This window comes from Heptranchias perlo, chromosome 30, assembly GCF_035084215.1.
Source record: "Heptranchias perlo isolate sHepPer1 chromosome 30, sHepPer1.hap1, whole genome shotgun sequence".
Classification (NCBI taxonomy): Eukaryota; Metazoa; Chordata; class Chondrichthyes; order Hexanchiformes; family Hexanchidae; genus Heptranchias; species Heptranchias perlo.
In genome coordinates this window covers 697,533-769,621 of record NC_090354.1, presented here as the reverse complement: position 1 = coordinate 769,621, position 72,089 = coordinate 697,533, and the positions used below count along the sequence as shown (strand labels likewise).

Here is a 72,089-nt window from a genome sequence, read left to right as displayed (position 1 = left end):
GACTGGCATCATAACCTTTGCTGTACGTCCCAAAGGGGCTGTCTTCCCGACTTGGGCTCGCCGACCGCTTGTGCCTCGGGCTCCCGCCTTTCTTTTTCGGACTGGGCGACGTGCGATAACCACGTGGTGTTTCCTTGCTCCTCTTCTGGCTCTTCAGTCGCTCCTTGTGTGTTGATTGCTCCTCTTCTCTCTCTTCCCCCTCTCTTTGTACAATTTCGCAGACTTTGACTCCTTGCTGCTGTGCTTCAAAGACGGTGAAGCTCGGTCCTTCTTCCCGCTGTCCTCCTCCTCCATCATCTGCCTTTTTGAAGAAGTCCTTTCTCTGCTGGTACTGGATTTACCAGACTCAGGCCCTTTCTCCAGCCTTCTGCCCCGGTCTTTAACCCTCTCCGTCTCCTTCGATTTGTGGTGTTCCTTAACCCGTTTGTGCGGATGGTGATGATGATGCTTGTGAACTTTAGCCGCTTTGTCCGAGCCCGTCCGTTCTTCCTTCTCCCTCCGTTCGGACTTCACGGTGACCTCGGAAAAAGTGTCAGAGTCGGAGCTGATGTCGTCGTACTCCACCAGGGACTTCACCTTGGCGAGCGGAGGCTGCGTGGCCGCTCCCAGCGAGTCCCGGCTGTGCTTGGCTCGGTGTCTCTTGTGCTTCGACGCTGCTTTGCGCCGCTCTCTGCTGCTGGAGCCGGGCTGCAGGGAGGCCGAGCCACTGCCTCCGTCCACCTTAGTCCCAGGTCTCTCCGAGCCCGGCATCTCCTCCCGGTCAACACAAACAAACAGCAAAACTAGTAAAGTGAGAGTGTGCTGACGGCGGCCCTGATCCTGATCCTCTGTCTGAACATTCACCCCAAGTGTTCCTTTTCTTCCATAATCTTTACTCTGCTGGGCCGCCACTGGCAGCAACTTCGGGCTTTACTTTAAGGCACAATAACTGGTGCCTGGGGCTTGGATTTTCCTGGCAATGTTTTGGCTCCTGAAGATTTTTTACAGGATGGGCGCCGTTTCCAAACATTAAAAACTTATTTTATTTCGTTTTGAGTTGAGTTGGAGTCCGGCAAATTGGATTAACGAACGCAAAAAAACTTGTATCTGGTATTTAAGTTTTTATCAATGATATCCCTTTGATTCTCAGCAAATGGCGCTATCAGCGTGTATATAGGACATTCTGCAATATGATAATAAGTCCTAGGCGCCTCTCTGGCCGCTACTGAGGCCGATGGAGGCGGATTGCTGGCAGCAGCCTGCCTTCAGCTTTCAAAACACCGACGCCATTGCGGCTTCAGTACCGCTCAGCCGGAAACTCAGATCTTCCAGAGGTCAAACATCTACTTCCGGACTGCCCCGTTTTCTCACAAAACCGCAAGATGGCGCTGTCCGCAACACACGATACCTCCTCCTGAACACAGGATGGCGCTGTCAGCACCCCGCAGTACCTCCTCCCGAGCAGTAGATGGCGATGGCCGCCCTACTCCACCCGGAGTACCTCCTCCCGAGCAGCGGATGGCGCTCTACACAGACCGCAGTACCTCCTCCCGAGCAGCAGATGGCGATGGACGCCCGATTCGGCCCGCAGTACCTCCTCCTGAGCAGCGGATGGCGCTGTCGGCTGCAGTGCCACGGTGCGGCCGAAGGGCGGCGCTGTGCACAAAATTTGAAGTTTGGTGACTTCTCGCAACAACTTCAGTGACTTCCAGTCCCAGACAGACTGCCCCAGACCGTCCATCTCCAGTCCCAGACAGACTGCCCCAGACCGTCCATCTCCAGTCCCAGACAGACTGCCCCAGACCGTCCATCTCCAGTCCCAGACAGACTGCCCCAGACCGTCCATCTCCAGTCCCAGACAGACTGCCCCAGACCGTCCATCTCCAGTCCCAGACAGACATCCCCAGACCGTCCATCTCCAGTCCCAGACAGACTGTCCCAGACCGCCCATCTCCAGTCCCAGACAGACTGCCCCAGACCGTCCATCTCCAGACCGAGGCAGACTGTCCCAGACCGTCCATCTCCAGACCGAGACAGACTGTCCCAGACCGTCCATCTCCAGTCCCAGACAGACATCCCCAGACCGTCCATCTCCAGTCCCAGACAGACATCCCCAGACCGTCCATCTCCAGACCCAGACAGACTGTCCCAGACGGTCCATCTCCAGACCTAGACTGACTGTCCCAGACAGTCCATCTCCAGTCCCAGACAGACTGCCCCAGACCGTCCATCTCCAGTCCCAGACAGACTGTCCCAGACCGACCACCTCCGGTCCCAGACAGACTGCCCCAGACCGTCCACCTCCAGACCCAGACAGACTGTCCCAGACCGTCCATCTCCAGTCCCAGACAGACTGTCCAAGACCGTCCATCTCCAGACCAAGACAGACTGCCCCAGACCGTCCATCTCCAGTCCCAGACAGACTGTCCCAGACCGTCCATCTCCAGTCCCAGACAGACCGTCCCAGACCGTCAATCTCCAGTCCCAGACAGACATCCCCAGACCGTCCATCTCCAGTCCCAGACAGACTGTCCCAGACCGTCCATCTCCAGTCCCAGTCAGACTGTCCCAGACCGTCCATCTCCAGACCCAGACAGACAGTCTCAGACCGTCCATTTCCAGACCCAGACAGACTGCCCCAGACCGTCCATCTGCACACCCAGACAGACTGACCCAGACCGTCCATCTCCAGTCCCAGACAGACTGTCCCAGACCATCGATCTCCAGACCCAGACATAGTGTCCCAGACCGTCCATCTCCAGAGCCAGACAGACTGTCCCAGACCGTCCATCTCCAGACCCAGACAGACTGTCCCAGATCGTCCATCTCCAGTCCCAGGCAGACATTCCCAGACCGTCCATCTCCAGTCCCAGACAGACTGTCCCAGACCGTCCATCTCCAGTCCCAGACAGATATCCCCAGACCGTCCATCTCCAGTCCCAGACAGACTGTCCCAGTCCGTCCATCTCCAGACCCAGACAGACTGTCCCAGATCGTCCATCTCCAGTCCCAGGCAGACATCCCCAGACCGTCCATCTCCAGTCCCAGACAGACTGTCCCAGACCGTTCATCTCCAGTCCCAGACAGACTGTCCCAGACCGTCCATCTCCAGTCCCAGACAGACATCCCCAGACCGTCCATCTCCAGTCCCAGACAGACTGTCCCAGACCGTCCATCTCCAGTCCCAGACAGACTGTCCCAGACCGTCCATCTCCAGTCCGAGACAGACATCCCCAGACGGTCCATCTCCTATCCCAGACCGAATGTCCCAGACCGCCCATCTCCAGTCCCAGACAGACTGTCCCAGACCGTCCATCTCCAGTCCCAGACAGACTGCCCCAGACCGTCCATCTCCAGTCCCAGACAGACTGTCCACCCCCAATCCCAGACAGACTGTCCCAGACCATCCAGCTCCAGTCCCAAACAGACGGTCCCTGACCGTCCACGACCAGTCCCAGACAGACTGTCCCTGACCGTCCATCTCCAGTCCCAGACAGACTGTCCCAGACCGTCCATCTCCAGTCCCAGACAGACTGCCCCAGACCGTCCACCTCCAGTCCCAGACAGACTGTCCCAGACCGTCCATCTCCAGTCCCAGACAGACTGCCCCAGACCGTCCATCTCCAGACCCAGACAGACTGTCCCAGACCGTCCATCTCCAGACCCAGACAGACTGTCACAGACCGTCCATCTCCAGACCCAGACAGACTGTCCGAGACTGTCCATCTCCAGTCCCAGACAGACTGCCCCAGACCGTCCATCTCCAGTCCAAGACAGACTGTCCCAGACCGTCCATCTCCAGTCCCAGACAGACATCCCCAGACCGTCCATCTCCAGTCCCAGACAGACTGTCCCAGACCGTCCATCTCCAGTCCGAGACAGACATCCCCAGACCGTCCATCTCCAGTCCCAGACAGACTGTCCCAGACCGTCCATCTGCAGACTCAGACAGACCGCCCCAGACCGTGCATCTCCAGACCCAGACAGACTGCCCCAGACCGTCCATCTCCAGTCCCAGACAGACTGTCCCAGACCGTCCATCTGCAGTCCCAGACAGACCGTCCCAGACCTACCATCTCCAGTCCCAGACAGACTGCCCCAGACTGTCCACCCCCAATCCCAGACAGACTGTCCCAGACCGTCCAGCTGCAGTCCCAAACAGACTGTCCCTGACCGTCCTCGACCAGTCCCAGACAGACTGTCCCAGACCGTCCATCTCCAGTCTCAGACAGACTGCCCCAGACCGTCCATCTCCAGACCCAGACAGACTGTCACAGACCGTCCATCTCCAGACCCAGACAGACTGTCCCAGACCGTCCACCTCCAGACCCAGACAGACTGTCCCAGACCGCCCATCTCCAGTCCCAGACTGACTGTCCGAGACTGTCAATCTCCAGTCCCAGACAGATTGCCCCAGACCGTCCATCTCCAGTCCCAGACAGACTGTCCCAGACCGTCCATCTCCAGTCCCAGACAGACATCCCCAGACCGTCCATCTCCAGTCCCAGACAGACTGTCCCAGACCGTCCATCTCCAGACTCAGACAGACAGACCCAGTCCATCCATCTACAGACCCAGACAGACTGTCCCAGTCCGTCCATCTCCAGACCCAGACAGACCGCCACAGACCGTCCATCTCCAGTCCCAGACAGACTGCCCCAGACCGTCCATCTCCAGTCCCAGACAGACTGTCACAGACCGTCCAGCTCCAGTCCCAGACAGACTGTCCCAGACCGTCCATCTCCAGTCCCAGACAGACTGTCCCAGACCGTCCATCTCCAGTCCCAGACAAACATCCCCAGACCGTCCATCTCCAGTCCCAGACAGACTGTCCCAGACCGTCCATCTCCAGTCCCAGACAGACTGTCCTAGACCGTCCATCTCCAGTCCCAGACAGACTGCCCCAGACTGACCATCTCCTGTCCCAGACAGACTGTCCCAGACCGTCCACCTCCAGACCCAGACAGACTGTCCCAGACCGCCCATCTCCAGTCCCAGACTGACTGTCCGAGACTGTCAATCTCCAGTCCCAGACAGATTGCCCCAGACCGTCCATCTCCAGTCCCAGACAGACTGTCCCAGACCGTCCATCTCCAGTCCCAGACAGACATCCCCAGACCGTCCATCTCCAGTCCCAGACAGACTGTCCCAGACCGACCATCTCCAGACTCAGACAGACAGACCCAGTCCATCCATCTACAGACCCAGACAGACTGTCCCAGTCCGTCCATCTCCAGTCCCAGACAGACTGTCACAGACCGTCCAGCTCCAGTCCCAGACAGACTGTCCCAGACCGTCCATCTCCAGTCCCAGACAGACTGTCCCAGACCGTCCATCTCCAGTCCCAGACAAACATCCCCAGACCGTCCATCTCCAGTCCCAGACAGACTGTCCCAGACCGTCCATCTCCAGTCTCAGACAGACTGCCCCAGACTGACCATCTCCTGTCCCAGACAGACTGTCCCAGACCGTCCATCTCCAGTCGCAGACAGACTGTCCCAGACCGTCCAGCTCCAGTCCCTAACAGACTGTCCCTGACCGTCCACGACCAGTCCTAGACAGACTGCCCCAGACCGTACACCTCCAGTCCCAGACAGACTGGTCCAGATCGTCCACCTCCGCTCCCAGACAGACTGTCCCTGACTGTTTTCTCCTCCCAGACAGACTGCCCCAGACCGTCCACCTCCGGTCCCAGACAGACTGTCCCAGACTGTCCATCTCCAGTCCCAGACAGACTGTCCCAGACCGTGCATCTCCAGTCCCAGTCAGACTGTCCCAGACCGTCCATCTCCAGTCCCAGACACACTGTCCACCCCCAATCCCAGACAGACTGTCCCAGACCGTCCAGCTCCAGTCCCAAACAGACTGTCCCTGACCGTCCACGACCAGTCCCAGACAGACTGTCCCAGACCGTCCATCTCCAGTCTCAGACAGACTCCCCCAGACCGTCCATCTCCAGTCCCAGACAGACTGTCCCAGACCGTCCATCTCCAGTCCCAGACAGACTGGCCCAGTCCGTCCATCTCCAGTCCCAGACAGACTGTCCCAGACCGTCCATCTCCAGTCCCAGACAGACTGTCCCAGACCGTGCATCTCCAGTCCCAGACAGACTGCCCCAGACCGTCCATCTCCAGTCCCAGACAGACTGCCCCAGACCGTCCATCTCCAGTCCCAGACAGACTGCCCCAGACCGTCAATCTCCAGTCCCAGATAGACTGTCCCTGACTGTTTCCTCTACCCAGACAGACTGACCCTGACCGTCCACACCCAGTCCCAGACTGTCGCTGACCGTCCATCTCCAGTCTCAGACATACTGCCCCAGACTGTCCATCTCCAGTCCCAGACAGACTGTCCCAGACCGTCCATCTCCAGACCCAGACAGACTGTCACAGACCGTCCATCTCCAGACCCAGACAGACTGTCCCAGACCGTCCATCTCCAGACCCAGACAGACTGTCCCAGACCGTCCATCTCCAGACCCAGACAGACTGTCCCAGACCGCCCATCTCCAGTCCCAGACAGACTGCCCCAGACCGTCCATCTCTAGTCCCAGACAGACTGTCCCAGACCCTCCATCTCCAGTCCCAGACAGACTGTCCCAGACCGTCCATCTCCAGTCCCAGACAGACTGTCCCAGACCGTCCATCTCCAGTCCCAGACAGACTGGCCCAGTCCGTCCATCTCCAGTCCCAGACAGACTGTCCCAGACCGTCCATCTCCAGTCCCAGACAGACTGTCCCAGACCGTCCATCTCCAGTCCCAGACAGACTGCCCCAGACCGTCCATCTCCAGTCCCAGACAGACTGCCCCAGACCGTCCATCTCCAGTCCCAGACAGGCTGCCCCAGACCGTCAATCTCCAGTCCCAGATTGACTGTCCCTGACTGTTTCCTCTACCCAGACAGACTGACCCTGACCGTCCACACCCAGTCCCAGACTGTCGCTGACCGTCCATCTCCAGTCTCAGACATACTGCCCCAGACTGTCCATCTCCAGTCCCAGACAGACTGTCCCAGACCGTCCATCTCCTGTCCCAGACAGACTGTCCCTGACTGTCTCGTCCACCCAGACAGACTGTCCCTGACCGTCCATCTCCAGTCTCAGACAGACTGCCCCAGACCGTGCACCTCCTGTCCCAGACAGACTGCCCCAGACCGTGCACCTCCAGTCCCAGACAGACTGGTCCAGATCGTCCACCTCCGCTCTCAGACAGACTGTCCCTGACTGTTTTCTCCTCCCAGATAGACTGTCCCAGACCGTCCATCTCCAGTCCCAGACAGACTGCCCCAGACCTTCCATCTCCAGTCCCAGACAGACTGCCCCAGACCGTCCATCTCCAGACCCAGACAGACTGTCCCAGACCGTCCATCTCCAGACCCAGACAGACTGTCCCAGACCGTCCATCTCCAGACCCAGACAGACTGTCCCAGACCGCCCATCTCCAGTCCCAGACAGACTGCCCCAGACCGTCCATCTCTAGTCCCAGACAGACTGTCCCAGACCCTCCATCTCCAGTCCCAGACAGACATCCCCAGACCGTCCATCTCCAGTTCCAGACAGACTGTCCCAGACCGTCCATCTCCAGTCCCTGACAGACTGTCCCAGACCGTCCATCTCCAGTCCCAGACAGACTGTCCAAGACCGTCCATCTCCAGTCCCAGACCGACTGCCTCAGACCGTCCATCTCCAGTCCCAGACAGACTGTCCCAGACCGTCCATCTCCAGTCCCAGACAGACTGCCCCAGACCGTCAATCTCCAGTCCCAGATAGACTGTCCCTGACTGTCTCCTCTACCCAGACAGACTGACCCTGACCATCCACACCCAGTCCCAGACTGTCCCTGACCGTCCATCTCCAGTCTCAGACAGACTGCCCCAGACTGTCAATCTCCAGTCCCAGACAGACTGTCCCAGACCGTCCATCTCCAGTCTCAGACAGACTGCCCCAGACCGTGCACCTCCAGTCCCAGACAGACTGCCCCGGACCGTGCACCTCCAGTCCCAGACAGATTGGCCCAGATCGTCCACCTCCGCTCCCAGACAGACTGTCCCTGACTGTTTTCTCCTCCCAGACAGACTGTCCTTAACCGTCCACCTCCGGTCCCAGACAGACTGTCCCTGTCCGTCCATATGCAGTCCCAGACAGACTGTCCCTGTCCGTCCATCTACAGTCCCAGACAGACTGTCCCTGAATGTCCACCACAAGTCCCAGACAGACTGTCTCTGAACGTTTACTTCCAGACCCAGACAGACTGTCCCAGACCGCCATGCTCCAGTCCCAGACAGACTGTCGCAGACCATCCATCTCCAGTCCCAGACAGACCGTCCCAGGCCGTCCATCTCCAGTCCCAGACAGACTGTCCCAGACCGTCCATCTCCAGTCCCAGACAGACTGTCCCAGACCGTCCATCTCCAGTCCCAGACAGACTGTCCAAGACCGTCCAACTCCGGTCCCAGACAGACTGTCCCAGACCGTCCATCTCCAGTCCCAGACAGACTGTCCCAGACCGTCCATCTCCAGTCCCAGACAGACTGTCCCAGACCGTCCATCTCCAGTCCCAGACAGACTGCCCCAGACTGACCATCTCCTGTCCCAGACAGTCTGTCCCAGACCGTCCATCTCCAGTCCCAGACAGACTGTCCCAGACCGTCCATCTCCAGTCCCAGACACACTGTCCACCCCCAATCCCAGACAGACTGTCCCAGACCGTCCAGCTCCAGTCCCAAACAGAGTGTCCCTGACCGTCCACGACCAGTCCCAGACAAACTGTCCCAGACCGTCCATCTCCAGTCTCAGACAGACTACCCCAGACCGTCCATCTCCAGTCCCAGACAGACTGTCCCAGACCGTCCATCTCCAGTCCCAGACAGACTGGCCCAGTCCGTCCATCTCCAGTCCCAGACAGACTGTCCCAGACCGTCCATCTCCAGTCCCAGACAGACTGTCCTTGACCGTCCTACTCCAGTCCCAGACAGACTGTCCTTGACCGTCCATCTCCAGTCCCAGACAGACTGTCCTTGACCGTCCATCTCCAGTCCCAGACAGGCCGTCCGTGACCGTCCATCTCCAGTCCGAGACAGACTGTCCTTGACCGTCCATCTCCAGTCCCAGACAGACTGTCCCAGACCGTCCATCTCCAGTCCCAGACAGACTGTCCCAGACCGTCCATCTCCAGTCCCAGACAGACTGCCCCAGACTGACCATCTCCTGTCCCAGACAGACTGTCCCAGACCGTCCATCTCCAGTCCCAGACAGACTGTCCCAGACCGTCCATCTCCAGTCCCAGACAGACTGTCCCAGACCGTCCATCTCCAGTCCCAGACACACTGTCCACCCCCAATCCCAGACAGACTGTCCCAGACCGTCCAGCTCCAGTCCCAAACAGAGTGTCCCTGACCGTCCACGACCAGTCCCAGACAGACTGTCCCAGACCGTCCATCTCCAGTCTCAGACAGACTGCCCCAGACCGTCCATCTCCAGTCCCAGACAGACTGTCCCAGACCGTCCATCTCCAGTCCCAGACAGACTGGCCCAGTCCGTCCATCTCCAGTCCCAGACAGACTGTCCCAGACCGTCCATCTCCAGTCCCAGACAGACTGTCCTTGACCGTCCATCTCCAGTCCCAGACAGACTGTCCTTGACCGTCCATCTCCAGTCCCAGACAGGCCGTCCGTGACCGTCCATCTCCAGTCCCAGACAGACTGTCCTTGACCGTCCATCTCCAGTCCCAGACAGACTGTCCCAGACCGTCCATCTCCAGTCACAGCCCAGACTGTCATTCAGCATGTTCTAGATTCTAGATTTCATAAATAGGATTTCTGTGTCAATCAAATTATAAAGACAACAAAGAAACCAGAAAATGCTGGAAATACACGAGGAATCTGAACTTATTTACAAAACTCCTTTAACACCAAAAATCCCCAAGGAGCCACCACACCCACCACATCAAGCAACAAACAGTGAGCCGGAAACTGAGACATGAGGAGTGGCGAGACAGCTGATCTTGTCAAAGAGAAGAAAAAGCAAAAAAATCATTAACTGCAAATCTGAAACACAAGGAAAGAAGCTGGAAATATTCAGCAGATCAGACAGAGGCCGAGACAAATTACCATTTTGGATGTGAACTCTTCAGTAGAACTGGAGAAATTACAGATGAACAGTATTTATAAAGGAACAAAACAAAGGGAAGGGGGATGGGAAGACTCACCAACATAGACTCAGACACACACACAGACACACACACAGTCATAGACAGACACACACACACAGACACACACACACAGACACACACACAATCATAGACAGACACACACACAGACACACACACACAGTCATAGACACAGACACACACACACACAGTCACACACACAGTCATAGACAGACACACACACACAGACACACACACAGTCATAGACACAGACACACACACAGTCATAGACAGACACACACACAGACACACACACAGTCATAGACAGACACACACACAGACACACACACAGTCATAGACAGACACACACACAGACACACACACAGTCATAGACAGACACACACACATCAATAACTTGCTCACTGCTGCTAAGTGGGTTCCGCCAGGACCACTCGGCTCCAGACCTCATTACAGCCTTGGTCCAAACATGGACAAAAGAGCTGAATTCCAGAGGTGAAGTGAGAGTGACTGCCCTTGACATCAAGGCAGCATTTGACCGAGTGTGGCACCAAGGAGCCCGAGTAAAATTGAAGTCAATGGGAATCAGGGGGAAAACTCTCCAGTGGCTGGAGTCATGCCTAGCACAAAGGAAGATGGTAGTGGTTGTTGGAGGCCAATCATCTCAGCCCCAGGGCATTGCTGCAGGAGTTCCTCAGGGCAGTGTCCTCGGCCCAACCATCTTCAGCTGTTTCATCAATGACCTTCCCTCCATCATAATTTCAGAAATGCGGATGTTCGCTGATGATTGCACAGTGTTCAGTTCCATTTGCAATCCCTCAGATAATGAAGCAGTCCGTGCCCGCATGCAGCAAGACCTGGACAACATCCGGGCTTGGGCTGATAAGTGGCAAGTAACATTCGCACCGGACAAGTGCCATGCAATGACCATCTCCAACAAGAGAGAGTCTAACCACCTCCCCTTGACATTCAACGGCATCACCATCGCCGAATCCCCCACCATCAACATCCTGGGGGTCACCATTGACCAGAAACTTAACTGGACCAACCACATAAATACTGTGGCTACGAGAGCAGGTCAGAGGCTGGGTATTCTGCGGCGAGTGACTCACCTCCTGACTCCCCAAAGCCTTTCCACCATCTACGAGGCACAAGTCAGGAGTGTGATGGAATACTCTCCACTTGCCTGGATGAGTGCAGCTCCAACAACACTCGAGAAGCTCGACACCATCCAGGACAAAGCAGCCCGCTTGATTGGCACCCCATCCACCACCCTAAACATTCACTCCCTTCACCACCGGCGCACTGTGGCTGCAGTGTGTACCATCCACAGGATGCACTGCAGCAACTCGCCAAGGCTTCTTCGACAGCACCTCCCAAACCCGTGACCTCTACCACCTAGAAGGACAAGGGCAGCAGGCGCATGGGAACAACACCACCTGCACGTTCCCCTCCAAGTCACACACCATCCCGACTTGGAAATATATCGCCGTTCCTTCATCGTCGCTGGGTCAAAATCCTGGAACTCCCTTCCTAACAGCACTGTGGGAGAACCGTCACCACACGGACTGCAGCGGTTCAAGAAGGCGGCTCACCACCACCTTCTCAAGGGCAATTAGGGATGGGCAATAAATGCCGGCCTCGCCAGCGACGCCCACATCCCATGAACGAATAAAAACACACATAAGAGAAGAAACAGAATGAATTGTAAAGTGTTTAAATGTAAAACAGGAGATGGTTAAGCGACTGAAGTGATACTAAAGTGAGATAATAGGAGGTGTAGGAGAGAATGTTCGACCTTAACTCAAGGGTGTGATGACCCTCCCTCTGACACCATGCTGGCGGGCGGTTTGCACCCTTAGTGCTGACCTGATCTTTCCTTACCCAGGACTCGTGCACTCTTTCCTCCTGCCCCAATCCCCAGACCCTCCCAGCTCCTCACACATTCTCTGTGCCTCAAACCTGTCTTCAATTTCTTTAATCTCTCTTTAAACTCCCCTGTTCCAGCCACCACTCTTCCACAAAGGCTAGGGACCACCCCCACCCCAACACATCACCTCTCCGGGGCGGGGGAGAGTCACTTAAAGCCTGTTCTTGGAAAACTGGTCAACACCCCTCCCGCACCCTGTAATCGTCCCTCCCCCACCCTGTAATCGTCCCTCGCCCACCCTGTAATCGTCCCTCCCGCACCCTGTAATCGCCCCTCCCCCACCCTGTGATCGCCCCTCCCGCACCCTGTAATCCCCCTCCCCACCCTGTAATCGCCCTCCCCACCCTGTAATCGCCCCTCCCCCACCCTGTAATCGTCCCTCCCCCACCCTGTAATCGTCCCTCCCCCACCCTGTAATCCCCCTCCCCACCCTGTAATCGTCCCTCCCCACCCTGTAATCGTCCCTCCCGCACCCTGTAATCGCCCCTCCCCCACCCTGTAATCGTCCCTCCCCCACCCTGTAATCCCCCTCCCCACCCTGTAATCGCCCCTCTCCACCCTGTAATCCCCCTCCCCACCCTGTAATCGCCCCTCCCCCACCCTGTAATCGCCCCTCCCCACCCTGTAATCCCCCTCCCCACCCTGTAATCGCCCCTCCCCCACCCTGTAATCGTCCCTCCCGCACCCTGTAATCGCCCCTCCCCCACCCTGTGATCGCCCCTCCCCACCCTGTAATCGCCCCTCCCCACCCTGTAATCCCCCTCCCCACCCTGTAATCGCCCCTCCCCCACCCTGTAATCGCCCCTCCCCACCCTGTAATCCCCCTCCCCACCCTGTAATCCCCCTCCCCACCCTGTAATCGCCCCTCCCCACCCTGTAATCGCCCCTCCCCCACCCTGTGATCGCCCCTCCCCACCCTGTAATCGCCCCTCCCCACCCTGTAATCCCCCTCCCCACCCTGTAATCGCCCCTCCCCACCCTGTAATCGCCCCTCCCCCACCCTGTAATCGTCCCTCCCGCACCCTGTAATCGCCCCTCCCCCACCCTGTGATCGCCCCTCCCCCACCCTGTAATCGCCCCTCCCCCACCCTGTAATCGCCCCTCCCCCACCCTGTAATCGCCCCTCCCCACCCTGTAATCGCCCCTCCCCCACCCTGTAATCGCCCCTCCCCACCCTGTAATCGCCCCTCCCCCACCCTGTAATCGCCCCTCCCCCACCCTGTAATCGCCCCTCCCCCACCCTGTAATCCCCCTCCCCACCCTGTAATCCCCCTCCCCCACCCTGTAATCGCCCCTCCCCCACCCTGTAATCCCCCTCCCCCACCCTGTAATCGCCCCTCCCCACCCTGTAATCGCCCCTCCCCCACCCTGTAATCGCCCCTCCCCCACCCTGTAATCGCCCCTCCCCCACCCTGTAATCCCCCCTCCCCCACCCTGTAATCGCCCCTCCCCCACCCTGTAATCGCCCCTCCCCCACCCTGTAATCGCCCCTCCCCCACCCTGTAATCCCCCTGACACCGTGTCCCCGGGGACCGGGGATCAGATCGCCTCCAGTCTGTGCCGTTCTGTCCAACCGTCACTTGATTTGGGACCAAAGAGGTAAAATGGAGTGACATTGAATCATGCGAAGGGAGGTAGGAAACTCTCCCCAGAGGAGGTGGGAGGGAGAGTTTGGGAGATTCTGAAGCAGATTCCACTGCTCTTTTCCTGTTTGAGATCCCACAGTGCATTAGGAGTTAGCAAAAATCGGGTCCATTGAAACAGATGCTGATGTGCAGTCGAGAAATATTCACTAACACATCTGGGTCACGAGCCACTCCACATTTCACCAGCTGCTCGCAGAGGTTTATTATTGTTCAAATCCATAAAAACACAATTCCAGCCCCAAACAGCATTCAAACCGTTTATCACAGCCAACGGATGCAGGAGGTTCAACAGATTCCTTCACCTCTCGCTCCTTGGGGGCATCACTCAGACTGGGGTCAGGAAGTTTTACTCTGTATCTAACAATTTTTGACGGGACGGTGCAGAGGGAGTGTTTGACGGGACGGTGTAGAGGGAGTGTTTGATGGGACAGTGTAGAGGGAGTGTTTGATGGGACGGTGTAGTGGGAGTGTTTGATGGGACGGTGTAGTGGGAGTGTTTGATGGGACGGTGTAGTGGGAGTGTTTGATGGGAAGTGGGAGTGTTTGATTGGACGGTGTAGAGGGAGTGTTTGACGGGACGGTGTAGAGGGAGTGTTTGATGGGACGGTGTAGTGGGAGTGTTTGACGGGACGGTGTAGAGGGAGTGTTTGACGGGACGGTGTAGAGGGAGTGTTTGACGGGACGGTGTAGAGGGAGTGTTTGACGGGACGGTGTAGAGGGAGTGTTTGACGGGACGGTGTAGAGGGAGTGTTTGACGGGACGGTGTAGAGGGAGTGTTTGATGGGACGGTGTAGTGGGAGTGTTTGATGGGACGGTGTAGAGGGAGTGTTTGACGGGACGGTGTAGAGGGAGTGTTTGATGGGACGGTGTAGTGGGAGTGTTTGATGGGACGGTGTAGAGGGAGTGTTTGACGGGACGGTGTAGAGGGAGTGTTTGATGGGACGGTGTAGAGGGAGTGTTTGATGGGACGGTGTAGATGGACTGTTTGACGGGACGGTGTAGAGGGAGTGTTTGATGGGACGGTGTAGTGGGAGTGTTTGACGGGACGGTGTAGAGGGAGTGTTTGATGGGACAGTGTAGAGGGAGTGTTTGATGGGACGGTGTAGAGGGAGTGTTTGATGGGACAGTGTAGAGGGAGTGTTTGATGGGACGGTGTAGAGGGAGTGTTTGATGGGACAGTGTAGTGGGAGTGTTTGATGGGACGGTGTAGAGGGAGTGTTTGATGGGACAGTGTAGAGGGAGTGTTTGACGGGACGGTGTAGAGGGAGTGTTTGATGGGACGGTGTAGTGGGAGTGTTTGACGGGACGGTGTAGAGGGAGTGTTTGATGGGACGGTGTAGTGGGAGTGTTTGATGGGACGGTGTAGAGGGAGTGTTTGACGGGACGGTGTAGAGGGAGTGTTTGATGGGACGGTGTAGAGGGAGTGTTTGACGGGACGGTGTAGAGGGAGTGTTTGATGGGACGGTGTAGTGGGAGTGTTTGATGGGACGGTGTAGAGGGAGTGTTTGACGGGACGGTGTAGAGGGAGTGTTTGATGGGACGGTGTAGAGGGAGTGTTTGATGGGACGGTGTAGATGGACTGTTTGACGGGACGGTGTAGAGGGAGTGTTTGATGGGACGGTGTAGTGGGAGTGTTTGACGGGACGGTGTAGAGGGAGTGTTTGACGGGACAGTGTAGAGGGAGTGTTTGATGGGACGGTGTAGAGGGAGTGTTTGATGGGACAGTGTAGAGGGAGTGTTTGATAGGACGGTGTAGAGGGAGTGTTTGATGGGACAGTGTAGTGGGAGTGTTTGATGGGACGGTGTAGAGGGAGTGTTTGATGGGACAGTGTAGAGGGAGTGTTTGACAGGACGGAGTAGAGGGAGTGTTTGATGGGACGGTGTAGTGGGAGTGTTTGATGGGACAGTGTAGAGGGAGTGTTTGATGGGACGGTGTAGATGGACTGTTTGACGGGACGGTGTAGAGGGAGTGTTTGATGGGACGGTGTAGTGGGAGTGTTTGACGGGACGGTGTAGTGGGAGTGTTTGATTGGACGGTGTGGAGGGAGTGTTTGACGGGACGGTGTAGTGGGACTGTTTGATGGGACGGTGTAGTGGGAGTGTTTGATGGGACGGTGTAGAGGGAGTGTTTGACGGGACGGTGATGAGGGAGTGTTTGATGGGACGGTGTAGAGGGAGTGTTTGACGGGACGGTGTAGAGGGAGCGTTTGATGGGACGGTGCAGAGGGAGTGTTTGACGGGACGGTGTAGTGGGAGTGTTTGATGGGACGGTGTAGAGGGAGTGTTTGATGGGACGGTGTAGAGGGAGTGTTTGACGGGACGGTGTAGAGGGAGTGTTTGATGGGACGGTGTAGTGGGAATTTTTTTGACGGGACAGTGTAGAGGGAGTGTTTGATGGGACGGTGTAGAGGGAGTGTTTGACAGGACGATGTAGAGGGAGTGTTTGACGGGACGGTGTGGAGGGAGTGTTTGATGGGACGGTGTGGAGGGAGTGTTTGATGGGACGGTGTTGAGGGAGTGTTTGACAGGACGGTGTAGAGGGAGTGTTTGACGGGACGGTGTCGAGGGAGTGTTTGATGGGACGGTGTGGAGGGAGTGTTTGATGGGACGGTGTAGAGGGAGTGTTTGACGGGACGGTGTAGAGGGAGTGTTTGATGGGACGGTGTAGAGGGAGTGTTTGATGGGACGGTGTAGTGGGAATTTTTTTGACGGGACAGTGTAGTGGGAGTGTTTGATGGGACGGTGTAGTGGGAGTGTTTGATGGGACGGTGTAGAGGGAGTGTTTGACGGGACAGTGTAGAGGGAGTGTTTGATGGGACGGTGTAGTGGGAATTTTTTTGATGGGACTGTGTAGTGGGAGTGTTTGACGGGACGGTGTAGTGGGAGTGTTTGATGGGACGGTGTAGAGGGAGTGTTTGACGGGACAGTGTAGAGGGAGTGTTTGATGGGACGGTGTAGTGGGAATTTTTTTGACGGGACAGTGTAGAGGGAGTGTTTGATGGGACGGTGTAGAGGGAGTGTTTGACAGGACGGTGTGGAGGGAGTGTTTGATGGGACGGTGTGGAGGGAGTGTTTGATGGGACGGTGTAGAGGGAGTGTTTGACGGGACGGTGTCGTGGGAGTGTTTGATGGGACGGTGTGGAGGGAGTGTTTGACAGGACGGTGTAGAGGGAGTGTTTGACGGGACGGTGTAGAGGGAGTGTTTGACGGGACGGTGTAGTGGGAGTGTTTGATGGGATGGTGTAGAGGGAGTGTTTGACAGGACGGTGTAGAGGGAGTGTTTGATGGGACGGTGTAGTGGGAATTTTTTTGACAGGACAGTGTAGTGGGAGTGTTTGATGGGACGGTGTTGAGGGAGTGTTTGATGGGACGGTGTAGAGGGAGTGTTTGACGGGACGGTGTAGAGGGAGTGTTTGACGGGACGGTGTAGTGGGAGTGTTTGATGGGATGGTGTAGAGGGAGTGTTTGACAGGACGGTGTAGAGGGAGTGTTTGATGGGACGGTGTGGTGGGAATTTTTTTGATGGGACGGTGTAGTGGGAGTGTTTGACGGGACGGTGTAGTGGGAGTGTTTGATGGGACGGTGTAGAGGGAGTGTTTGACGGGACAGTGTAGAGGGAGTGTTTGATGGGACGGTGTAGAGGGAGTGTTTGACGGGATGGTGTAGTGGGAATTTTTTTGACGGGACGGTGTAGTGGGAGTGTTTGACGGGACGGTGTAGTGGGAGTGTTTGATGGGACAGTGTAGAGGGAGTGTTTGATGGGACGGTGTAGAGGGAGTGTTTGACGGGACGGTGTAGTGGGAATTTTTTTGACGGGACGGTGTAGTGGGAGTGTTTGACGGGACGGTGTAGTGGGAGTGTTTGATGGGACAGTGTAGAGGGAGTGTTTGATGGGACGGTGTAGAGGGAGTGTTTGACGGGACGGTGTTGACGGAGTGTTTGACGGGACGGTGTAGAGGGAGTGTTTGACGGGACGTTGTAGAGGGAGTGTTTTTGATGGGACGGTGTAGAGGAAGTGTTTGAATTGACAGTGTAGAGGGAGTGTTTGATGGGACGGTGTAGAGGGAGTGTTTGACGGGACGGTGTAGTGGGAGTGTTTGACGGGACGTTGTAGAGGGAGTGTTTTTGATGGGACGGTGTAGAGGGAGTGTTTGACGGGACGGTGTTGACGGAGTGTTTGATGGGACGGTGTAAAGTGAGTGTTTGATGATCTTGGATGTCTCAGGTACTAACGACCCTTTCCTTCTGAAACCAGTCGATGAATTAGCTTAAATGTTCAACAAGTTGAGGATGCAACAAGGCCAAGAATAACAAAGTTTCAACAGGAAAGAATGCCTTGATTTGATTTTGTTGGTTTTTAAGCTTTAGCACAGAGCGACTTTCATCAAACTTTGATGGACTCCAGAGGTAATACTGTCTTGGCACAGCCTCAGAATTAAAGGGGAAGGGCTTAGTTTAAAGGGGAAACATCTTTTTGTTAATTTGTCTTCGGGAAGGGTGTTGGTAAGGCCACATTTATTGCCCCAGCCCCCAATTCCCTTTCCTGTGTACTTCAAAGCCAATAAGAATCAAGCACATAGTGTGAGACTGGAACAACCCATGGGCCAGAGGGCTGAGATGAAGCAGGTCACTCCCCTGAAGCACATCAATTAATCAGTCACATTTTTACAGTAATTCAGCAGCTTTTCCTGGTCCTTTTCCTGGTCAGTTTCCTGGACCCAGCCAGCAAATAAGCAGATTGATTGAATTCACTTCCACAACTTGCCACAGTGGGATTTGAACTGGATCACTGGGCTACTCAGTCAGGAGCAGAAAATCCCGGTACACTGTAGCACACATACCATATACTATATATCCATGTATACTATCGTACATATTTCACATACTGTACATCCAGGTATACTATAGTACATATTTCACATACTGTATATCCAGGTATACTATAGTACATATACCACATATCCAGGTATATTATAGAACATATACCATATATATACATCCATGTGTACTATAGCACATTTACCATATATCTAGGTATACTATAGCACACATACCATATACTATATACCCAGGTATACTATAGTGCATATACCATATATCCAGGTATACCATAGCACATATACCATATATCCAGGTGTACTATAGAACACAAACCATATACTATATATCTAGGTATACTATATCACATATACTATATACAATATACCCAGGTATACTATAGCACATATAGCATATGTCCAGGTATACTATAGCATACACACCATGTCCTATATATACAGGTATACTATGGTACATAAAGCATATACCATATATCCAGGTATATTATAGCACATATACCATATATCCAGCTATACTATAGCACACATACCATATACCCAGCTATACTATAGCACACATACCATATACCATATATATTCAGGTATACTATAGCACGTATACCATATATCCAGGTATATTATAGAACATCTACCATATATCAAATATCCAGGTGTACCATAGCACACATACCATATATCAAGGTTTACTATACCACACCACATATATCGTATACTATATATCCAGGTATACTATGGCACGTAGACCATATATCATATAATCCAGGTGTACCATAGCACATATACCTTATATCCAGGTACACTATACCACATATACCATATACTATATATCCAGGCATACTATAGCTTCTGGTTTTGGACTTGGCAAAGTGTTGAGTCCCTGGTGAATCCACAAGGGATTGATTCCACACTCAGTCCTTCCATTCCACATGCTGCCTTGCCAGGTCTGTTCAAACCCTAATCGCAGAAGATAAGGAAATAAATAGATGACACAGTTTGAGGAAAAGTCTCCATTTATTCTGCTGTGGACAAATCCATCTGATCAGCTGCTTTTGAACCCATTGTTCGTCATGGAGTCAGTACACGAGGAGGTCCCTTCAACAAGAAGGTTCAACTTATCCAAAGATTCATAGCAACAACAACAAAACAACAGCTTGAATTTAATGGAGAAAAACCTAAGGAGCTACAGAGTCATAAAGGAAAAACGACTGGAAAGCCGTAGGACAAGTGACCCAAAGCTTGATCAAAGAGGTGGCTTTTAAGGAGACTCTTAAAGGAGGAGAGCAAGGTGGAGAGGCCGATTCGTTTACGGAGGGAATTCCAGAGTATGGGGCCTAGATGGCTCAAGGCATGGCATGAAGGGATGGTGTGCACAAGAGACCAGACAGAGGAACAGAGATTTTGGGGTGGGGTTATTAGGCTGGAGGAGGTTATAGAGGTAGGGAGTGGCGAGGCCATGAAGGGACTTAAACTCAAATCTGAGAATTTTAAAATCAAGGTGTTCCTGGACCGGGAACCAATGTAGGATAGCAGGTACAGGGGTGATGGGCGAACAGGACTTGGTGCAAGTTAGGATACGGGCAGCAGAGTTTTGGATGAGCTGAAGTTTATGGAGGATGGAAGATGGGAGGTCGGCCAGAAGAGTATTGAAATAGTCAAGTCTGGAGGTAACAAAGGCACGGATGAGGATTTCAGCAGCAGATGAGCTAAGGCAGGGGTGGAGGCGGGCGATGTTACAGAGGTGGAAGTAGGCGGTCTTGGTGATGGAGAGGATATGGGGTCAGAAACTCAGCTCAGGGTCAAATAGGAGGCTGAGGTTGCGAACAGTCTGGTTCAACCTGAGACAGTGGCCAGGGAGAGGGATGAAGTCAGTGGCGAGGTTATGGAGTTTATGGGGAGGACAGAAGATAATGTTTTTGATCTTACCAATGTTTAACTGGAGGAAATTGTGGCTCATCAAAGACTGGATATTGGACAAGCAGTCTGACAACACAGAGGCAGTGGAGGGGTTGAGAGCAGGAATGGAGGGGTAGAGCTGGGTGTCATCAGTGTACATGCAGAAGGCGACCTCATGACAGCAGATGATTTTGCCGAGGGGCAGAGTGTAGATGAGGTCGAAGATGGGCCCAATAGTAGATCCTTGGGGTCTCCAGAGGCAACAGTGTGGGAGCGGGAAGAGAAGCCATTACTGGAGATTCTCTGGCTACGATTGGATAGATAACAGTGGAACCGGGCGAGCACAGACCCACCCAGCTGATCAACGGAGGAAAGGTGTTGGAGGAGGAGGATGTGGTGAACCTTGTCAAAGGCCGCAGACAGGTCGAGAAGGAGGAGGAGGAAGAGTTTACTACAATAAACAATAAAACACTGAGCAGAGTGGTGCAGAGCAGGATGGGAAACATAAATAGGATGGGATTATGAGAATTACAAACCAAGGACTGTAACAGGAATTACAAATAGAATTGGATTATGGGAATTGCATTGAGGATATAAAAGATGGGATAATGGGAAATATGAACACTGTGACAGAAGAATTCACATCTATTTTTTGGCATTGGCTTCACTGTTTTTGTTGCACCACACGACCAAAGCCACCATAAAGGGAATGATGCAGATTGGGGCCATGATCAGACCCAGAACTGTATTCTCAGGAGGGTCGATCAGGAACTGATGCTCCTGCACGTTGCAGTTCTGGAAGTAACGCATATGCATCAAAATTAGTAACTTCTCGCCAACTTCATTTGGCCAATAGGAACCGAAGTGCTCCATTGCATTCTCCGAACAGGCTGTCAAATCACTGTAAAAGCTGCAGGAAAGAGGAGAGGTTATTGCATCGCCCTGAATATACAGTGACTCTACAGTTACAGTGAGTGACCCTCACCCTGAATATACAGTGACTCTACAGTTACAGTGAGTGACCCTCACCCTGAATATACAGTGACTCTACAGTTACAGTGAGTGACCCTCACCCTGAATATACAGTGACTCTACAGTTACAGTGAGTGACCCTCACCCTGAATATACAGTGACTCTACAGTTACAGTGAGTGACCCTCACCCTGAATATACAGTGACTCTACAGTTACAGTGAGTGACCCTCACCCTGAATAAACAGGGACTCTACAGTTACAGTGAGTGACCCTTACCCTGAATATACAGTGACTCTACAGTTACAGTGAGTGACCCTCACCCTGAATATACAGTGACTCTACAGTTACAGTGAGTGACCCTCACCCTGAATAAACAGGGACTCTACAGTTACAGTGAGTGACCCTTACCCTGAATAAACAGTGACTCTGTACATTTACACAGTGAGTGACCCTCACCCTGAATAAACAGGGACTCTGTACAGTTACACAGTGAGTGACCCTTACTCTGAATAAACAGTCACTCTGTACAGTCACACAGTGAGTGACCCTTACCCTGAATAAACAGTCACTCTGTACAGTCACACAGTGAGTGACCCTCACCCTGAATAAACAGTCACTCTGTACAGTTACACAGTGAGTGACCCTCACCCTGAATAAACAGTCACTCTGTACAGTTACACAGTGAGTGACCCTCACCCTGAATAAACAGTCACTCTGTACAGTTACACAGTGAGTGACCCTTACCCTGAATAAACAGTCACTCTGTACAGTCACACAGTGAGTGACCCTCACCCTGAATAAACAGTGACTCTGTAAAGATACTATGAATGAAGCAATGTGCAGTTTTATACAATCTATTTTACTTGTCACACACCTGTCAATCGCTGTCCAATTACACCACTGATGATTCCCAATTCTCTGAATTTTTTTCTCGAATGTTGTACAACAGTATTCATAGCCAATAGTGAACAGGTCATCCGTGGTGTAAGATCCTAGATTGTGTAAATGGACAGGCGTTAGAATCATTGGCACAGTGAGTATTGAACAAATAAAAACCCATTCCTGTAGAAAATCTGGCGGACAGAGAGGGGGGAATATAACAGAGGGGGGGGGGAATATAACAGAGAGGGGGGAATATAACAGAGAGGGGAATATAACAGAGGGGGGGAATATAACAGAGGGGGGAATATAACAGAGGGGGGAATATAACAGAGAGGAGTGAATATGACAGAGGGGGGAATATAACAGAGGGGGGAATATAACAGAGAGGAGTGAATATGACAGAGGGGGGAATATAACAGAGAGGAGGGAATATAACAGAGAGGGGGGAATATAACAGAGAGGAGTGAATATGACAGAGGGGGGAATATAACAGAGGGGGGAATATAACAGAGAGGGGGGAATATAACAGAGAGGGGAATATAACAGAGAGGAGGGAATATAACAGAGAGGGGGGAATATAACAGAGAGGAGTGAATATGACAGAGGGGGGAATATAACAGAGGGGGGAATATAACAGAGAGGGGGGAATATAACAGAGAGGAGTGAATATGACAGAGGGGGGAATATAACAGAGGGGGGAATATAACAGAGGGGGGAATATGACAGAGGGGGGAATATAACAGAGGAGAAGGGATATATAAGAGAGATAGGCTACTTCCATTTCCATAGTGACCACATCCACTGCTCCACCCCTGCCTTTTGCATCTTTCACTGCCCATCTCGTCTGTAAACACCAAGATTTTCTTTTATTAGTCCCAGATTTGTCACGTGCCTCATTTTTACATCTCATTTTAATTTTAATTTCTCTTCACCAAGGAACTCCGATTTTGCAGCATCCCTTGTGGGTTTTGTCCGTCCTGCACCCAAACCATCTCCTGCTTGAACAGTTCCCAGTGATTTTCTAAGATAGATTCCCTTTTTATCTCATTGGAATTGTCTTTTCCAGTCACATTCCTTTACTTGTGACAGTTGCCTCTCCTCTTCAGTGTTTATGTTGAACCTAACTGTGTTGTGGTTGCTATTTTGTAAATGTTCCCCAACTCATACATCCCTTACTTGCCCCACCTCATCACCTTCAACTAGTTCCAATGCTGCCTCTTTCCACTGATCCAGAAATTGGGCCGACACATTGTAGAAACCCTGGCCTTTCCTGTCACTTACATTCATTTTATCCCAGCCTATCTCTGGATAATTGAAGTCACCCATTTCAATGGCCCTGTTGTTCCTGCATTGATTTTGCAAAGTTCTTCCTCAACCTCCTTTCCACTGTTCAGCTGTCCATATTATACTCCCAAAGTTCCTTTCTTATTCCCTAACTTGAACCAAACAGATTCAGCTTTTGTACCAACCTTGTACACGAGGCTGAAATAAAGGTTCAAAAAGCACCTGGTAAAATTAAAGCCAGTGCCCAAAGGAGAGCTGTTGAAATCCTGCAATCGACAAGTGGAACCAAGAGAGGCGAGGGGAACTGAGAGAGGGGAGGGGAACTGAGAGAGGGGAGGGGAACTGAGAGAGGGGAGGGGAACTGAGAGAGGGGAGGGGAACTGAGAGAGGGGACAGTAGCATAGTGGTTATGTTACTGGACTAATAATCCAGAGGCCTGGACTAAAATCCAGAGTCATGAGTTCAAATCCCGCTACGGCAGCTGTTTAAATTAAATTCAATTAATTAATTAAATTCAATTAATTAAATAAAAATCTGGAATTAAAATACTAGTATCAGTAATGATGGCCATGAAACTACCGGATTGTCGTAAAAACCCATCTGGTTCACTAATGTCCTTTAGAGAAGGAAACCTGCCGTCCTTACCTGGTCTGGCCGAAATGTGACTCCAGACCCACAGCAATGTGGTTGATTCTTAATTGCCCTCTGAAATGGCCTAGCAAGCCACGAGGCACCAGACATGACAATGGCAAAACACCAAGCCCAGTCGCCCCTGCAAGGTCCTCCTCACTAACATCTGGGGACTTGTGCCAAAATTGGGAGAGCTGTCCCACAGACTAGTCAAGCAACAGCCTGACATAGCCATACTCACAGAATCATACCTTTCAGCCAACGTCCCAGACTCTTCCATCACCATCCCTGGGTATGTCCTGTCCCACCGGCAGGACAGACCCACCAGAGGTGGCGGTACAGTGATATACAGTCAGGAGGGAGTGGCCCTGGGAGTCCTCAACATTGACTCCGGACCCCATGAAATCTCATGGCATCAGGTCAAACATGGGCAAGGAAACCTCCTGCTGATTACCACCTACTGTCCTCCCTCAGTTGAGCACCACTTGGAGGAAGCACTGAGGGTAGCAAGGGCACAAAATGTACTCTGGGTGGGGGACTTCAATGTCCATCATCAAGAGTGGCTCGGTAGCAACACTACCGACCGAGCTGGCCGAGTCCTGAAGGACATAGCTGCTAGACTGGGCCTGCGGCAGGTGGTGAGAGAACCAACACGAGGGAAAAACTTACTTGACCTCGTCCTCACCAATCTACCTGTCACAAATGCATCTGTCCATGACAGTATTGGTAGGAGTGACCACCGCACAGTCCTCGTGGAGAGAAAGTCCTGTCTTCGCACTGAGGACACCATCCAACATGTTGTGTGGCACTACCGCCGTGCTAAATGGGATAGATTCAGAACAGATCTAGCAGCTCAAAACTGGGCATCCATGAGGCGCTGTGGGCCATCAGCAGCAGCAGAATTGTAATCCAGCACAATCTGTAACCTCATGGCCCGGCATATTCCTCACTCTACCATTACCAACAAGCCAGGGGATCAACCCTGGTTCAATGAGGAGTGTAGACGAGCATGCCAGGAGCAGCACCAGGCATACCTAAAAATGAGGTGCCAACCTGGTGAAGCTACAACTCAGGACTACATGCATGCTAAACAGCGGAAGCAACATGCTATAGGCAGAGCTAAGCGATTCCACAACCAACGAATCAGATCAAAGCTCTGCAGTCCTACCACATCCAGTCGTGAATGGTGGTGGACAATTAAACAACTAACGGGAGGAGGAGGCTCTGTAAACATCCCCATCCTCAATGATGGCGGAATCCAGCACGTGAGTGCAAAAGACAAGGCTGAAGCGTTTGCAACCATCTCCAGCCAGAAGTGCCGAGTGGATGATCCATCTCGGCCTCCTCCCGATATCCCCACCATCACAGAAGCCAGTCTTCGGCCAATTCGATTCACTCCACGTGATATCAAGAAACGGCTGAGTGCACTGGATACAGCAAAGGCTATGGGCCCCGACAACATCCCAGCTGTCGTGCTGAAGAATTGTGCTCCAGAACCAGCTGCGCCTCTAGCCAAGCTGTTCCAGTACAGCTACAACACTGGCATCTACCCGACAATGTGGAAAATTGCCCAGGTATGTCCTGTCCACAAAAAGCTGGACAAATCCAATCCGGCCAATTACCGCCCCATCAGTCTACTCTCAATCATCAGCAAAGTGATGGAAGGTGTCATCGACAGTGCTATCAAGCGGCACTTACTCACCAATAACCTGCTCACCGATGCTCAGTTTGGGTTCCGCCAGGACCACTCGGCTCCAGACCTCATTACAGCGTTGGTCCAAACATGGACAAAAGAGCTGAATTCCAGAGGTGAGGTGAGAGTGACTGCCCTTGACATCAAGGCAGCATTTGACCGAGTGTGGCACCAAGGAGCCCTAGTAAAATTGAAGTCAATGGGAATTCAGGGGGAAAACTCTCCAGTGGCTGGAGTCATACCTAGCACAAAGGAAGATGGTAGTGGTTGTTGGAGGCCAATCATCTCAGCCCCAGGACATTGCTGCAGGAGTTCCTCAGGGCAGTGTCCTAGGCCCAACCATCTTCAGCTGCTTCATCAATGACCTTCCCTCCATCATAAGGTCAGAAATGGGGATGTTCGCTGATGACTGCACAGTGTTCAGTTCCATTCGCAACCCCTCAAATAATGAAGCAGTCTGAGCCCGCATGCAGCAAGACCTGGACAACATCCAGGCTTGGGCTGATAAGTGGCAAGTAACATTTGCGCCAGATAAGTGCCAGGCAATGACCATCTCCAACCAGAGAGAGTCTAACCACCTCCCCCTGACATTCAACGGCATTACCATCACCGAATCCCCCACCATCAACATCCTGGGGGTCACCATTGACCAGAAACTTAACTGGACCAGCCATATAAATACTGTGGCTACGAAAGCAGGTCAGAGGCTGGGTATTCTGCGGCGAGTGACTCACCTCCTGACTCCCCAAAGCCATTCCACCATCTACAAGGCACAAGTCAGGAGTGTGATGGAATACTCTCCACTTGCCTGGATGAGTGCAGCTCCAACAACACTCAAGAAGCTCGACACCATCCAAGATAAAGCAGCCCGCTTGATTGGCACCCCATCCACCACCCTAAACATTCACTCCCTTCACCACCGGCGCACAGTGGCTGCAGTGTGTACCATCCACAGGATGCACTGCAGCAACTCGCCAAGGCTTCTTCGACAGCACCTCCCAAACCCGTGACCTCTACCACCTAGAAGGACAAGGGCAGCAGGCGCATGGGAACAACACCACCTGCACGTTCCCCTCCAAGTCACACACCATCCCGACTTGGAAATATATCACCGTTCCTTCATCGTCACTGGGTCAAAATCCTGGAACTCCCTTCCTAACGGCACTGTGGGAGAACCTTCACCACACGGACTGCAGCGGTTCAAGAAGGCGGCTCACCACCACCTTCTCAAGGGCAATTAGGGATGGGCAATAAATGCCGGCCTTGCCAGCGACGCCCACATCCCGTGAACGAATAAATAAAAACATTTTTTAAAACTGAGAGAGGCGAGTGGAACTGAGAGAGGGGGAGGGAAGGGAGGGGAGAGGAGCTGAGAGAGGGGAGGAAAAGGAGAGAGAGGAGGGGAGGGGAAGGAGAGGGGAGAGAGAGGAGGGGAGGAGAGAGGAGGGGAGAGGAAGGGAGGGGAGAGAGAGGAGGGGAGGAGAGTGGAGGGGAGAGGAAGGGAGGGGAGAGAGAGGAGGGGAAGGGAGAGGAGCTGAGAGAGGGAAGGATAAGGAGAGAGGGGGGGAGGGGAAGGAGAGGGCAGAGAGAGGAGGGGAGGAGAGAGGAGGGGAGAGGAAGAGAGGGGAGGGTAGCTGAGAGAGGGGAGGAAAAGGAGAGAGAGGAGGGGAGGGGAAGGAGAGGGGAGAGAGAGGAGGGGAGGAGAGAGGAGGGGAGAGGAAGGGAGGGGAGGGTAGCTGAGAGAGGAGAGGGAGGGAAGAGAGGGGAGGGGAGGGAAGAGAAGGGAGAGAGAGGTAGGGAGGGAAGCTGAGAGAGGGGACAAGAGGGGAGAGACAGGAGGGGAGGGGAAGGGAGGGGAGGGAAGCTGAGAGAGGAGAGGGAGGGGAGAGAGGGGAGGGGAGGGAAGGGAGGGGAGGGTAGCTGAGAGAGGAGAGGGAGGGGAGGGAAGGGAGGGGAGAGACAGGAGGGGAGGGGAAGGGAGGGGAGGGTAGCTGAGAGAGGAGAGGGAGGGGAGAGAGGAGAGGGGAGGGAAGGGAGGGGAGAGGAGCCTGGAGCCTGTGTGAGCAAATGTAGGTAACAAAAAGGAAAATAGCCACAGTTTGTATGAACACATTAAGAGAATCATTTAGGAGGGCCCAGTCAAAAATGTACCTGGTATGATCCAGTAAATCTGTGCTGCACTTCCTCCAATACTATTATATGCCTCCTATAGTGAAAAGTCCAAACCTGCACATAATATCCCATTCTTATGGCAGGTAAGAAAATGACAGAATTGCTCAACAAATACTTTTCTTCAGTGTTTAGAGAGAGTGAAAGAAGCTTTTTAAGGTTTGCAGATGAGGAAGTGAAAGGGCAACCAACGTATGCAATAAGAAAATAGTTCTAAAGGGGATGAGGGTGCCACAAACTGGTGTGTCCCAGAACAGATGGCTTGCTCTCCAGAATACTGAAGGAGGTTAGTGAGGAAGTAGTGCAGGGGCTAACCATAATTTTTCAAAATTCATTAGTGATGGAGTTGTGCCAAAAGTGGCAAATCTCACACCTCTGCTCAAAAAGGGGCTGAGACACAAAGTAGGCAACTGGGGCCATAAATATAAGATAGTCACTAATAAATCCAATAGGGAATTCAGGAGAAACTTCCACAAGGAATAGTTGAGGCAACTAGCATAGATACATTTATGGGGAAGCTAGATAAACACATGAGGGAGAAAGGAATAGAAGGATATGCTGATAGGGTGAGATGAATTAGGGAGGGAGGAGGCTCGAGTGAAGCATAAACACCAGCATAGACCAGTTGGGCCGAATGGCCTATTTCTGTGCTAAACATTATGTAATTCTATGTAATCCATTGGTCAGCCTTACAACTGTAGTAGGAAAATTACTGGAGACCATAATGATAGATAAAATACATGAGGGAGGAAATTGCGGGTCCCCTAGCAGAGATATTTGAATCATCCACCGCTACAGGTGAGGTGCCTGAAGATTGGAGGGTAGCAAATGTTGTGCCTTTGTTTAAGAAGGGCGGCAGGGAAAAGCCTGGGAACTACAGACCAGTGAGCCTGACATCTGTAGTGGGTAAGTTGTTAGAGGGTATTCTGAGGGACAGGATCTACAGGCATTTGGAGAGGCAGGGACTAATTAGGAACAGTCAGCATGGTTTTGTGAGAGGAAAATCATGTCTCACGAATTTGATTGAGTTTTTTGAAGGGGTAACCAAGAAGATAGATGAGGGCTGTGCAGTAGACGTGGTCTACATGGACTTCAGCAAAGCATTTGACAAGGTACCGCATGGTAGGTTGTTACATAAGGTTAAATCTCATGGGATCCAAGGTGAGGTAGCCAATTGGATACAAAATTGGCTTGACGACAGAAGACAGAGGGTGGTTGTAGAGGGTTGTTTTTCAAACTGGATGCCTGTGTCCAGCGGTGTGCCTCAGGGATCGGTGCTGGGTCCGCTGTTATTTGTTATTTATATTAATGATTTGGATGAGAATTTAGGAGGCATGGTTAGTAAGTTTGCAGATGACACCAAGATTGGTGGCATTGTGGACAGTGAAGAAGGTTATCTGGGATTGCAACGGGATCTTGATAAATTGGGCCAGTGGGCCGATGAATGGCAGATGGAGTTTAATTTAGATAAATGTGAGGTGATGCATTTTGGTAGATCGAATCGGGCCAGGACCTACTCCGTTAATGGTAGGGCGTTGGGGAGAGTTATAGAACAAAGAGATCTAGGAGTACAGATTCATAGCTCCTTGAAAGTGGAGTCACAGGTGGATAGGGTGGTGAAGAAGGCATTCGGCATGCTTGGTTTCATTGGTCAGAACATTGAATGCAGGAGTTGGGATGTCTTGTTGAAGTTGTACAGGGCATTGGTGAGGCCACACTTGGAGTACTGTGTACAGTTCTGGTCACCCTATTATAGAAAGGATATTATTAAACTAGAAAGAGTGCAGAAAAGATTTACTAGGATGGTTTGACTTACAGGGAGAGGTTAGACAGACTGGGACTTTTTTCCCTGGAGAGTAGGAGGTTGAGGGGTGATCTTATAGAAGTCTATAAAATAATGAGGGCATAGATAAGGTCGATAGTCAAAATCTTTTCCCAAAGGTAGGGGAGTCTATAACGAGGGGGCATAGATTTAAGGTGAGAGCGGAGAGATACAAAAGGGTCCAGAGGGGCAATTTTTTCACTCAAAGGGTGGTGAGTGTCTGGAACGAGCTGCCAGAGGCAGTAGTAGAGGCGGGTACAATTTTGTCTTTTAAAAAGCATTTGGACAGTTACATGGGTAAGATGGGTATAGAGGGATATGGGCCAAGTGCAGGCAATTGGGACTAGCTTAGTGGTATAAACTGGGCGACATGGACATGTTGGGCCGAAGGGCCTGTTTCCATGTTGTAACTTCTATGATTCTATGAATACTTAGAAGGGCAGAGATAGTCAACATGGATTTGTGTAGGGAAAGTCATGTTTGACTAATCTAATTTTGAGAGAAAAGTGGAAGTAAAGACAGGGAGACGTGGTAGTTGCAGATTTAAATGGACTTCAAAGCATTGCAAGAAAGTCAGCTTGGCTCTGTGCTCTCTGAGTTATATGGTTGTGGGTTTGAGCTTCCCTCCAGGATCTGATAATGTTGACAATCCAGTATTGTACTGAAGGAGTGCTGCACTGTCATAGATCCTTTGGAATGAGATTCTAAACTAAGGCCTGGTCTACTTGTGTTTAGATTGAAGTAAGAGCTCCCATAGCACTATTCAAATAAGAATAGAGAGTTCTCCGAGTGCCCTGGCCACCATTCATCCCTGAACCAGAAGATCCAAAACAGATTAATGAGTTATTCATCTCATCTGTTAGTGGGACCTTGCTGGGCGCCCAACTCTCTCAGGTGGTCAAGCCCCTTTCTCAATCCAAACAGGAACATAGGACCTCGATGGTTATTTCAGATCAGAACAAGTCGAGGTGAACATTGTTCACACACCAATCAGTCTCACGGGCAATGGATTATGTAACTCACCACGTATTGTTACGCAGTGTAACTCGCCACGTATTGTTACACAGAGTAACTCGCCACGTATTGTTACGCAGAGTAACTCACCACGTATTGTTACGCAGTGTAACTCACCACGTATTGTTACACAGAGTAACTCACCACGTATTGTTACGCAGTGTAACTCGCCACGTATTGTTACGCAGTGTAACTCGCCACGTATTGTTACGCAGAGTAACTCACCACGTATTGTTACGCAGAGTAACTCGCCACGTATTGTTACGCAGTGTAACTCACCACGTATTGTTACGCAGTGTAACTCACCACGTATTGTTACACAGAGTAACTCGCCACGTATTGTTACGCAGTGTAACTCGCCACGTATTGTTACACAGAGTAACTCACCACGTATTGTTACGCAGTGTAACTCACCACGTATTGTTACGCAGTGTAACTCACCACGTATTGTTACACAGAGTAACTCACCACGTATTGTTACACAGAGTAACTCGCCACGTATTGTTACACAGAGTAACTCACCACGTATTGTTACACAGAGTAACTCGCCACGTATTGTTACGCAGTGTAACTCGCCACGTATTGTTACACAGAGTAACTCACCACGTATTGTTACGCAGTGTAACTCGCCACGTATTGTTACGCAGTGTAACTCGCCACGTATTGTTACACAGAGTAACTCACCACGTATTGTTACGCAGTGTAACTCGCCACGTATTGTTACGCAGTGTAACTCGCCACGTATTGTTACGCAGAGTAACTCACCACGTATTGTTACGCAGTGTAACTCGCCACGTATTGTTACACAGAGTAACTCGCCACGTATTGTTACACAGAGTAACTCGCCACGTATTGTTACACAGAGTAACTCACCACGTATTGTTACACAGAGTAACTCACCACGTATTGTTACACAGAGTAACTCGCCACGTATTGTTACGCAGAGTAACTCACCACGTATTGTTACGCAGTGTAACTCGCCACGTATTGTTACGCAGTGTAACTCGCCACGTATTGTTACGCAGAGTAACTCACCACGTATTGTTACGCAGTGTAACTCGCCACGTATTGTTACGCAGAGTAACTCGCCACGTATTGTTACGCAGTGTAACTCGCCACGTATTGTTACGCAGAGTAACTCACCACGTATTGTTACGCAGAGTAACTCGCCACGTATTGTTACGCAGTGTAACTCGCCACGTATTGTTACGCAGTGTAACTCGCCACGTATTGTTACGCAGTGTAACTCGCCACGTATTGTTACGCAGTGTAACTCGCCACGTATTGTTACGCAGTGTAACTCGCCACGTATTGTTACGCAGTGTAACTCGCCACGTATTGTTACGCAGTGTAACTCACCACGTATTGTTACACAGAGTAACTCACCACGTATTGTTACGCAGTGTAACTCGCCACGTATTGTTACGCAGTGTAACTCGCCACGTATTGTTACGCAGTGTAACTCGCCACGTATTGTTACACAGTGTAACTCGCCACGTATTGTTACGCAGTGTAACTCGCCACGTATTGTTACACAGAGTAACTCGCCACGTATTGTTACACAGAGTAACTCACCACGTATTGTTACGCAGTGTAACTCGCCACGTATTGTTACACAGAGTAACTCGCCACGTATTGTTACACAGAGTAACTCACCACGTATTGTTACACAGAGTAACTCACCACGTATTGTTACACAGAGTAACTCACCACGTATTGTTACGCAGTGTAACTCGCCACGTATTGTTACACAGAGTAACTCGCCACGTATTGTTACACAGAGTAACTCACCACGTATTGTTACACAGAGTAACTCACCACGTATTGTTACGCAGTGTAACTCGCCACGTATTGTTACACAGAGTAACTCGCCACGTATTGTTACACAGAGTAACTCGCCACGTATTGTTACACAGAGTAACTCACCACGTATTGTTACACAGTGTAACTCGCCACGTATTGTTACACAGAGTAACTCACCACGTATTGTTACACAGAGTAACTCGCCACGTATTGTTACACAGAGTAACTCGCCACGTATTGTTACACAGAGTAACTCGCCACGTATTGTTACACAGAGTAACTCGCCACGTATTGTTACACAGAGTAACTCACCACGTATTGTTACACAGTGTAACTCGCCACGTATTGTTACACAGAGTAACTCACCACGTATTGTTACACAGAGTAACTCACCACGTATTGTTACACAGTGTAACTCGCCACGTATTGTTACACAGTGTAACTCGCCACGTATTGTTACACAGAGTAACTCACCACGTATTGTTACACAGAGTAACTCACCACGTATTGTTACACAGAGTAACTCGCCACGTATTGTTACACAGAGTAACTCACCACGTATTGTTACACAGAGTAACTCGGCACGTATTGTTACACAGAGTAACTCGCCACGTATTGTTACACAGAGTAACTCACCACGTATTGTTACACAGAGTAACTCACCACGTATTGTTACGCAGTGTAACTCGCCACGTATTGTTACGCAGAGTAACTCACCACGTATTGTTACGCAGTGTAACTCGCCACGTATTGTTACACAGAGTAACTCACCACGTATTGTTACACAGAGTAACTCGCCACGTATTGTTACGCAGAGTAACTCACCACGTATTGTTACGCAGTGTAACTCGCCACGTATTGTTACGCAGTGTAACTCGCCACGTATTGTTACGCAGAGTAACTCACCACGTATTGTTACGCAGTGTAACTCGCCACGTATTGTTACGCAGAGTAACTCGCCACGTATTGTTACGCAGTGTAACTCGCCACGTATTGTTACGCAGAGTAACTCACCACGTATTGTTACGCAGAGTAACTCACCACGTATTGTTACGCAGTGTAACTCGCCACGTATTGTTACGCAGTGTAACTCGCCACGTATTGTTACGCAGAGTAACTCGCCACGTATTGTTACGCAGTGTAACTCGCCACGTATTGTTACGCAGTGTAACTCGCCACGTATTGTTACGCAGAGTAACTCGCCACGTATTGTTACGCAGTGTAACTCGCCACGTATTGTTACGCAGTGTAACTCGCCACGTATTGTTACGCAGTGTAACTCGCCACGTATTGTTACGCAGTGTAACTCGCCACGTATTGTTACGCAGAGTAACTCGCCACGTATTGTTACGCAGTGTAACTCGCCACGTATTGTTACACAGTGTAACTCGCCACGTATTGTTACACAGAGTAACTCGCCACGTATTGTTACACAGAGTAACTCACCACATATTGTTACGCAGTGTAACTCGCCACGTATTGTTACACAGAGTAACTCACCACGTATTGTTACACAGAGTAACTCACCACGTATTGTTACACAGAGTAACTCACCACGTATTGTTACACAGAGTAACTCACCACGTATTGTTACACAGAGTAACTCACCACGTATTGTTACACAGAGTAACTCGCCACGTATTGTTACACAGAGTAACTCGCCACGTATTGTTACACAGTGTAACTCGCCACGTATTGTTACACAGAGTAACTCGCCACGTATTGTTACGCAGAGTAACTCACCACGTATTGTTACACAGAGTAACTCGCCACGTATTGTTACACAGAGTAACTCACCATGTATTGTTACACAGAGTAACTCGCCACGTATTGTTACGCAGTGTAACTCGCCACGTATTGTTACACAGAGTAACTCGCCACGTATTGTTACACAGAGTAACTCGCCACGTATTGTTACACAGAGTAACTCGCCACGTATTGTTACACAGAGTAACTCGCCACGTATTGTTACACAGAGTAACTCGCCACGTATTGTTACACAGTGTAACTCGCCACGTATTGTTACACAGAGTAACTCACCACGTATTGTTACACAGAGTAACTCGCCACGTATTGTTACGCAGTGTAACTCGCCACGTATTGTTACACAGAGTAACTCGCCACGTATTGTTACACAGAGTAACTCGCCACGTATTGTTACACAGAGTAACTCACCACGTATTGTTACACAGAGTAACTCGCCACGTATTGTTACACAGTGTAACTCGCCACGTATTGTTACACAGAGTAACTCACCACGTATTGTTACACAGAGTAACTCGCCACGTATTGTTACGCAGTGTAACTCACCACGTATTGTTACGCAGTGTAACTCACCACGTATTGTTACACAGAGTAACTCACCACGTATTGTTACACAGAGTAACTCGCCACGTATTGTTACACAGAGTAACTCACCACGTATTGTTACACAGAGTAACTCACCACGTATTGTTACGCAGTGTAACTCGCCACGTATTGTTCCGCAGTGTAACTCGCCACGTATTGTTACACAGAGTAACTCGCCACGTATTGTTACACAGTGTAACTCACCACGTATTGTTACACAGAGTAACTCGCCACGTATTGTTACACAGTGTAACTCACCACGTATTGTTACACAGAGTAACTCGCCACGTATTGTTACACAGAGTAACTCACCACGTATTGTTACACAGAGTAACTCACCACGTATTGTTACACAGAGTAACTCGCCACGTATTGTTACACAGAGTAACTCGCCACGTATTGTTACACAGTGTAACTCGCCACGTATTGTTACACAGAGTAACTCACCACGTATTGTTACACAGAGTAACTCGCCACGTATTGTTACACAGTGTAACTCACCACGTATTGTTACACAGAGTAACTCGCCACGTATTGTTACACAGAGTAACTCACCACGTATTGTTACACAGAGTAACTCGCCACGTATTGTTACACAGTGTAACTCGCCACGTATTGTTACACAGAGTAACTCGCCACGTATTGTTACACAGAGTAACTCACCACGTATTGTTACACAGAGTAACTCGCCACGTATTGTTACACAGAGTAACTCACCACGTATTGTTACACAGAGCAACTCACCACGTATTGTTACACAGTGTAACTCGCCACGTATTGTTACACAGAGTAACTCGCCACGTATTGTTACACAGAGTAACTCACCACGTATTGTTACACAGAGTAACTCACCACGTATTGTTACACAGAGTAACTCGCCACGTATTGTTACACAGAGTAACTCACCACGTATTGTTACACAGAGTAACTCACCACGTATTGTGACGCAGTGTAACTCACCACGTATTGTTACACAGAGTAACTCACCACGTATTGTTACACAGAGTAACTCACCACGTATTGTTACACAGTGTAACTCGCCACGTATTGTTACACAGAGTAACTCGCCACGTATTGTTACACAGTGTAACTCGCCACGTATTGTTACACAGAGCAACTCACCACGTATTGTTACACAGAGTAACTCGCCACGTATTGTTACGCAGAGTAACTCGCCACGTATTGTTACGCAGTGTAACTCGCCACGTATTGTTACGCAGTGTAACTCGCCACGTATTGTTACGCAGTGTAACTCGCCACGTATTGTTACGCAGTGTAACTCGCCACGTATTGTTACACAGAGTAACTCACCACGTATTGTTACGCAGTGTAACTCACCACGTATTGTTACACAGAGTAACTCGCCACGTATTGTTACACAGAGTAACTCGCCACGTATTGTTACACAGAGTAACTCACCACGTATTGTTACACAGAGTAACTCGCCAAGTATTGTTACACAGAGTAACTCACCACGTATTGTTACACAGAGTAACTCGCCACGTATTGTTACACAGAGTAACTCACCACGTATTGTTACACAGAGTAACTCACCACGTATTGTTACACAGAGTAACTCACCACGTATTGTTACGCAGTGTAACTCGCCACTTATTGTTACGCAGTGTAACTCGCCACGTATTGTTACACAGAGTAACTCGCCACGTATTGTTACACAGAGTAACTCGCCACGTATTGTTACACAGAGTAACTCACCACGTATTGTTACACAGAGTAACTCGCCACGTATTGTTACACAGAGTAACTCGGCACGTATTGTTACGCAGTGTAACTCGCCACGTATTGTTACGCAGTGTAACTCGCCACGTATTGTTACGCAGTGTAACTCGCCACGTATTGTTACGCAGTGTAACTCGCCACGTATTGTTACGCAGAGTAACTCGCCACGTATTGTTACACAGAGTAACTCGCCACGTATTGTTACACAGAGTAACTCGCCACGTATTGTTACACAGAGTAACTCACCACGTATTGTTACACAGAGTAACTCGCCACGTATTGTTACACAGAGTAACTCGCCACATATTGTTACACAGAGTAACTCACCACGTATTGTTACGCAGTGTAACTCGCCACGTATTGTTACACAGAGTAACTCGCCACGTATTGTTACGCAGTGTAACTCGCCACGTATTGTTACGCAGAGTAACTCGCCACGTATTGTTACGCAGAGTAACTCGCCACGTATTGTTACGCAGAGTAACTCGCCACGTATTGTTACGCAGAGTAACTCACCACGTATTGTTACGCAGAGTAACTCGCCACGTATTGTTACGCAGTTTAACTCGCCACGTATTGTTACACAGAGTAACTCGCCACGTATTGTTACACAGAGTAACTCGCCACGTATTGTTACGCAGTGTAACTCGCCACGTATTGTTACGCAGAGTAACTCGCCACGTATTGTTACGCAGAGTAACTCGCCACGTATTGTTACACAGAGTAACTCGCCACGTATTGTTACACAGAGTAACTCGCCACGTATTGTTACACAGAGTAACTCGCCACGTATTGTTACGCAGTGTAACTCGCCACGTATTGTTACGCAGTGTAACTCGCCAAGTATTGTTACGCAGAGTAACTCGCCACGTATTGTTACGCAGTGTAACTCGCCACGTATTGTTACGCAGAGTAACTCGCCACGTATTGTTACGCAGTGTAACTCGCCACGTATTGTTACGCAGTGTAACTCGCCACGTATTGTTACGCAGAGTAACTCACCACGTATTGTTACGCAGTGTAACTCGCCACGTATTGTTACACAGAGTAACTCGCCACGTATTGTTACACAGTGTAACTCGCCACGTATTGTTACGCAGTGTAACTCGCCACGTATTGTTACACAGAGTAACTCACCACGTATTGTTACGCAGTGTAACTCGCCACGTATTGTTACACAGAGTAACTCGCCACGTATTGTTACACAGAGTAACTCACCACGTATTGTTACGCAGAGTAACTCGCCACGTATTGTTACACAGAGTAACTCACCACGTATTGTTACGCAGAGTAACTCACCACGTATTGTTACACAGAGTAACTCGCCACGTATTGTTACACAGTGTAACTCGCCACGTATTGTTACGCAGTGTAACTCGCCACGTATTGTTACGCAGAGTAACTCGCCACGTATTGTTACGCAGAGTAACTCACCACGTATTGTTACACAGAGTAACTCGCCACGTATTGTTACACAGAGTAACTCGCCACGTATTGTTACACAGAGTAACTCACCACGTATTGTTACGCAGTGTAACTCACCACGTATTGTTACACAGAGTAACTCGCCACGTATTGTTACACAGAGTAACTCACCACGTATTGTTACACAGAGTAACTCACCACGTATTGTTACGCAGTGTAACTCACCACGTATTGTTACACAGAGTAACTCGCCACGTATTGTTACACAGAGTAACCCACCACGTATTGTTACACAGTGTAACTCGCCACATATTGTTACACAGAGTAACTCACCACGTATTGTTACACAGAGTAACTCACCACGTATTGTTACACAGAGTAACTCGCCACGTATTGTTACACAGAGTAACTCACCACGTATTGTTACACAGAGTAACTCGCCACGTATTGTTACACAGAGTAACTCGCCACGTATTGTTACACAGAGTAACTCGCCACGTATTGTTACACAGAGTAACTCGCCACGTATTGTTACACAGAGTAACTCGCCACGTATTGTTACACAGAGTAACTCGGCACGTATTGTTACGCAGTGTAACTCGCCACGTATTGTTACGCAGTGTAACTCGCCACGTATTGTTACGCAGTGTAACTCGCCACGTATTGTTACACAGTATAACTCACCACGTATTGTTACGCAGTGTAACTCGCCACGTATTGTTACGCAGTGTAACTCACCACGTATTGTTACGCAGTGTAACTCGCCACGTATTGTTACACAGTATAACTCACCACGTATTGTTACGCAGTGTAACTCGCCACGTATTGTTACACAGAGTAACTCACCACGTATTGTTACGCAGAGTAACTCACCACGTATTGTTACGCAGTGTAACTCACCACATATTGTTACGCAGTGTAACTCACCACGTATTGTTACACAGAGTAACTCGCCACGTATTGTTACACAGAGTAACTCACCACGTATTGTTACACAGAGTAACTCACCACGTATTGTTACACAGTGTAACACGCCACGTATTGTTACGCAGAGTAACTCACCACGTATTGTTACACAGAGTAACTCACCACGTATTGTTACGCAGAGTAACTCACCACGTATTGTTACGCAGAGTAACTCGCCACGTATTGTTACTCAGAGTAACTCGCCACGTATTGTTACACAGAGTAACTCACCACGTATTGTTACACAGAGTAACTCACCACATATTGTTACACAGAGTAACTCACCACGTATTGTTACACAGAGTAACTCACCACGTATTGTTACACAGAGTAACTCGCCACGTATTGTTACGCAGAGTAACTCGCCACGTATTGTTACGCAGAGTAACTCACCACGTATTGTTACACAGAGTAACTCACCACGTATTGTTACACAGAGTAACTCACCACATATTGTTACACAGAGTAACTCACCACGTATTGTTACACAGAGTAACTCACCACGTATTGTTACACAGAGTAACTCGCCACGTATTGTTACACAGAGTAACTCGCCACGTATTGTTACACAGAGTAACTCGCCACGTATTGTTACACAGAGTAACTCGCCACGTATTGTTACACAGAGTAACTCGCCACGTATTGTTACACAGAGTAACTCGCCACGTATTGTTACACAGAGTAACTCGCCACGTATTGTTACGCAGTGTAACTCGCCACGTATTGTTACACAGAGTAACTCGCCACGTATTGTTACGCAGAGTAACTCGCCACGTATTGTTACGCAGTGCAACTCGCCACGTATTGTTACGCAGAGTAACTCGCCACGTATTGTTACGCAGTGTAACACGCCACGTATTGTTACGCAGAGTAACTCGCCACGTATTGTTACACAGTGTAACTCGCCACGTATTGTTACTCAGTGTAACTCGCCACGTATTGTTACGCAGAGTAACTCGCCACGTATTGTTACGCAGAGTAACTCGCCACGTATTGTTACACAGAGTAACTCGCCACGTATTGTTACTCAGTGTAACTCGCCACGTATTGTTACTCAGTTTAACACGCCACGTATTGTTACACAGAGTAACTCGCCACGTATTGTTACACAGAGTAACTCGCCACGTATTGTTACACAGAGTAACTCACCACGTATTGTTACACAGTGTAACTCGCCACGTATTGTTACGCAGTGTAACTCGCCACGTATTGTTACGCAGAGTAACTCACCACGTATTGTTACACAGAGTAACTCACCACGTATTGTTACACAGAGTAACTCGCCACGTATTGTTACGCAGAGTAACTCACCACGTATTGTTACACAGAGTAACTCGCCACGTATTGTTACACAGAGTAACTCACCACGTATTGTTACACAGAGTAACTCGCCACGTATTGTTACACAGAGTAACTCACCACGTATTGTTACACAGAGTAACTCACCACGTATTGTTACACAGAGTAACTCACCACGTATTGTTACACAGAGTAACTCGCCACGTATTGTTACACAGAGTAACTCGGCACGTATTGTTACACAGAGTAACTCGCCACGTATTGTTACACAGAGTAACTCGCCACGTATTGTTACACAGAGTAACTCACCACGTATTGTTAAACAGAGTAACTCGCCACGTATTGTTACGCAGTGTAACTCGCCACGTATTGTTACACAGAGTAACTCGCCACGTATTGTTACACAGAGTAACTCACCACGTATTGTTACGCAGTGTAACACGCCACGTATTGTTACACAGAGTAACACGCCACGTATTGTTACACAGAGTAACTCGCCACGTATTGTTACGCAGTGTAACTCACCACGTATTGTTACACAGAGTAACTCACCACGTATTGTTACACAGAGTAACTCACCACGTATTGTTACACAGAGTAACTCACCACGTATTGTTACGCAGAGTAACTCGCCACGTATTGTTACGCAGTGTAACTCGCCACGTATTGTTACTCAGTGTAACTCGCCACGTATTGTTACGCAGAGTAACTCGCCACGTATTGTTACGCAGTGTAACTCGCCACGTATTGTTACGCAGAGTAACTCGCCACGTATTGTTACGCAGTGTAACTCGCCACGTATTGTTACGCAGAGTAACTCGCCACGTATTGTTCCGCAGTGTAACTCACCACGTATTGTTCCGCAGTGTAACTCACCACGTATTGTTGCACAGAGTAACTCGCCACGTATTGTTACACAGAGTAACTCACCACGTATTGTTCCGCAGTGTAACTCACCACGTATTGTTGCACAGAGTAACTCACCACGTATTGTTACACAGAGTAACTCGCCACGTATTGTTACACAGAGTAACTCACCACGTATTGTTACACAGAGTAACTCACCACGTATTGTTACACAGAGTAACTCACCACGTATTGTTACACAGAGTAACTCGGCACGTATTGTTACACAGTGTAACTCGCCACGTATTGTTACGCAGAGTAACTCACCACGTATTGTTACACAGAGTAACTCACCACGTATTGTTACACAGTGTAACTCGCCACGTATTGTTACGCAGTGTAACTCGCCACGTATTGTTACGCAGAGTAACTCACCACGTATTGTTACACAGAGTAACTCACCACGTATTGTTACACAGAGTAACTCGCCACGTATTGTTACGCAGAGTAACTCACCACGTATTGTTACACAGAGTAACTCGCCACGTATTGTTACACAGAGTAACTCACCACGTATTGTTACACAGAGTAACTCACCACGTATTGTTACACAGAGTAACTCGCCACGTATTGTTACACAGAGTAACTCGGCACGTATTGTTACACAGAGTAACTCGCCACGTATTGTTACACAGAGTAACTCGCCACGTATTGTTACACAGAGTAACTCACCACGTATTGTTACGCAGAGTAACTCACCACGTATTGTTACACAGAGTAACACGCCACGTATTGTTACACAGAGTAACTCGCCACGTATTGTTACGCAGTGTAACTCACCACGTATTGTTACACAGAGTAACTCACCACGTATTGTTACACAGAGTAACTCACCACGTATTGTTACACAGAGTAACTCACCACGTATTGTTACGCAGAGTAACTCGCCACGTATTGTTACGCAGTGTAACTCGCCACGTATTGTTACTCAGTGTAACTCGCCACGTATTGTTACGCAGAGTAACTCGCCACGTATTGTTACGCAGAGTAACTCGCCACGTATTGTTACGCAGTGTAACTCGCCACGTATTGTTACGCAGAGTAACTCGCCACGTATTGTTACGCAGTGTAACTCGCCACGTATTGTTACGCAGAGTAACTCGCCACGTATTGTTACGCAGTGTAACTCACCACGTATTGTTCCGCAGTGTAACTCACCACGTATTGTTGCACAGAGTAACTCACCACGTATTGTTACACAGAGTAACTCGCCACGTATTGTTACACAGAGTAACTCGCCACATATTGTTACGCAGTGTAACTCACCACGTATTGTTCCGCAGTGTAACTCACCACGTATTGTTGCACAGAGTAACTCACCACGTATTGTTACACAGAGTAACTCACCACGTATTGTTACACAGAGTAACTCGCCACGTATTGTTACGCAGTGTAACTCACCACGTATTGTTACACAGAGTAACTCACCACGTATTGTTACACAGTGTAACTCACCACGTATTGTTACGCAGTGTAACTCACCACGTATTGTTACACAGAGTAACTCGCCACGTATTGTTACACAGAGTAACACGCCACGTATTGTTACACAGAGTAACTCGCCACGTATTGTTACACAGAGTAACACGCCACGTATTGTTACGCAGTGTAACTCGCCACGTATTGTTACGCAGAGTAACTCACCACGTATTGTTACGCAGTGTAACTCGCCACGTATTGTTACTCAGTGTAACTCACCACGTATTGTTACGCAGTGTAACTCGCCACGTATTGTTACTCAGTGTAACTCGCCACGTATTGTTACTCAGTGTAACTCACCACGTATTGTGACGCAGTGTAACTCGCCACATATTGTTACTCAGTGTAACTCGCCACGTATTGTTACTCAGTGTAACTCACCACGTATTGTGACGCAGTGTAACTCGCCACATATTGTTACTCAGTGTAACTCGCCACGTATTGTTACTCAGTGTAACTCACCACGTATTGTTACGCAGTGTAACTCGCCACGTATTGTTACGCAGTGTAACACGCCACGTATTGTTACACAGAGTAACACGCCACGTATTGTTACGCAGTGTAACTCGCCACGTATTGTTACACAGAGTAACTCACCACGTATTGTTACACAGAGTAACTCACCACGTATTGTTACGCAGTGTAACACGCCACGTATTGTTACACAGTGTAACTCACCACGTATTGTTACACAGAGTAACACGCCACGTATTGTTACACAGAGTAACACGCCACGTATTGTTACGCAGAGTAACTCGCCACGTATTGTTACACAGAGTAACTCACCACGTATTGTTACACAGAGTAACTCGCCACGTATTGTTACACAGAGTAACTCACCACGTATTGTTACGCAGTGTAACTCGCCACGTATTGTTACACAGAGTAACTCACCACGTATTGTTACACAGAGTAACTCACCACGTATTGTTACACAGAGTAACTCACCACGTATTGTTACACAGTGTAACTCGCCACGTATTGTTACACAGAGTAACTCGCCACGTATTGTTACGCAGAGTAACTCACCACGTATTGTTACGCAGTGTAACTCGCCACGTATTGTTACACAGAGTAACTCACCACGTATTGTTACACAGAGTAACTCACCACGTATTGTTACACAGAGTAACTCGCCACGTATTGTTACGCAGTGTAACTCGCCACGTATTGTTACGCAGTGTAACTCGCCACGTATTGTTACGCAGTGTAACTCGCCACGTATTGTTACGCAGTGTAACTCGCCACGTATTGTTACACAGAGTAACTCACCACGTATTGTTACGCAGTGTAACTCGCCACGTATTGTTACACAGAGTAACTCGCCACGTATTGTTACACAGAGTAACTCGCCACGTATTGTTACACAGTGTAACTCGCCACGTATTGTTACACAGAGTAACTCACCACGTATTGTTACGCAGTGTAACGCACCACGTATTGTTACACAGAGTAACTCACCACGTATTGTTACACAGAGTAACTCACCACGTATTGTTACACAGAGTAACTCGCCACGTATTGTTCCGCAGAGTAACTCGCCACGTATTGTTACGCAGAGTAACTCACCACGTATTGTTACGCAGAGTAACTCACCACGTATTGTTACACAGAGTAACTCGCCACGTATTGTTACACAGAGTAACTCGCCACGTATTGTTACGCAGAGTAACTCACCACGTATTGTTACGCAGTGTAACTCACCACGTATTGTTACACAGAGTAACTCACCACGTATTGTTACACAGAGTAACTCACCACGTATTGTTACACAGAGTAACTCACCACGTATTGTTACACAGAGTAACTCACCACGTATTGTTACACAGAGTAACTCACCACGTATTGTTACACAGAGTAACTCACCACGTATTGTTACACAGAGTAACTCACCACGTATTGTTACACAGAGTAACTCACCACGTATTGTTACACAGAGTAACTCACCACGTATTGTTACACAGAGTAACTCACCACGTATTGTTACACAGAGTAACTCACCACGTATTGTTACGCAGAGTAACTCACCACGTATTGTTACGCAGAGTAACTCACCACGTATTGTTACGCAGAGTAACTCACCACGTATTGTTACACAGAGTAACTCACCACGTATTGTTACACAGAGTAACTCACCACGTATTGTTACACAGAGTAACTCGCCACGTATTGTTACACAGAGTAACTCACCACGTATTGTTACACAGAGTAACTCACCACGTATTGTTACGCAGAGTAACTCACCACGTATTGTTACGCAGAGTAACTCACCACGTATTGTTACGCAGAGTAACTCACCACGTATTGTTACACAGAGTAACTCACCACGTATTGTTACACAGAGTAACTCGCCACGTATTGTTACACAGAGTAACTCACCACGTATTGTTACACAGAGTAACTCACCACGTATTGTTACACAGAGTAACTCGCCACGTATTGTTACACAGAGTAACTCACCATTTATTGTTACACAGAGTAACTCACCACGTATTGTTACACAGAGTAACTCGCCACGTATTGTTACACAGAGTAACTCACCACGTATTGTTACGCAGTGTAACTCACCACGTATTGTTACACAGTGTAACTCGCCACGTATTGTTACTCAGAGTAACTCACCACGTATTGTTACACAGAGTAACTCACCACGTATTGTTACACAGTGTAACTCGCCACGTATTGTTACACAGAGTAACTCGCCACGTATTGTTACGCAGAGTAACTCACCACGTATTGTTACACAGAGTAACTCGCCACGTATTGTTACACAGAGTAACTCACCACGTATTGTTACACAGAGTAACTCACCACGTATTGTTACACAGTGTAACTCGCCACGTATTGTTACTCAGAGTAACTCACCACGTATTGTTACACAGAGTAACTCACCACGTATTGTTACACAGTGTAACTCGCCACGTATTGTTACACAGAGTAACTCGCCACGTATTGTTACGCAGAGTAACTCACCACGTATTGTTACACAGAGTAACTCGCCACGTATTGTTACGCAGAGTAACTCGCCACGTATTGTTACGCAGTGTAACTCGCCACGTATTGTTACGCAGTGTAACTCGCCACGTATTGTTACGCAGTGTAACTCGCCACGTATTGTTACGCAGTGTAACTCGCCACGTATTGTTACACAGAGTAACTCACCACGTATTGTTACACAGTGTAACTCACCACGTATTGTTACGCAGTGTAACTCACCACGTATTGTTACACAGAGTAACTCGCCACGTATTGTTACACAGAGTAACTCGCCACGTATTGTTACACAGAGTAACTCACCACGTATTGTTACACAGAGTAACTCGCCACGTATTGTTACACAGAGTAACTCACCACGTATTGTTACACAGAGTAACTCACCATGTATTGTTACACAGAGTAACTCACCACGTATTGTTACACAGAGTAACTCGCCACGTATTGTTACACAGAGTAACTCGCCACGTATTGTTACGCAGTGTAACTCGCCACGTATTGTTACGCAGTGTAACTCACCACGTATTGTTACGCAGTGTAACTCACCACGTATTGTTACGCAGTGTAACTCGCCACGTATTGTTACACAGAGTAACTCGCCACGTATTGTTACGCAGAGTAACTCACCACGTATTGTTACACAGAGTAACTCACCACGTATTGTTACACAGAGTAACTCGCCACGTATTGTTACACAGAGTAACTCGCCACGTATTGTTACACAGAGTAACTCGCCACGTATTGTTACTCAGAGTAATTCACCACGTATTGTTACACAGAGTAACTCACCACGTATTGTTACACAGAGTAACTCACCACGTATTGTTACGCAGTGTAACTCACCACGTATTGTTACACAGAGTAACTCGCCACGTATTGTTACTCAGAGTAATTCACCACGTATTGTTACACAGAGTAACTCACCACGTATTGTTACACAGAGTAACTCACCACGTATTGTTACGCAGTGTAACTCACCACGTATTGTTACGCAGTGTAACTCGCCACGTATTGTTACACAGAGTAACTCGCCACGTATTGTTACTCAGAGTAACTCACCACGTATTGTGACGCAGAGTAACTCGCCACGTATTGTTACACAGAGTAACTCACCACGTATTGTTACGCAGTGTAACTCACCACGTATTGTTACGCAGTGTAACTCGCCACGTATTGTTACACAGAGTAACTCACCACGTATTGTGACGCAGAGTAACTCGCCACGTATTGTTACACAGAGTAACTCGCCACGTATTGTTACACAGTGTAACTCGCCACGTATTGTTACACAGAGTAACTCACCACGTATTGTGACGCAGAGTAACTCGCCACGTATTGTTACGCAGTGTAACTCGCCACGTATTGTTACACAGTGTAACTCACCACGTATTGTTACACAGAGTAACTCGCCACGTATTGTTACACAGTGTAACTCGCCACGTATTGTTACACAGAGTAACTCACCACGTATTGTTACGCAGTGTAACTCACCACGTATTGTTACGCAGTGTAACTCGCCACGTATTGTTACACAGAGTAACTCACCACGTATTGTGACGCAGAGTAACTCGCCACGTATTGTTACACAGAGTAACTCACCACGTATTGTTACACAGAGTAACTCACCACGTATTGTGACGCAGAGTAACTCACCACGTATTGTTACGCAGTGTAACTCGCCACGTATTGTTACACAGTGTAACTCGGCACGTATTGTTACGCAGTGTAACTCGCCACGTATTGTTACGCAGTGTAACTCGCCACGTATTGTTACACAGTGTGACACGCCATGTAGTGTTGAGACCATAAGAGGCCATTTCACCCCTCGAGCCTGCTCCGCCATTTAATGAGATCATGGCTGATTTGATTTTTACCTCAACTCCACTTTCCTGCCTTTTCCCCATATCCTTTGACTCCCTTGCTGATTAAAAATTTGTCTAACTCAGCCTTGAATGTATTCAATGACTCAGCCTCCACAGCTTTTTGGGGTAAAGAATTCCAAAGGTTCACGACCCTCTGGGAGAAGAAATTCCTCCTCATTTCCGTCTTAAACGGGCGACCCCTTATTCTGAGACTATGCCCCTAGTTTTAGATTCCCCCATGAGGGGTAACAACCTCTCAGCATCTACCCTATCGAGTCCCCTCAGAATCCTGTATGTTTCAATAAGATCTCCTCTCATTCTTCTAAACTCCAATGAGTATAGACCCAACCTGTTCAATCTTTCCTCATAAGACAACCCTTCCATACCCGGAATCAACCGAGTGAACCTTCTCTGAACTGCCTCCAATGCAAGTATGTCCTTCCTTAAATAAGGGCACCAGAACTGTACGCAGTACTCCAGGTGTGGTCTCACCAGCACCCTGTACAGTTGGAGCATGACTTCCCTGCTTTTACACTCCATCCCCCTAGAAATAAAGGCCAATATTCCATTTGCCTTCCGGATTACCTGCTGCACCTGTATGTTGACTTCTTATGTTTTATGTACGAGGACACCCAGATCCCCCTGTACCGCAGCATTTTGTAGTATTTCTCCATTCAAATAATATTTTGCTTTTTTTATTTTTCCTCCCAAAGTGGATGACTTCACATTTTCCCACATTATATTCCATCTGCCAAATTTTTGCCCATTCGCTTAACCTGTCAATATCCCTTTGCAGACACTTTGTGTCCTCATCATGTGGAGATGCCGGTGATGGACTGGGGTTGACAATTGTAAACAATTTTACAACACCAAGTTATAGTCCAGCAATTTTATTTTAAATTCACAAGCTTTCGGAGGCTTCCTCCTTCGTCAGGTGAACAAAATTGCTGGACTATAACTTGGTGCTGTAAAATTGTTTACAATTGTCCTCATCACAACTTGCTTTTCCACCTATCTTTGTATCATCAGCAAATTTGGCCACAAGACACTCTGTTCCTTCATCCAAGTCATTGATATATATTGTAAATAGTTGAGGCCCCAGCACTGAGCCCTGCGGCACCCCACTAGTTACAGATTGCCATTTTGAAAATGACCCTTTTATCCCGACTCTTTGTTTTCTGTTAGTTAGCCAATCCTCTATCCATGCCAGTATATTACCCCCAACACCATGAGCTCTTATCTTGTGCAGTAATCTTTTATGTGGCACCTTATCGAATGCTTTTTGGAAATCCAAATATACTGCATCCATTGGTTCCCCTTTATCCACCCTGCCCGTTACTTCCTCAAAGAACTCTAATAAATTTGTCAGGCACGATTTCCCCTTCATAAAACCATGTTGACTCTCCTTGATTGTATTATGAGTCTCCAAATGTCCTGCTACTACTTCCTTAATAATGGATTCTAGCATTTTCCCAATGACAGATGTTAGGCTAACTGGTCTATAGTTACCTGCTTTCTGTCTCACTCCCTTCTTGAATTGGGGTCTTACGTTTGCGGTTTTCCAATCCGCTGGAACCTTTCCACAGCGTGACGCGCCGCGTATTGTCACGCAGCGTGATGCGCCGCGGATTGTTACGCAGTGTGACGCGCCACATACTTGTCATGGGACATTGGCACCAATACTGGGACAGGAAGGAACTGTACCGTTAGGAGGGGTGCCACCTGAACCAGGCTGGGACCAGGGCCCTAACAGAAAGGATAAATAGGACAGTCACAAGGACTTTAAGCTAGTAAATGGGGTGGGTGGTGGGGGGGGGGTGGAGGGCTCAGTTGGAAAAGATAATAATTCCAAAACAAATAGAAAGGTAGAGAGTGGAGTGAGAGTCAGAAATTATACTTTAGGCACTACAGGTAAAGGGAAAACTAAAAGATGTAAAGTAATTAAATTAGGATTGAGAAATCGGAAATTAGTGGGAAAAACAATATTCGAGCTGAAGAGCACGTTCGAGTGTGTGGCCCAAACAAGCACACAGAGTGTGAGGAACAAACTGAATGAATTGCAGGCACAAATTCAACTTCGAGGGTACGACAAGGCAGCCATTACTGAGTCACGGCTGCAAGACGGTCAGGACTGAGAACTGAATATACCAGGTTATAAGGTCTACAGGAAGCATCGGGAAACTAGAGGGGGAGGAGTAGCCTTAGTGATTAAGGATGAAATTTCTTCAATGATAAGAGAGGATATAATGAGAGGTGAGCAGACAGTGGAGACTTTAAGGATAGAATTAAGAAATAGAAAAGGATTTATGACTGTAGTGGGAGTTGTGTATAGGCCCCCTGGTAGCAGCTGTGAAGTGGCAGAATATATAAATGCAGAGATTAGAAAAGCATGTAGCAAAGGCAGAGTGGTTTTAATGGGGGATTTTAACTTTCATATTGATTGGGGTCAGCAGACGAGCTCAGGTCAGAAATGGAGCGAATTTCTTGAGTGTGTTCAGGGCAGCTTTCTGCAACAAAATGTCCTAGAACCAACAAGGGGGCAGGCTGTATTAGATTTAATAATGAGTAATGAGCTAGATTTAGTTAACACCCTATACAAAACCCTGGTTAGACCACACCTGGAGTACTGTGTTCAGTTCTGGGCACCGCACCTTAGGAAGGACATATTGGCCTTGGAGGGAGTGCAGCGCAGATTTACTAGAATGATACCCGGACTTCAAGAGTTAAATTACGAGGAGAGATTACACAAACTAGGGTTGTATTCCCTGGAGTTTAGAAGATTAAGGGATGATTTGATCGAAGTTTTCACGATATTATGGGGAATCAATAGGGTAAATAGAGAGAAACCATTTCTGCTGGTTGGGGAGTCTCGGACGAGGGGACACAGTCTAAAAATTAGAGCCGCGACTTTCAGGAGTGAAGTTGGGAAACACGTCTACACACAAAGGGTGGGAGAAGTTTGGAATTCTCTTCCGCAAACAACAGTTGATGCGAGCTCAATTGTTAATTTTAAATCTGAGATTGATCGATTTTTGTTAGGCCCACATCCCTTAATACCTTTCGTTAAGGCAGGTATATGGAGTTAGGTCACAGACTAGCCATGGTCTCATTGAATGGCAGAACATGCTCGAGGGGCTGAATGGCCTCCTCCTGTTCCTATGTTCCTACGTATTGTTACACAGTGTAAAACTTTCCAGTTTTTGTAGATTAGATAAGGGGAGGTTTCATTCTGAATGCAGATGCCACACTCACCTTGTAGCTTGCTGTAATTGGCCGTAATATTTGCTTGCTCTGTATACCCCACTGTGGGCTCTGGCATGGGAATCAGACGGGATCCTGGTGCAGTGGTGGAGCTGCTGTCAATGGTCACAGGAATCAGACGGGATCCTGGTGCAGTGGTGGAGCTGCCGTCAATGGTCACAGGAATCAGACGGGATCCTGGTGCAGCGGTGGAGCCCCGGTCCATGGTTGCATTAAATTGGTACAGGGAGGTGTTACTGGCAGTGGGTTCAGCGAGAGCTGAGAATATGAGAAGAGATTTCACTTTCAGATATTTAGTAATAAAGTTTAAAGTAACAAATAAACAGTAAAATACAAAAGCAGCGTTATAATTCATCATGTTAAAGAGCAAAAACATTGCTTCATTTTCACCAGTGAGATCAACATTGGAATAACAATAACACTGAGTCAAATACAGGGATGGACAGAGGGACATTGGCAAGTCAAAAGGGCAAATCAAGGACAGAAGGACAAAGGGAGTGACCGTGGGATAGAGGGACCAAGAGTGACCATAGAATAGAGGGACCAAGAGTGACCAAAGAATAGAGGGGCCAAGAGTGACCATAGAATAGAGGGGCCAAGAGTGACCATAGAATCGAGGGACCAAGAGAGTGACCATGCGATATAGGGACCAAGAGTGATCATAAAATAAAGGGGCCAAGAGTGATCTTAGAATAGAGGGGCCAAGGGAGTGATCATGGGATGGAGGGACCAAAAGAGCGACTGAGGGACTGAGAAATGGATCAAGAGATAGATCATGGGATGGGGGACCAAGAAAAAGACTATGGGGGTAATTTTAACTCCCAAGAATGGGGTGGGGTGGGTGGGGTGGGTGGGGTGGGGTGGGGTGGGGTGGGTGGGGTGGGGTGGGTGGGGTGGGGTGGGTGGGTGGGTAGATTTTTGGAGCATGATCTCATCCCGGCTCCAATGCGCCCACACCCGGGTTAACCCAGGCGCATTTGGATTCGCGTAACAGAAACCGGAAGTCCCGCCCCCCGCGGGCCGATACATAAAGGGGCAATGGACCTCACTGCGATAGTTCAGGCACTTCATTTTTTGTGTATTAGAAACGTACAACGAATTTAACCTTACCTTTTCAGGTTTCCCATCGCTTCCGATTCACGTCAGGTGAAAGCAGGTGGGAAGGGCCGGATCCATGAGGTGAGTGAGGGCCTTTATTGCGCTGCTTGTGGGCCCGGAGGAGCAGGAGTATTTCACCCAGGCCCAACAAGCTCACCTGGCCGACAGGACCCCCGCGATTGGCCGCCCGCCCGCCCCGTCCTTCTCCAAGGCCGACCCGATATCGCCCACCTCCCCCCTGATTTCCTCCTCAGCCCACGATCTTGCTCTCCCTCCCTCCCTCCCTCCCTCCTTCCCTCCCTCCCTCCTCTCCGACTCGCAGCTCCTTTCCCTCCCAACAGGGAGGCCGTCCTATCAATCTGGCTGCCTGGCGTGGGGGAAACTCCCAGACACAAACACTCGCCTTTAATTGTGTTGTGATCGCAGATTGCGACACACTCGCTTGGCCTCCAGGTTCCCAACGGGAATATCTTCACACCCGCGGGGGTCCCGGCTCCAAACTACAATCAGGCCCCATGAGTCAGAGGGACTGAGAGATAAACTGAAAGAGTGACCATGGGACAGAGGAGGGACTGAGAGTGACCATGGGACAGAGGAAGGACTGAGAGAGTGACCATGGGACAGAGGAGGGACTGAGAGTGACCATGGGATAGAGGAAGGACTGAGAGTGACCATGGGACAGAGGAGGGACTGAGAGTGACCATGGGACAGAGGAAGGACTGAGAGTGACCATGGGACAGAGGAGGGACTGAGAGTGACCATGGGACAGAGGAAGGACTGAGAGAGTGACCATGGGACAGAGGAGGGACTGAGAGTGACCATGGGACAGAGGAAGGACTGAGAGTGACCATGGGACAGAGGAGGGACTGAGAGTGACCATGGGACAGAGGAAGGACTGAGAGAGTGACCATGGGACAGAGGAGGGACTAAGAGTGACCATGGGACAGAGGAAGGACTGAGAGTGACCATGGGACAGAGGAGGGACTGAGAGTGACCATGGGACAGAGGAAGGACTGAGAGAGTGACCATGGGACAGAGGAGGGACTGAGAGTGACCATAGGACAGAGGACGGACTGAGAGAGTGACCATGGGACAGAGGAAGGACTGAGAGTGACCATGGGACAGAGGAGGGACTGAGAGAGTGACCATGGGACAGAGGAGGGACTGGGAGAGTGACCATGGGACAGAGGAGGTACTGGGAGTGACCATGGGACAGAGGAGGGACTAAGGAAGTGACCATGGGACAGAGGAGGGACTGAGAGAGTGACCATGGGACAGAGGAGGGACTGGGAAAATGATGGAGGCAGAGATGGATGCAGTTGGCAAGTTTGATACTGCAATTAAAATCTGTGGGCTGTTTGGGTTTGAGTAACTTGTTGACGGTATTATCTCCCTTTCCGTGTGGAATTCCTGTACCATCCTTGGCCCAGCAATATCTCGGAAGCTGCCGATTGGCTGCACAGAAGACCAATTCTCCTAATTTCCTGTAGGACATTTCCCAGCATCCGCTCAGAACCTGATGTAGGATCACGGACTGCACTCAGAGTCTATCCTTCTGTCTTTTTGTCTGTCTGTCTATCTATCTATCTGCCTATCCATCTATCGATCTGTCTTGTCTATCCCTCTGTCAGTCTATCTATCCGTCTGTCTATCTATCCCTCTACCCGTCTGTCTATCTATCTGTCTATCCATCTGCAGAAAAGACAAGAGACTGCAGAAACACACAGAGTCCGCAGAAACACACAGAGCCCGCAGAAACACACAGAGCCCACAGAAACACACAGAGCCCGCAGAAACACACAGAGCCCGCAGAAACACACAGTGCCCACAGAAACACACAGAGCCCGCAGAAACACACAGAGCCCACAGAAACACATAGTGCCCACAGAAACACACAGAGCCCAAAGAAACACACAGAGCCCACAGAAACACATAGTGCCCACAGAAACACACATAGCCCAAAGAAACACACAGTGCCCACAGAAACACACAGAGCCCACAGAAATACACAGAGCCCACAGAAACACACAGTGCCCACAGAAACACACAGAGCCCACAGAAACACACAGAGCCCACAGAAACACACAGAGCCCACAGAAACACACAGAGCCCACAGAAACACACAGAGCCCACAGAAACACACAGAGCCCACAGAAACACACAGAGCCCACAGAAACACACAGAGCCCACAGAAACACAGCGCCCACAGAAACACACAGAGCCCACAGAAACACACAGAGCCCACAGAAACACACAGAGCCCACAGAAACACACAGTGCCCACAGAAACACACAGTGCCCACAGAAATACACAGAGCCCGCAGAAACACACAGAGCCCACAGAAACACACAGTGCCCACAGAAACACACAGAGCCCACAGAAACACACAGAGCCCACAGAAACACACAGCGCCCACAGAAACACACAGAGCCCACAGAAACACACAGTGCCCACAGAAACACACAGTGCCCACAGAAACACACAGTGCCCACAGAAACACACAGAGCCCACAGAAACACATAGTGCCCACAGAAACACACAGTGCCCACAGAAATACATAGTGCCCACAGAAATACACAGAGCCCACAGAAACACACAGTGCCCACAGAAACACATAGTGCCCACAGAAACACACAGTGCCCACAGAAACACACAGAGCCCACAGAAACACACAGAGCCCACAGAAACACACAGAGCCCACAGAAACACATAGTGCCCACAGAAACACACAGTGCCCACAGAAATACATAGTGCCCACAGAAATACACAGAGCCCACAGAAACACACAGTGCCCACAGAAACACATAGTGCCCACAGAAACACACAGTGCCCACAGAAACACACAGAGCCCGCAGAAACACACAGAGCCCGCAGAAACACAGCGCCCACAGAAACACACAGAGCCCACAGAAATACACAGAGCCCACAGAAATACACAGAGCCCACAGAAACACACAGTGCCCACAGAAACACACAGTGCCCACAGAAACACACAGTGCCCACAGAAACACACAGTGCCCACAGAAACACAGCGCCCACAGAAACACACAGAGCCCACAGAAACACACAGTGCCCAAAGAAATACACAGTGCCCACAGAAATACACAGAGCCCAAAGAAACACACAGAGCCCACAGAAACACACAGTGCCCACAGAAACACCCAGTGCCCACAGAAATACACAGAGCCCAAAGAAACACACAGAGCCCACAGAAACACACAGTGCCCACAGAAACACCCAGTGCCCACAGAAATACACAGAGCCCACAGAAACACACAGTGCCCACAGAAACACACAGAGCCCACAGAAACACACAGTGCCCACAGAAACACACAGAGCCCACAGAAAAAGACAAAGCCCACAGAAATACACAGAGCCCGCAGAAACACATAGTGCCCGCAGAAATACACAGTGCCCACAGAAATACACAGAGCCCACAGAAATACACAGAGCCCACAGAAATACACAGAGCCCACAGAAATACACAGAGCCCACAGAAATACACAGAGCCCACAGAAATACACAGAGCCCGCAGAAACACACAGAGCCCACAGAAATACACAGAGCCCACAGAAATACACAGAGCCCACAGAAATACACAGAGCCCACTGAAATACACAGAGCCCGCAGAAATACACAGAGCCCACAGAAATACACAGAGCCCACAGAAATACACAGAGCCCACAGAAATACACAGAGCCCACTGAAATACACAGAGCCCGCAGAAACACACAGAGCCCACAGAAATACACAGAGCCCACTGAAATACACAGAGCCCACAGAAATACACAGAGCCCACAGAAATACACAGAGCCCACAGAAATACACAGAGCCCACAGAAATACACAGAGCCCGCAGAAACACACAGAGCCCACAGAAATACACAGAGCCCACAGAAATACACAGAGCCCACAGAAATACACAGAGCCCACTGAAATACACAGAGCCCGCAGAAATACACAGAGCCCACAGAAATACACAGAGCCCACAGAAATACACAGAGCCCACAGAAATACACAGAGCCCACTGAAATACACAGAGCCCGCAGAAACACACAGAGCCCACAGAAATACACAGAGCCCACAGAAATACACAGAGCCCACTGAAATACACAGAGCCCGCAGAAATACACAGAGCCCACAGAAATACACAGAGCCCACAGAAATACATAGTGCCCACAGAAATACACAGAGCCCACAGAAATACACAGCGCCCACAGAAATACACAGAGCCCACAGAAATACATAGTGCCCACAGAAATACACAGAGCCCACAGAAATACACAGAGCCCACAGAAACACACAGTGCCCACAGAAATACATAGTGCCCACAGAAATACACAGAGCCCACAGAAATACATAGTGCCCACAGAAATACACAGAGCCCACAGAAATACACAGAGCCCACAGAAACACAGTGCCCACAGAAATACATAGTGCCCACAGAAACACACAGTGCCCACAGAAATACATAGTGCCCACAGAAATACACAGTGCCCACAGAAACACACAGTGCCCACAGAAATACATAGTGCCCACAGAAACACACAGTGCCCACAGAAATACATAGTGCCCACAGAAATACACAGAGCCCACAGAAATACATAGTGCCCACAGAAATACACAGAGCCCACAGAAATACATAGTGCCCACAGAAATACACAGAGCCCACAGAAACACACAGTGCCCACAGAAATACACAGAGCCCACAGAAATACACAGAGCCCACAGAAACACATAGTGCCCACAGAAATACACAGAGCCCACAGAAATACACAGAGCCCACAGAAATACACAGAGCCCACAGAAATACATAGTGCCCACAGAAATACACAGAGCCCACAGAAATACACAGAGCCCACAGAAACACATAGTGCCCACAGAAATACACAGAGCCCACAGAAATACACAGAGCCCACAGAAACACACAGTGCCCACAGAAATACATAGTGCCCACAGAAATACACAGAGCCCACAGCATTACGCAACATAACAAGGCACCCTCAGAAGGAGCAGGACATGCATTGCCATTAAACATCAGATTCTAATTATTTCTGCTGTGAAACATTACAAAAGAATTAGAGGAACTGCATCAACTCAATGAAATCTTAGGATCAGGAATCTCACAGTGCAGAAGGAGGCCATTTGACCCATTGAGCCTGTGCCGGCTCTGTGAAAGAGCTAGCCACTTATTCCCATTCCCCTGCTCTTTCCCCAGAGCCCTGCAAATTTTCTCCCTTCAAGTATTTATCCAATTCTCTTTTGGAAGTTACTATTGAATCTGTTTCCACCGCCCTTTCAGGCAGCACATTCCAGAAAATTAGGAAGTTTCATCTGGTCTCTAAAATGGGAAATCAGAGACACCCGATCAGGAGTAACTATCCCGGGGACCCGATCAGGAGTAACTGCCCCGGGGACCCGATCAGGAGTAACTGTCCCGGGGACCCGATCGGGAGTAACTGTCCCGGGGACCCGATCGGGAGTAACTGTCCCGGGGACCCGATCGGGAGTAACTGCCCCGGGGACCCGATCGGGAGTAACTGTCCCGGGGACCCGATCAGGAGTAACTGTCCCGGGGACCCGATCAGGTGTAACTGTCCCGGGGACCCGATCAGGAGTAACTGTCCCGGGGACTCGATCAGGAGTAACTGTCCCGGGGACCCGATCAGGAGTAACTGTCCCGGGGACTCGATCAGGAGTAACTGTCCCGGGGACCCGATCAGGAGTAACTGTCCCGGGGACCCGATCAGGAGTAACTGTCCCGGGGACCCGATCAGGAGTAACTGTCCCGGAGACCCGATCAGGAGTAACTGCCCCGGGGACCCGATCGGGAGTAACTGTCCCAGGGACCCGATCGGGAGTAACTGTCCCGGGGACCCGATCGGGAGTAACTGTCCCGGGGACCCGAGCACGAGATTATGGAGAGGGTTACAGCGAAATTAAATGAAGCTGCGACCTGCAGGTTCCGCAGTAATTGTCTCCCCCACCGAACAGGAAAGGCAGAAGCAATAACTGGGAACGAGGTGTATTTATTAGCTCATTGCCCAAGTACTACGAGGACATTTTAACGTGCCCGGTCTGCTAAAGGCAGATTTGGTTATTTTAGTACTTACTTGATGCGAATAGAAAACTCAGGATCAGTCCGAGAGGGGCAGTGATTGGAACATGGAGTACCATGGTTGTGATCTCTCCTGTTACCAACTGGCTAATGAGTTTAAAACAAACTCGGTCACAGTTGTGAAAACAGGAAACAGCAGGCGTGTAACTGGTCTGTGAGAGGATGATTGCTGACTGACTCTGGCAATCAGCACTCGGACACACAGAGCCCACACCCAAATGGACAAAGAGATTTTAACCCTTCGGCAGCGTAAACTTATACCTTTGAAGAATCCATTCTCGGGGAGTTGTCCCCGGTGACCTGGGTCAATATTTATCCCTCAACCAACATCACTAAAACAAATTATCTGGTCATTATCTCATTGCTGTTTGTGGGATCTTGCTGTGCGCAAATTGGCTGCAGCATTTCCCACATTACAACAATGACTACACTTCAAAAGTACTTCATTGGCTGTTCAGGGTGGGAAGCGATGTAAATCGTACAGCCTGGACCACCTGCTGAGACCAGTGGAAGTGGCGGAAGCAGCGGCAGGGGCATGGGAGGGCATGGGGGCATGGGAGGGCATGGGAGGGCATGGGAGGTCATTGGAGGGCATGGGGTCATGGGGGCATGGGGGGCATGGGGGGCATGGGAGGTCATGGGGCATGAGGTGATGGGAGGGCATGGGGTCATGGGGGCATGGGGTCATCGGGGCATGGGAGGGCATGGGGGTCATGGGGGCATGTGGGTCATGGGTGGGGGCATGGGGGCATGGGGCATAGGGGTCATGGGAGTGCATGGGGGCATGGGGGCATGGGTGGGGGTATGGGGCCATGGGTGGAGGCATGAGGCATGGGGGGCATGGGGGCATGAGAGGGCATGGGAGGGCATGGGGGTCATGGGAGGGCATGGGGGGCATGGGGCATGGGGGTCATGGGTGGGGGTATGGGGCCATGGGTGGGGGCATGGGAGGGCATGGGGCATGGGGTTCATGGGAGGGCATGGGGGACATGGGTGGGGGTATGGGGCCATGGGGGCATGGGAGGGCAAGGGGCATGGGGGCATGGGAGGGCATGGGGGTCATGGGGGCATGGGGCCATGGGTGGGGGCATGGGGGCATGGGAGGCAAGGGGGCCATGGGTGGGGGCATGGGGGAGATGAGTGAGGGTACAGGGGAGCGAGATCGCTGCAGGGGAGGCTTAATCCTGCCTGTCTTGGCCTGACGGGAAACTCACTGCATTTTCCCCACTCTGGCTGCCAATAACATCACCGGGAACTAATGGCCATAAGTACAGCAGCATCCCGCCAGCTTTGGGCAGATGTTGTTGCCATCTGTTCAGTTGAGCAGTTTAAAATTGGGAACCAAGGCGGGTAAGGAACTGGGATTGTTTGAACCAGTCACCCATCGGCTTGGGTTAAAACCGTCTCCAAGGGTTGAGATGCCAATGTTGGTTTGCATGAAGGCTGCAGCTCGTGTGATGGAGCCTGGATTTACCAAAGAGTGAGGGAATCTGGGTGGAACTCGGGCATTTTGTTAGAGGGAGATGGGATAAACCAGAGAGTGAGTCCACACAGAGTGAGGCAATTTACAGAACACACAGACTCTGGGCAGGACTCTGTCCCAATCTCACTCACACCTCCCACTCCCGCTCTCTCCCACTCCCGGTTTTCTGTGGGACTGGGAAGTCCACAGATTGCTTTTGCCAGGAAGGACCTCTGGGTTGAAATTCCCCATGTGTTTTGTGAATGGCCCTGAACTTTCTGGGTGCTGAGAGCCCGAGATTGGTTGATCTGAACTGATGGAGCGGCTCAGCGAGTGTCTGTCACCGAGTCTCACTGTTTGGAAACGACAGCATCTTCCCATCTTCCATAATGTTCACTGACTCGCCCCGCAGACAGACCCCCCCACAGACAGACCCCCCCACAGACAGACCCCCCCACAGACAGACCCCCCCACAGACAGACCCCCCCCCGCAGACAGACCCCCCCACAGACAGACCCCCTCCGCAGACAGACCCCCCCACAGACAGACCCCCCCCCCGCAGACAGACCCCCCCACAGACAGACCCCCCCCCCACAGACAGACCCCTCCACAGACAGACCCCCCCACAGACAGACCCCCCCCCCCGCAGACAGACCCCCCCCCGCAGACAGACCCCCCCACAGACAGACCCCCCCCCCCCACAGACAGACCCCTCCACAGACAGACCCCCCCACAGACAGACCCCCCCCCCCGCAGACAGACCCCCCCACAGACAGACCCCCCCACAGACAGACCCCTCCACAGACAGACCCCCCCACAGACAGACCCCCCCCCCCCACAGACAGACCCCTCTGCAGACAGACCCCCCCACAGACAGACCCCCCCCCACAGACAGACCCCCCCACAGACAGACCCCCCCCCCCACAGACAGACCCCTCCACAGACAGACCCCCCCACAGACAGACCCCCCCCCCCCGCAGACAGACCCCCCCGCAGACAGACCCCCCCACAGTCAGACCCCCCCCCCCCGCAGACAGACCCCCCCCACAGACAGACCCCCCCCACAGACAGACCCCCCCCCCTGCAGACAGACCCCCCCCCGCAGACAGACCCCCCCACAGACAGACCCCCCCCCCGCAGACAGACCCCCCCACAGACAGACCCCCCCCCCACAGACAGACCCCTCCACAGACAGACCCCCCCACAGACAGACCCCCCCCCCGCAGACAGACCCCCCCCCGCAGACAGACCCCCCCACAGACAGACCCCCCCCCCCACAGACAGACCCCCCCACAGACAGACCCCCCCCCCGCAGACAGACCCCCCCACAGACAGACCCCCCCACAGACAGACCCCCCCCCCCCCACAGACAGACCCCTCTGCAGACAGACCCCCCCACAGACAGACCCCCCCCCCCACAGACAGACCCCCCCACAGACAGACCCCCCCCCCCACAGACAGACCCCTCCACAGACAGACCCCCCCACAGACAGACCCCCCCCCCGCAGACAGACCCCCCCGCAGACAGACCCCCCCACAGACAGACCCCCCCCCCCCGAGAGTGCGGTTATTAACAGCAGGATTCCGATGTTCGAATCTCTCGCTATTTATTGCGGAGATTATTCGAGTTTCCCGCAGGTGCGGCCCCGGGTAAACAGGACTCGGATTTCCTGAGCTCCGGACTCAGTGATGTCCCATTTCCCCGTCTGGCGCCACTGATTACAGTCACAGGAAGTGAGAATCTGAGAATCTTCGCCAGACTCTCTGCTCAAACCCTCCCAATGTGAACAAAAAGATTCGCCTCACAAGCAAGAAATTCCAGCGGCCGGAATTCAACTTGTTTCCACCGTTCACGGGGCCGGATCGGGAGAGCAGAAACTCACGATTCATTTCATGATCATCCCGAGAGTGAAACTGCTCAAAGTGCTGAACATTTTACTGCAAAATCCAAGCAGTGACTGCCAGACAGGCTCGTCCACACCACTGCCCAGTACCCCCACACCACTGCCCAGTACCCCCACACCACTGCCCAGTGCCCCCACACCACTGCCCCCACACCACTGCCCAGTGCACCCACACCACTGCCCCCACACCACTGCCCAGTGCCCCCACACCACTGCCCAGTGCTCCACACCACTGCCCAGTGCCCCCACACCACTGCCTCCACACCACTGCCCAGTGCCCCACACCACTGCCCAGTGCCCCCACACCACTGCCCCCACACCACTGCCCAGTGCCCCCACACCACTGCCCAGTGCTCCACACCACTGCCCAGTGCCCCCACACCACTGCCTCCACACCACTGCCCAGTGCCCCACACCACTGCCCAGTGCCCCCACACCACTGCCCCCACACCACTGCCCAGTGCCCCCACACCACTGCCCAGTGCCCCCACACCACTGCCCAGTGCTCCACACCACTGCCCAGTGCCCCCACACCACTGCCCCCACACCACTGCCCAGTGCCCCCACACCACTGCCTCCACACCACTGCCCAGTGCCCCACACCACTGCCCAGTGCCCCCACACCACTGCCCAGTGCCCCCACACCACTGCCCCCACACCACTGCCCAGTGCCCCACACCACTGCCCAGTGCCCCCACACCACTGCCCAGTGCCCCCACACCACTGCCCAGTGCCCCCACACCACTGCCCCCACACCACTGCCCAGTGCCCCCACACCACTGCCCCCACACCACTGCCCAGTGCCCCACACCACTGCCCAGTGCCCCCACACCACTGCCCAGTGCCCCCACACCACTGCCCAGTGCCCCCACACCACTGCCCATGGCAGTCTGAAAGTTGGAGAAAAACATCCCCAGGGCAAAAGGGCAGTGTAGGGACTGTTGCCCAAATCAGAGTTTATACACAAATGCACAAATCAGGAATAAAACAAGCGAGTTAGAAGCACAAATCCAGCTTAAGGGTGTTTGCAAAAGGAGATGTAGCAATATTGATAAAGGGCATTATTACAGCATTAGACAGAGGGGATATCAGTCAGGGTGAGTGGGCAGTAGAAACACTCTGGGTAGAACTGAGGAATAGAAAAAGATGTAAGACTTTGGTGGGAGTTCTCTACAGACCTCCTGATTGCAGTGATAAGCAGCAGGATGCATAAATATGGAGATCAGAAAGCTTGTTGCAAAAGCAGAGTGGTTATAATGAGAGACTTTAATTTTCACATAGACTGGGAGAAACAGAACATCTCGAGTCCCAGAGGCAGTGAATTTCCTGAGTATTCGAGACAGTTTTCTGTAACAATGTGTTCTTGTGCCCTGCAGCAACTCGCCAAGGCTTCTTCGACAGCACCTCCCAAACCCGCGACCTCTACCACCTAGAAGGACAAGTGTAAACAATTTTACAACACCAAGTTATAGTCCAGCAATTTTATTTTAAATTCACAAGCTTTCGGAGGCTTCCCCCTTCCTCAGGTGAACGATGTGAAAAATGACAAGGGCAGCAGGCACATGGGAACAACACCACCTGCACGTTCCCCTCCAAGTCACACACCATCCCGACTTGGAAATATATCGCCGTTCCTTCATTGTCGCTGGGTCAAAATCCTGGAACTCCCTTCCTAACAGCACTGTGGGAGAACCTTCACCACACGGACTGCAGTGGTTCAAGAAGGCGGCTCACCACCACCTTCTCAAGGGCAATTAGGGATGGGCAATAAATGCCGGCCTCGCCAGCGATGCCCACATCCCATGAACGAATGAAAAAGAGAGCAGGCCATAATAGATTTGGTGATGATTGTGAGCCAGAATTAGTCAATAATCTAACGGTTTAGGATAACCAAGCTAACAGTGAGCATAATATGATTGAATTTGATATTAGGTTTGCGAGGGAGAAGGTGAGTCACGAACCAAGATTTTAACTTTAGGTTCGGCTGACTTTGAAGGGATGAGGAAGGAATTAACCACAGTAAACTGGGCAGAACTATTAATGAATAAAACTACAGATGAACAGTGGGAGGTGTTCAAAGAAGTATTTGGTAGGATACCCGATCTGTACATACCCCGACGGGCAAGAGCTCTACTTGTGCAATTAAACAACCTTGGTCAACAAAGAAAGTGAAAGATATAAAACTAAAAGAAAGGGTTTTTACAAATGCAAAGAACAGTAGCGATCCCTGGGAGAGATATAAAAAACAGCAAAGGGAAACAAAGAAAGTGGTAGGAGCCGCAAAAAGGGAATATCAGGGGAGGAACTTACTAGATTTAATATAAGTTAAAAAAATGGTAAATGGAGAAAATAATGAGACTTAAGATTGACGAGTCACCAGGGCCTGATGGTTTCTACCCCAAGGTAGTAAAAGTAGTAGGTGAGAAAATTGTTGATGCTCCAGTCATGATCTTCCAAAACTCTTGATTTAGGAATTGTCCCCTTTGATTGGAAAATTGCCAATGTCACTCCATTATTTAAGAAGGATGGGAAAGAGAAACCAGGAAATTATAGACATATTAGTCTAATGTCTGTTGTGGGGAAGTTACTAGTATCTGTCATTAGGGACAGAGTGACTGAACATTTGGACAAATATGAACTGCACAGAGACCCAGCATGGATTTGTAAAGGGTAAGTCATGTTTAACTAACCTAGTTGAATTTTTTTTAGGTCATCACTAACGTGGTAGATAAGGGAGTGTCTATAGGATCAGGAGTCAGCCATTCAGCCCCTCGAGCCTGTTCCGCAATGGATGTTATTTATATGGACTTGCAGAAGGCATTCGATAAGGTTCCAAACAAGAGACTTAACAAAAATGAAAGCATACAATTGGAGGCAATCTAGTAACATGGTAGGGAATGAGTTAGGAGGTGGGAGACAGAGAGTAGAGATAATGGGTATGTACTCCAATTGGCAGAATGTGACTAGCAGTGTCCCCCAGGGATCAGTACTGGGGCCACAGCTTTTCACTGTATTTATAAATGACTTAGCCAAAGGAATAGAGAGCCATATATCGAAGTTTGCCAATGATACTAAGTTAGGTGGCACAGTAAATAGTGTAAATGGGAGCAGAAAGTTGCAAGGGGACATTGATAGATTAAGTGAGTGTGGCAGATGGAGTTCAATGTGGGAAAGTGTGAGGTCATCCACTTTGGACCTAAGAAAGATAGATCAGAATATTTTCTAAATGGTGAGAAGTGAGGAACTGGAGGAGCAGAGAGATTTAGGGGTCCGTGTACAGAAATCACTAAAAGCAAGTGGAAAGGTTTAAAAAATAATCAAAAATGACTAATGGACTGTTGGCCTTTATCTCAGGGGCTGGAATACCAAGGAGAGGAAGTGATGTTCCAGCTGTACAGAGCTCTGGTCAGACTCCATCTGGAGACTGGGTTCAGTTCTGGGCACCCGCACCTCAGGAAAGATATATTGGCCTTGAAGGGAATGCAGCACAAATTCACCAGAATGATCCCGGGGCTGAAAGGGTTAAATTATGAGGATGGGTTGCACAGACTGGGCTTGGATTCCCTCGAGTTTTAGACGATTAAGGGGTGATCTAATTGAAGTGTTTAAAATGATGAAAGGAGTTCATTGGGTCGATAGAGAGAAACTATTTCCTCTGGTGAGAGAACCAAAAACAAGGGGGCAGAACCTTAAAATTAGAGCTCGGCCGTTCAGGGGTGATGTCAGGAAGCACTTCTTCACACAAAGGGGAGTGGAAATCTGAAACTCTCTCCCCCAAAAAGCTGTTGAGGCTGGGGGTCAATTGAAAATTTCAAGACTGAGATTGATAGATTTTTGTTGGGTGAGGGGATTAAGGGTTACAGAACCAAGGCGGTAAGATGGAGTTGATGTGCAGATCAGCAATGATCCAATTGAATGGCGGAACAGGCCCGAGGGGCTGAATGGCCTCTCCTGTCCCTATGATCTGACCCATGATACTATGATCAATGGAGGGTAACTGTGCAAAGTGTAGGGGGTAGAAATTGGTAAGCATTGCGCCCATTTTATGCCCAAACAAAGCATTCCAATTTAGCAATAGGATGGTCTGCGCCCAATCTGCTAAATTCGTGGGGCTCATTTTTTTAGGCCTCCCGGGCAGATGACCATAACAGGCATTAGGCCCCTTGAACATAGGTGCCTAATGCCTGTTTAAGGAACCCTTGGAGATATTAGTCAGCGCTAAGTGGGACAGGCACCGAGTTTGCCCACTCAGCTTTTCTGCGGCTGGTAAAATCAAGAAAGGTGCTGCTCCTGGGTCCACGGTACTCCGACTGGCCACAACTGCCCCCCACACCCCACCCCTCCTGGGACTTATCTGAGGGCTGCTGCAGGTGAGGCAAGTTGGGTTGCAGTGTTGCTGGGTTTGGAGTTGGTTTGCAGTGTTGCCGGGTGTGGGGTTGGGTTGCAGTGTTGCTGGGTGTGGGGTTGGGTTGCAGTGTTGCTGGGTGTGGGGTTGGTTTGCAGTGTTGCCGGGTGTGAGGTTGGGTTGCAGTGTTGCTGGGTGTGGGGTTGGGTTGCAGTGTTGCCGGGTTTGGGGTTGGGTTGCAGAGTTGCTGGGTTTGGGGTTGGGTTGCAGTGTTGCTGGGTTTGGGGTTGGGTTGCAGTGTTGCTAGGTTTGGGGTTCGGTTGCAATGTTGCTGGGTTTGGGCTGGGCTGCAGTGTTGCTGGGTGTGGGGTTGGGTTGCAGTGTTGCTGGGTGTGGGGTTGGGTTGCAGTGTTGCCGGGTGTGGGGTTGGGTTGCAGAGTTGCTGGGTTTGGGGTTGGGTTGCAGTGTTGCTGGGTTTGGGGTTGGGTTGCAGTGTTGCTGGGTGTGGGGTTGGGTTGCAGTGTTGCCGGGTGTGGGGATGGGTTGCAGTGTTGCTGGGTTTGGGGTTGGGTTGCAGTGTTGCTGGGTGTGGGGTTGGGTTGCAGTGTTGCTGGGTGTGGGGATGGGTTGCAGTGTTGCTGGGTTTGGGGTTGGGTTGCAGTGTTGCTGGGTTTGGGGTTGGGTTGCAGTGTTGCCGGGTGTGGGGTTGGGTTGCAGTGTTGCTGGGTTTGGGGTTGGGTTGCAGAGTATCTCGGTAGGGGATTGATACGCGGGTGGTGCCAGGGGACTGGAGAATTGCACATGTTGTACCCTTGTTCAAAAAAGGGTGTAAGGATAAACCCAGCAACTACAGGCCAGTCAGTTTAACCTCGGTGGTGGGAAGCTTTAGAAACGATAATCCGGGTCAAAATTAAGAGTCGTTTGGACAAGTGTGGATTAATAAAGGAAAGCCAGCACGGATTTGTTAAAGGCAAATCGTGTTTAACTAACTTGATTGAGTTTTTTGATGTGGTAACAGAGAAGGTTGATGAGGGTAATGCGGTTGATGTTGTGTATATGGACTTTCAAAAGACATTTGATAAAGTGCCGCATAATAGGCTTGTCATCAAAATTGAAGCCCATTGAATAAAAGGGGCAGTGGCAGCATGGATACAAAATTGGCTAATTGACAGGAAACAGAGTGTAGTGGTGAACGGTTGTTTTTCAGAATGAAGGGAGGTGTACAGTGGTGTTCCCCAGGGGTCGGTACTAAGGACCATTGCTTTTTTTGATATATATTAATGACTTGGACTTGGGTGTACAGGGCACAATTTCCAAATTTGCAGATGACACAAAACTTGGAAGTGTAGTAAACAGTGAGGAGGATAGTGATAGACTTCAAGAGGACATAGACAGACTGGTGGAATGGGCGGACACATGGCAGATGAAATTTAATGCAGAAAAGTGCAAAGTGATACATTTTAGCAGGTAGAATAAGGAGAGGCAATATAAACTAAAGTGTATAATTCTAAAGGGGGTGCAGGAACAGAGAGACCTGGGGGTATATGTATACAAATCTTTGAAGGTGGTAGGACAGGTTAAGAAAGCGGTTAAAAAAGCATACGGGATCCTGGGCTTTATAAATAGAAGCTTAGAGTACAAAAGCAAGGAGGTTATGATGAACCTTTACAAAACACTGGGTCGGCCACAGTATTGTGTCCAATTCTGGGCACCGCACTTTAGGAAGAATGTGAAAGCCTTAGAGAGGATGCAGAAAAGATTTACTAGAATGGTTCCAGAGATGAGGGACTTCAGTGATGTGGAGAGATTGGAGAAGCTGGGGTTGTTCTCCTTAGAGCAGAAAACGTTAAGGGGAGATTTGATGGAAGTGTTCAAAATCATGAAGGGTTTAGATAAAGTAAATAAAGAGAAACTGGTCCCATTGGCGGAAAGGTCGAGGACCAGCAGCGACAGGAGGAGAAAGATTTTTACGCAGTGAGTGGTTATGATCTGGAATGCGCTGTTTGAAAGGGCGGTGGAACCAGATTCAATCATGGCTTTCAAAAATAATTGGTTAATGCTTGAAGGAAAAAAATTTGCAGGGCTATGGGGAAAGAGTAGGGGAATGGGACTAACTGGATTGTCCTTACAAAGGGCCGGCACGGGCTTGATGGGCCAAAGGGCCTCCTTTTGTGCTGTAACCATTCTATTATTCTATGATTGGTTTGCAGAGTTTTTGAGCGTGGAGCTGGTTTGTATTGTTGTTGGGTTGCAGTGTTGCTGGGTTTGGAGTTGGGTTGCAGTGTTGCTGGGTTTGGAATTGGGTTGCAGTGTTGCTGGGTTTGGAATTGGGTTGCCGTGTTGTATTGTTGCAACTTGCAGTTGCAGTTTTTTCAGGGTGAAGGAATGGGTTGGGTTGCAGTGTTGCTGTGTGCGGGGTTGGGTTGCAGTGTTGCTGGGTGCGGGGTTGCAGTGTTGCTGGTGCGGGGTTGCAGTGTTGCTAGGTGCGGGGTTGCAGTGTTGCTGGGTGCGGGGTTAGGTTGCAGTGTTGCTGGGTGTGTGGTTGCATTGTTGCTAGGTGCGTGGTCGCAGTGTTGCTGGGTGCGGGGTTATGTTGCAGTGTTGCTGGGTGCAGGGTTGCATTGTTGCTGGGTGCATGGTTGCAGTGGTGCTGGGTGCGGGGTTAGATTGCAGTGTTGCCGGGTGCGGGGATTTTTTAATTAGTTCATGGGATGTGGGCGTGCTGACGAGGCCGGCATTTATTGCCCATCCCTAATTGCCCTTGAGAAGGTGGTGGTGAGCCGCCTTCTTGAACCGCTGCAGTCCGTGTGGTGAAGGTTCTCCCACAGTGCTGTTAGGAAGGGAGTTCCAGGATTTTGACCCAGTGACAATGAAGGAACGGCGATATATTTCCAAGTCGGGATGGTGTGTGATTTGGAGGGGAACATGCAGATGGTGCTGTCCCCATGTGCCTGCTGCTCTTGTCCTTCTCGGTGGTAGAGGTCGTGGGTTTGGGAGGTGCTGTCGAAGAAGCCTTGGTGAGTTGCTGTAGTGCATCCTGTGGATTGTACACACTGCAGCCACGGTGCGTCGGTGGTGAAGGGAGTGAATGTTTAGGATGGTGGATGGGGTGCCAATCAAGCGGGCTGCTTTGTCCTGGATGGTGTCGAGCTTCTTGAGTGTTGTTGGAGCTGCACTCGCCCAGGCAAGTGGAGAGCATTCCATCACACTCCTGACTGGTGCCTTGTAGATGGTGGAAAGGCTTTGGGGTGTCAGGAGGTGAGTCACTCACCGCAGAATACCCAGCCTCTGACCTGCTCTTGTAGCCACAGTATTTATGTGGCTGGTCCAGTTAAGTTCTGGTCAATGGTGACCCCCAGGATGTTGATGGTGGGACATTCAGCGATGGTAATGCCGTTGAATGTCAAGGGGAGGTGGTTAGACTCTCTCTTGTTGGAAGTGGTCATTCCCTGGCACGAATGTTACTTGCCACTTATCGCCCAAGCCTGGATGTTGTCCAGGTCTTGCAGCGTGCTGGCACGGACTGCTCCATTATCTGAGGGGGTTGCGAATGGAACTGAACACTGTGCAATCATCAGCGAACATCCCCATTTCTGACCTTATGATGGAGGGAAGGTCATTGATGAAGCAGCTGAAGTTGGTTGGGCCTAGGACACTGCCCTGAGGAACTCCTGCAGCATTGTACTGGGGCTGAGATGATTGGCTTCCAACAACCACTACCATCTTCCTTTGTGCTCGGTATGACTCCAGCCACTGGAGACTTTTCCCCCTGATTCTCATTGACTTCAATTTTACTCGGCTCCTTAATGCCACACTCGTCAAATGCTGCCTTGATGTCAAGGGCAGTCACTCTCACCTCACCTCTGGAATTCAGCTCTTTTGTCCATGTTTGGACCAAGGCTGTAATGAGGTCTGGAGCCGAGTGGTCCTGGCGGAACCCAAACTGAGCATCGGTGAGCAGGTTATTGGTGAGTAAGTGCACTTGATAGCACTGTCGATGACACCTTCCATCACTTTGCTGATGATTGAGAGTAGACTGATGGGGCGGTAATTGGCCGGATTGAAGTTGCAGTGTTGCTGGGTGCTGGGTTCGGTTGCAGTGTTGCTGGGTGTGAGGTTGGGTTGCAGTGTTGTTGTATGTGGGGTTGCGGTGTTGCTGGGTGCAGAGTTGCAGTGTTGCTAGTTACAGGGTTGCAGTGTTGCTGGGTGCGGGGTTGGGTGGCACTGTTGCTGGGTGCGGGATTGGGGTGCAGTGTTGCTGGCTGCGGGATTGCAGTGTTGCTGGCTGCGGGATTGGTTTGCAGTGTTGCTGGGTGCGGGGTTGCATTGTTGCTAGCTGGAGGGTTGGGGTGCGGGGTTGCAGTGTTGCTGGTGCAGGATTGGGTGGCACCATTGCTGGGTGTGGGGTTGGCACCATTGCTGGGTGTGGGGTTAGGTTGCAGCGTTGCTGGTTCCGGGCTGCAGCGTTGCTGGGTGCAGCGTTGCAGTGTTGCTGGGATGGATTGCAGTGTTGTTTGATGCTGGGTTGGGGTGCGGGGTTGCAGTGTTGCTGGGTGTGGGGTTGGGTTGCAGCGTTGGGCTGCAGTGGTGCCGGGCGCGGGGCTGCAGTGTTGCTGCGTCACCTGCTGGTGCTGCGCAGTCTCGGAGCGAGTGTCGGGGCCGCTCGCCGTCTGTCCGCGATCCCCGGGCCCGAGAGGCCGCTGTCCAGGTAGGAAACAACCTCAGACCCGCCGGAGAGAGAAACCCGCCGGGAGCCGAGACCCCGAACCCGAACCCGGGGCCGCTCCGGCCCGTGACCCCCCCCCCCGACCCCCGTTACTCGCCCCCCCCCCGACCCCCGTTACTCGCCCCCCCCCCCCCCCCCCGACCCCCGTTACTCGCCCCCCCCCCGACCCCGTTACTCGCCCCCCCCCCCGACCCCCGTTACTCGCCCCCCCCCCGACCCCCCGTTACTCGCCCCCCCCCCGACCCCCGTTACTCGCCCCCCCCCCCGACCCCCGTTACTCGCCCCCCCCCCGACCCCCGTTACTCGCCCCCCCCCCGACCCCCGTTACTCGCCCACCCCCGACCCCCGTTACTCGCCCACCCCCCGACCCCCGTTACTCGCCCCCCCCCGACCCCCGTTACTCGCCCCCCCCCCGACCCCCGTTACTCGCCCCCCCCCCGACCCCCGTTACTCGCCCCCCCCCCGACCCCCGTTACTCGCCCCCCCCCCGACCCCCGTTACTCGCCCACCCCCGACCCCCGTTACTCGCCCCCCCCCCGACCCCCGTTACTCGCCCCCCCCCGACCCCCGTTACTCGCCCCCCCCCCGACCCCCGTTACTCGCCCCCCCCCCGACCCCCGTTACTCGCCCCCCCCCCCGACCCCCGTTACTCGCCCCCCCCCCCCGACCCCCGTTACTCCCCCCCCCCCCCGACCCCCGTTACTCCCCCCCCCCCCGACCCCCGTTACTCGCCCTCCCCCCCCCCCCCCCCGACCCCCGTTACTCGCCCTCCCCCCCCCCCCCCGACCCCGTTACTCGCCCTCCCCCCCCCCCGACCCCCGTTACTCGCCCTCCCCCCCCCGACCCCCGTTACTCGCCCTCCCCCCCCCCCGACCCCCGTTACTCGCCCTCCCCCCCCCCCCGACCCCCGTTACTCGCCCTCCCCCCCCGTCCCCCCCGACCCCCGTTACTCGCCCTCCCCCCCCCCCCCCGACCCCCGTTACTCGCCCTCCCCCCCCCCCCCCCGACCCCCGTTACTCGCCCTCCCCCCCCCCCCGACCCCCGTTACTCGCCCTCCCCCCCCCCGACCCCCGTTACTCGCCCTCCCCCCCCCCGACCCCCGTTACTCGCCCCCCCCCCGACCCCCGTTACTCGCCCCCCCCCCGACCCCCGTTACTCGCCCCCCCCCCGACCCCCGTTACTCGCCCCCCCCCCCCCGACCCCCGTTACTCGCCCCCCCCCGACCCCCGTTACTCGCCCCCCCCCGACCCCCGTTACTCGCCCCCCCCCCGACCCCCGTTACTCGCCCCCCCCCCGACCCCCGTTACTCGCCCCCCCCCCCCGACCCCCGTTACTCGCCCCCCCCCGACCCCCGTTACTCGCCCCCCCCCGACCCCCGTTACTCGCCCGCCCCCCCGACCCCCGTTACTCGCCCGACCCCGTTACTCCGCCCGACC

The 72,089-nt window shown here is 50.8% G+C and overlaps 3 protein-coding genes across 3 annotated transcripts in view; 1 reads left to right on the top strand and 2 right to left on the bottom strand.

Moving 5' to 3' along the window:
- The window catches only part of cdk12 (cyclin dependent kinase 12), a 74,983-nt gene extending 73,703 nt beyond the window's left edge, over positions 1-1,280 (bottom strand). The window contains 2 exon segments of the mRNA XM_067969306.1: positions 1-187; positions 190-1,280. The exon segment at positions 1-187 is cut by the window's left edge and continues 325 nt beyond it. Coding sequence (XP_067825407.1) covers positions 1-187; positions 190-750 — 748 coding nt within the window. The 5' untranslated portion in view covers positions 751-1,280.
- An 18,269-nt stretch (positions 1,281-19,549) lies between these two features.
- ramp2 (receptor (G protein-coupled) activity modifying protein 2) lies at positions 19,550-58,343 on the bottom strand. The gene is made up of 4 exons (XM_067969305.1): positions 58,212-58,343; positions 50,993-51,259; positions 22,298-22,415; positions 19,550-21,360 (listed from the first exon to the last, which is right to left on the bottom strand). The coding sequence occupies exons 1-4, from the start codon at positions 58,273-58,275 to the stop codon at positions 21,096-21,098; spliced, it is 714 nt and encodes a 237-aa protein (XP_067825406.1). The 5' UTR covers positions 58,276-58,343; the 3' UTR covers positions 19,550-21,095.
- Positions 58,344-70,551: 12,208 nt separating this feature from the next.
- The window catches only part of LOC137300087 (histone-lysine N-methyltransferase EZH2-like), a 10,426-nt gene continuing 8,888 nt past the window's right edge, over positions 70,552-72,089 (top strand). Inside the window, exon 1 of the mRNA XM_067969182.1 lies at positions 70,552-70,635. The gene's annotated coding sequence lies outside the window, so the exon portion shown is untranslated. The remainder of the gene's footprint in view (positions 70,636-72,089) is intronic.

What these genes read in the sequence shown, in the direction of transcription:
- ramp2 (XM_067969305.1), bottom strand. Translation starts at nt 58,275, where the DNA reads ATGGTACTCCATGTTCCAATCACTGCCCCTCTCGGACTGATCCTGAGT. An exon ending in GAGTTTTCTATTCGCATCAA is followed by an intron (nt 51,260 to 58,211) that starts GTAAGTACTAAA and finishes TCATATTCTCAG; the next exon opens with CTCTCGCTGAACCCACTGCC. An exon ending in AATTGGACAGCGATTGACAG is followed by an intron (nt 21,361 to 22,297) that starts GTGTGTGACAAG and finishes TCTTTCCTGCAG; the next exon opens with CTTTTACAGTGATTTGACAG.